General features: G+C 41.4%; 2 protein-coding genes across 11 annotated transcripts in view; both read left to right on the top strand.

The window, feature by feature from the left end:
* UBR5 (ubiquitin protein ligase E3 component n-recognin 5) overlaps positions 1-25,680 on the top strand; it is an 83,057-nt gene extending 57,377 nt beyond the window's left edge. For 7 of the 9 annotated variants that reach the window (XM_057366299.1, XM_057366301.1, XM_057366296.1 and 4 more), the window contains 35 exons: positions 378-501; positions 829-926; positions 1,726-1,874; positions 2,275-2,366; positions 3,272-3,418; positions 3,519-3,637; positions 3,724-3,850; positions 3,946-4,075; positions 4,299-4,459; positions 4,953-5,192; positions 5,345-5,468; positions 6,060-6,171; positions 7,271-7,402; positions 7,971-8,228; positions 8,577-8,845; positions 10,909-11,120; positions 11,491-11,721; positions 13,545-13,618; positions 14,187-14,359; positions 14,459-14,572; positions 15,130-15,350; positions 15,975-16,095; positions 16,193-16,291; positions 16,559-16,802; positions 17,408-17,519; positions 18,040-18,184; positions 18,478-18,608; positions 19,441-19,501; positions 19,811-19,986; positions 20,342-20,426; positions 21,256-21,411; positions 21,793-21,906; positions 23,171-23,315; positions 23,907-23,992; positions 25,071-25,680. In XM_057366299.1, the coding sequence (XP_057222282.1) occupies positions 378-501; positions 829-926; positions 1,726-1,874; positions 2,275-2,366; positions 3,272-3,418; positions 3,519-3,637; positions 3,724-3,850; positions 3,946-4,075; positions 4,299-4,459; positions 4,953-5,192; positions 5,345-5,468; positions 6,060-6,171; positions 7,271-7,402; positions 7,971-8,228; positions 8,577-8,845; positions 10,909-11,120; positions 11,491-11,721; positions 13,545-13,618; positions 14,187-14,359; positions 14,459-14,572; positions 15,130-15,350; positions 15,975-16,095; positions 16,193-16,291; positions 16,559-16,802; positions 17,408-17,519; positions 18,040-18,184; positions 18,478-18,608; positions 19,441-19,501; positions 19,811-19,986; positions 20,342-20,426; positions 21,256-21,411; positions 21,793-21,906; positions 23,171-23,315; positions 23,907-23,992; positions 25,071-25,283 (5,195 nt within the window). In that variant the 3' untranslated portion in view covers positions 25,284-25,680. The other 2 variants (XM_057366297.1, XM_057366305.1) reach the window with 2 other exon arrangements.
* Positions 25,681-31,183: 5,503 nt separating this feature from the next.
* RRM2B (ribonucleotide reductase regulatory TP53 inducible subunit M2B) lies at positions 31,184-47,974 on the top strand. 2 transcript variants are annotated; one of them, XM_057366295.1, is made up of 9 exons: positions 31,184-31,269; positions 36,115-36,267; positions 37,788-37,904; positions 38,825-38,958; positions 39,610-39,704; positions 41,699-41,832; positions 45,710-45,814; positions 46,904-47,017; positions 47,497-47,974. In XM_057366295.1, the coding sequence occupies exons 1-9, from the start codon at positions 31,261-31,263 to the stop codon at positions 47,647-47,649; spliced, it is 1,014 nt and encodes a 337-aa protein (XP_057222278.1). In that variant the 5' UTR covers positions 31,184-31,260; the 3' UTR covers positions 47,650-47,974. The 2 variants fall into 2 exon arrangements, with proteins under 2 accessions (XP_057222278.1, XP_057222277.1); XM_057366294.1 differs by lacking the exon at positions 31,184-31,269 and adding an exon at positions 31,371-31,474.
* Positions 47,975-70,645: the final 22,671 nt, after the last annotated feature.

The following is a 70,645-nucleotide window of genomic DNA, read 5'->3' as shown; positions in this document are numbered from 1 at the left end:
AAAAGCTGTCTTTGCTTGCACAGACTTTCTGCATAGGAAAATGCCTCTTCCTCTGATGAAGATTGGATTGAAGCAGAATTTCACAAGTATGCAGAAAGTAAATGGAACACCATACTATGTTTTATATAAAAACGTATCTGGGGAGTTACAAATATGTAAAACTATGGTAATCAGTATGAAATTGGGATTACCCTCTGTATTTCAAAATGTAATTTGGAACTGAAGTTTACAGTACTCCAGTGAAGTATTGCTGAAACCACTGWATTGCCAAGCTACTAATTATTCATCCCAGTGAATTACTGAATTACTTGCTTTTAGCAAGAAGTCATTTTTTGAGGAAAAACTGTTTCTCTGCAATTTTATTTTTCTTACTACAGGTCCTTCTACAGAACCATCTGTAGTGGAATCAAAGGATCGGAAGGCAAATGCTCATTTCATACTGAAATTGCTGTGTGATAGTGTTGTTCTACAACCTTACCTTCGAGAATTGCTGTCAGCTAAGTAAGGATTTTCATAGGAGTTCTCACGACCYTTGCTACTCTTATATCACCTGAAATCAATTAAAATAGAAGCCTTTTTAAAAAGGCTAGTCAAGAGCCTGTTAGTTAAAATGGAGAATGTTCGAGTACAGCTATATTGTGTCCTGCCATCCTTTTAAAGTATGTTTGTTCCACAGAAGTAAAGCAAATAAGAGTGCTTTTTCACTCTCTGGTTTTTCTGTTTGCGCAAGGTAGCTGTGCTAAGTTTTCAAATATTTGTGTCTTACATGTGCTGTTATACTGAAAAAATTCAGTGTTTTAACTTGTCTGTTGGGGTTTTTTTACCTAGGGATGCGAGAGGTATGACACCATTTATGTCAGCAGTTAGTGGCCGGGCATATCCTGCTGCAATTACAATTCTAGAAACTGCACAGAAAATTGCTAAAGGTACAACAGTTTTAGTAATTATTAGTGTGTGGTTTCCTTCTAAACTTTGTCATGTGTGCAGAGTCATTATTAACTCGGTAGGTTGCTGCATGTTTGGGAAATTTTGCTATTATGGAGTATCTCCTTTTTTGTAGTTTGTATATGGCAGTAGATTTTTATGAGTATTATTGGGTTTGTGTTCTTTATAGTCTTTTTGGCATTTCATTACTTTACAAACCAGTGGATTAAGGTATTATTTTTTGGTAGCACAAAGGCACCGCATGGAACTTTTTTCTTGAAATTGAAAAAAACCTGATATAATACAGTGATTGGCCAAGCTAGAGCCTGTTCCTGAAAAGACTTACATACAAAAAAATATTTTGCGACCCTCTTTTAATGTTGGTATTTAATTTTTAAAGAGAAATATGTGGAATTGAATWTAGGGAAAAACTTAAAGTGGATTAGACCTGTCACACCATAGTTCTGTAGGGCTGTGTGTAGAACAAGAACATTCTTTTTAAGAATATGGYCCATAATCCTTCAAAATGGTGATTCATTGAGTTTATTAAAATCTTAGTGAATGTAAAACTGGGAAAGAGATAATGGTTGTGTTTTTCAGACAGGAATTTGCAGTGGCTTCAATAAGAAATAATGTGACAAGCAGAAAGTTTTCTAAAAAAGCTCTAACAGGTTTTATTCAAACGTCTAATTCTGTATGAGATTTTGTAATGGSAAGCATCTGCCAAAAATGGATTTTTTAGTGGGTTTYGGTTATTTTTTCAGGTTGTTTTTAACACTGGTATTCTATTGATTATTTTAGCTGAAGCAACTTCCAGTGAAAAAGAAGATGATGTGTTTATGGGAATGGTTTGTCCTTCTGGTACAAATCCAGATGACTCTCCTTTGTATGTTTTGTGTTGTAATGATACATGCAGTTTTACCTGGACTGGTGCAGAACATATTAACCAAGTAAGCTTTTTTTAAAAAAAAGTAAATAGGAACGTGTTTTGATCATGTATTGTGCTAGTATACTAGTTTAATTTTTAAATAATTATTTGCATTGTTTAAATAACTGTAAYTTTTAAGTCTGGCTCCCCAGATTGCTCTGTAGTCTCAAAGCTGACTGTGTTCCTCCRAACATGGTTATTAATGGGTGTGGCTTTTCCCCTCTGGCTAACTTTGACAAGAATTTTGATGGACACAGCCCTTTGAAAACATTGAATATTCTAACTTAACAACTAAGTTTCACTTTCTAGAACTGACCTACTTCTAAGTTTAGCATCAATTTAAACAAGTGCAATTTTATTGTAACCTGATACACTGTGATATTGCAAGCACTGTAACAAAAAAAATATGCTTTTTTTTTAAGGATATATTTGAATGCCGCACATGTGGCCTATTGGAATCACTTTGTTGTTGCACAGAATGTGCAAGGGTCTGTCACAAAGGGCATGACTGCAAGTAAGTATTGTGTTGTGTTTCATATAATTAAATCAGTATTTTGTGGTTTCCTTTGTTTACTGATACATAATTTTTTCATTGTTTGAAGTGTTCCAAACTTAGAGAACAGAAGATTAATAAAATACTTTTGCTTCCACTCTATAAGATTTATTAATTAGATCAGCATTAAAAGAGTAACCTTAAGCGGTTTTGTACTTTCCACTTTGTAGTATTTAGAGTAAATGAATAATTCTCAAAGTGCATAATATTCTAAGAATATTGTATCTAAATAATATAGTGTTTTCATTTTGGGTGCCCCCCACAGTTTTATAAATCGTGATGACAGATCATTCTTGTGAATTTCTGGGAAGAAACCTAGCATGCTCATCTCTTAAAATCAACTGTAATAAAGGGAAAAGTGAGCAAAGAATCAAATCTCAGATAAACCTGGCCCAAAGCTTTGAACCTGCTTATGTTTTGTGCTGCAGTTACAGGGTGGAAATCCTACAGCATTAATATCCTAGCTATAATCTAACAAATACAGTAATAAACATATTCTCAGCACTGTATCAGTTATTGAGGTTTTACTGCATGTCRTGAGTATATTCAACTTTCTTCTATGGAGGCTATTTCAGGGAAGAGTAAATGATCTTGGCTGAGTTTTACTAAGGCAGTATTCAAAGCTCTGTAGTGAAACTGCCTTCTTAAGATGAGTGTAGGAAACAYGGATGACCAGTGTCAAGTGCTGCCATGTATGAAATCTGTATTTCTCTTTTGTAGGCTAGATTTTGGCATTTTGCTGCTATCAGAAACAAAACACTCCAGAAGGAATCGAAGTGTGCACACTAACACCCTCAACTTGTGTAGAAAAGATWTGGTATATACTACTGAGCAGTGTTGCAGTTTACCTTTTCTGTTTCTTGTAGGCTCAAACGAACATCCCCAACAGCCTACTGTGATTGCTGGGAAAAGTGCAAGTGTAAAACACTAATTGCTGGACAAAAGTCTGCTCGCCTTGATCTTCTTTACCGTCTGCTTACCACCACAAACCTTGTTACCATGCCAAATAGCAGGCAAGTTCATATTAGCATTGAGAGGGCAGAATTTTTTAAATTATTTTTGTAAATAAGTCTGAAATATCSTATTTTTTCTCTAATGTTTTTTTCATTACAGGGGAGAACATCTGCTGTTGTTTTTAGTACAGACAGTTGCCAGGCAAACTGTAGAACACTGCCAGTACAGACCACCTAGAATCAGGGAAGATCGTAATCGTAAAACTGCAAATCCTGAAGGTAAGATCTGTTTCAGTGAAATAAATGGCAAATTCCATTTTTCAGAACCTCTTTCTTATACTGTTTTTTTTTCTTTGTCTTTTTAGATTCTGATATGCCTGATCATGATTTAGAACCTCCACGTTTTGCCCAGCTAGCTCTGGAACGTGTTTTACAGGACTGGAATGCACTGAAGTCCATGATCATGTTTGGCTCCCAGGAGAATAAAGACCCGTGTGTATTTATAGTTGTAAATGCAAAGTTAAATCTGGTATTTGAGACCTGCTGACTTATATAAATTTATTTCCTTTCTTTTTGTTTTTTCCAAGTCTTAGTGCAAGCAGTAGGATAGGTCATCTTTTGCCTGAAGAGCAAGTTTACCTTAATCAACAAAGTGGAACTATTCGCTTGGACTGTTTTACACACTGCCTTATTGTCAAATGTACAGCAGACATTTTGGTAAGCACTCTTAGCCATGTTTTACGTAGTTTTTCTGAACAATAGGATATTTTAAAGTATTGCAGGTTATGCACTTGGAGACTAATTAGAAATGAACAGATTAATCTTGGTTTTGTCAATTTATACTTTTATGACTGTGATCTCTTTTTGAATCTTAATCTCTGAATGTTTCATGCTTTGAAATGACACACAACTAATGGGCTGTAATGACCTCTTTCTTCAGCTGTTAGATACTTTGCTGGGTACTCTGGTAAAGGAATTGCAAAACAAGTATACTCCAGGACGCAGAGAAGAAGCTATTGCTGTTACAATGAGATTTCTACGTTCTGTGGCAAGAGTGTTTGTCATTCTTAGTGTGGAGATGGCTTCCTCCAAAAAGAAAAAGTAGGTAGTGAAGACATGTGGGTTTTTTTTTCCTTTATTTAAAATTTGTTTTTCTTATAAAATTAGTTTATAGAAACCAACAGTAGGCAGAAACATCTGAATTTTTTTGTGGTCTGTAGACAGATCTGGAAAGATGCAAATCTCAAGATTGCAGAATGCTGCTGGTATATCATGTAATTTCTTGTTAAACTTGCAGTTCATACTTAACCTTTCTGTTTACACTGTTAGGGTTTTTGAAAATAAGTTTTTTTAATATATTAAAATTACAGTGTATGGTTGTTTGTCAGTAGCAGATGTAGATATCAAGCCTTAGTCTGGAATTATTGAATGATACATGCTTTTCACTGACTTGAATAGCTGCATATTGTTTCTGTACACACAAATACATGTTAAAGATGATTTTTTGAGAAAAATTTAGTACAATCAATATTTCCATGAGGTTTTTGGGGAAAAAATGTGTTTGACCTTTATATTTCTGCATTTTTTCCACCAGCAATTTTATTCCACAGCCAATTGGAAAATGCAAACGTGTATTCCAGGCGTTACTGCCCTATGCTGTTGAAGAGTTGTGCAATGTAGCAGAATCTCTAATTATTCCAGTCAGGATGGGAATTGCACGTCCTACAGCACCCTTTACTCTAGCTAGCACAAGTATAGATGCCATGCAGGGAAGTGAAGAGCTGTTTTCTGTGGAGCCTCTGCCACCCAGACCATCATCTGACCAGTCTAGCAGGTAAAACTTGGTAAAACTTACTATTTGTCCTTTTTGAATATTTGTTAAAGGTGATTTTATTTTGGTGTTTTTGTTAGCTTTCCATTAAATGATATCCAGAGGTCAAAATCTACTTTTTTTGAGAGTTTATTTTTATATATTTTTCTGTTAAGTTCTAGTCAATCTCAGTCATCCTATATCATAAGGAATCCCCAGCAAAGACGAATCAGCCAGTCACAACCAGTTCGTGGCAGGGATGAAGAACAAGATGATATTGTTTCAGCTGATGTAGAAGAGGTCAGTTTTCYTTTTTGTTATTATTTTTTCTCCTCAGTGTGGCACACCTAATGCATGAACCCATTCTGTAACATCTGAACCTGAAATCCATGCATCAAGACCCYTGATTTGCAAAAGATGTTGAGTWGTACKTAATGAAATTCAACAGTGCTGTAAGCAAGCATTCTTTAAWTGAACTTTATAATWKTTTTGTGTTCTATTCTCTGTGTTAAAAAAAATTTAGTCTTTCAACACAATGCTGTTTTATGTAGGTCCTATTAGAAAGTTAGAGGTTCTTTTAGCAGATGATACCTGTTCAGTATTTAGAAACTAATTCTCAGTTTTTTAGTCAGTTTTATCCTTGTAGCATTAAAATCTAACATCCAAGGCTGTTTTATTTGTGCATGTGATTTTTTTTCCCATAACACTGAGCCGTACAGCCATGTACAGCTACTGTGGCTGCAAGTTCCTTTTTTATTCACATTAGTTCAATTTKGAGGTCATCTTTCTGAGATGTGTTTTCTAAAATCAAACTTCAYACTCTGTTTTGGAAAACACATGAATTCTCTGATACTGAAGATATCTGGCATAAAATTACAATGCTCTTTCTAGGTTGAGGTGGTTGAGGGGGTGGCTGGTGAAGAAGACCATCATGATGAACAGGAAGAACACGGTGAAGAAAATGCTGAAGCAGAAGGACAGCATGATGAGCATGATGAGGATGGTATGTATCATGTACATCCTGCACATTTACTGCTTGAATGAGGAAACTGTACATCAAAAAGAAAAACATCTTTGGAGTCACGAGTGATAGTGATTTRGGAAATTTGCACAAGTACAGAGAATCCAAGGGTTCCAGACTGCTGATCTTATAGAGGAAGATGAGTAAAATTATAGATAATGTGTACAAGTACATAAACTTTTTCTGATTGAGGAGAAGACATCAAGATCCCAAAAGGGACCAGATGTTATTATATTCTTGTTTAACAATGTATTTTGCCTTTTATATTTGCTACTGTAAAATGTTGTTGACATAAAGTACTTAAAGAGCTAAAAAACAGCTTGGCTCTTGTATAGCTGATGATACAATCATGGTTATGATAGATGTGTTCTCAAAAGGGATTTGAATCTTGGTGAGCTAGTTCTCAGGCTAATCACAGAATACTAAATTATGGTTCAATATTTTATAGACAAAATCAATCCTGTATGAAAATGTTAGATATTAATATGGCTTGTCTTGTGTTACTTAGTTTGAAATTAGATGGCCCAAAGCTATGATTAAGMAAAAAAATTACCTTCTTCTCTTTCTGACTGTGCTTTGGTGTTTCTAGTCAATCCATTTACCGTACAGTAAATCTGTTTACTGATTTGCTGAATATTCAAATATTTAATTCTCAAAGCTTAAAACTGGAATAGAATCTGTATATTTAATTAGATTTTTTTAAAGTTTTCAAGTATTCCTTAAATACTAGTTGAAACAGSATATGGTAAATTGTCCTAGTACATGTGTATGAAGAGTTGTGGAGTCTTTTGGCTTGAATGACTAATTTTGAATCCTAAACGTCTTTATTTTCATTTTGTGTTGGATGTACATGTACAATACAGAGTGAGAGTGAGTTGCTAATTGCTGGAAAATAAGAAAACATGCTCCATGTATTGTGGGGTGTCTACACTGCTTTTATGATCCTCCTCCCCACTCATATTTATTAACTTTTTCTATAGTAAGAGGGCCTGGGGTTTGTTTAATATGTCTTACATGAGTCACTACAGTAACTGTATTTYAGTCTTCTAAACATGAGATGTTTTRTCCATTGTTTTTGCAGGCAGTGATATGGAGTTGGATTTGCTAGCTGCTGCTGAAACAGAAAGTGACAGTGAGAGTAACCACAGTAACCAGGACAATGCCAGTGGGCGCAGAAGTGTTGTCACTGCAGCTACTGCTGGGTCAGAAGCAGGTACACTGCATCTTTTTGGATTTAATCTGGCTGGTTAAATTTAGATRCTAGGTGTAAGCACCATCCTCCTTCCCCCGATTTCCTTTGTTCCAATAGTAAGGTACTGTGCACACTTTTTGGACAAGGAAATGCATGTTCTCATTTACTTTCAGGTGTAGAAGTTCAAAACAATGGTTTGCAGTTTAAATCAATACACAAAATCTGAGCGATCATTGTACAGCTTTTTGAGACCAACTTCTTTATGTCCTGGTTGGGAACATAATTTTTAGAATTCTGTTCTATGGGTAAAATTAGTGAAGAATTTTAAAATCAGATTACTTCTYAATTTATATTTTAACGTGTAAATAATCATACTTTTTCATTACACCTATGGATAATTAGCAATATGTYATAAGCGTGATTTATTGAACATTTTCAGTAGTGGTACTTGAACTGTTTTAGATGTATATTGGACTGCTACACTGTAGTATAATGTAGTTGCCCATGGAAGAAGTCTGCTATGTTGACATGATACATRTGTAAGTGCCCAGATGTGGAGATGTCAGTTATTGCTTGTTTTTCTTGACAGGAGCTAGCAGTGTTCCAGCATTTTTTTCTGAAGATGACTCTCAGTCAAATGATTCCAGTGACTCTGATAGCAGCAGCAGTCAGAGTGATGACATAGAGCAGGAGACCTTCATGCTTGATGAGCCTCTGGAGAGAACCACAAATAGCTCCCATGCCAATGGTGCTGCCCAGGCTCCCCGTTCCATGCAGTGGGCAGTACGGAATACCCAAAACCAGAGGACTACCAGCACAGCTCCCTCTAGTACGTCAACGCCAGCAGGCAAGTCTGAGTAAATTGCATGCATGAATGCCAGCTGGCTCTGGCTTTGTTCCTTCCTCTGCTTTTGTTTATTCTCTTAAGGATGAAATCTTATCTCTTTGTTGTACTGCTGACCTATCTTGTCTAGAACTTCCAGTTCTAGTTTTGAATTTTAAAAAATGAAAAGATCTGTTGCAGTTAAGATCTGAGTGTGGTTACTGTAGTTAGTAATTTTTTACTAATTACAATTGTCATGTCAGTAATATTTACAAGTTAATTTCTGGAAATATTGATTATATCAATCAGTACATAAAACGCGTAGCAAAGATTAGAAGAGTTCATTAATAYCATCTCTTCTTTTATGTTTAGCAAGTTCAGCGGGGTTGATTTATATTGATCCATCAAACCTGCGTCGGAGTGGTACCATCAGTACAAGTGCTGCYGCAGCAGCTGCAGCGCTTGAGGCCAGCAATGCCAGCAGCTATTTAACATCTGCCAGCAGCTTAGCGAGAGCGTACAGTATTGTGATCCGGCAGATATCTGATCTGATGGGTCTGATTCCCAAATACAATCACTTGGTATACTCCCAGATTCCAGCGGCAGTGAAGCTGACTTATCAAGATGCAGTTAACTTGCAGGTAAGAAYATGGAAATTTTGGTTACAGAGAAACATACTTTCAATACAGCTAGGTTTTCTTAGGTAAAATTATAGAACTGTTGAGATTGAAAGTGACCTCTGTGTATTAGCTAGGCTAAATTTCAGTGAAGGTCAACAGGAGAAGGCTGCTCAGGACTGTCTGGTTAGGTTTTGAGTATCTCCAGGGGTAGAGATTGCACAGCTGCTCTGAACAACCTGTTAAGTGTTTGACAGGTCTCACAATAAAAGAGGATTTTTCTTGAGTTTAAAGGGACTTTCCAAGTATTTCAATTTGTGTCTGTTGCCACTTGTCCCTTCACTGGGTATCACTAAGAAAATTGTGACTTTTTATACATCATACCTTTTTGTCAGGTATTTATACACACTGATAAGTTCCTACTGAATTTGTTTCCTCAGTGTAAATTGTCCCAGCACTCTTAGCCTCTTCTTATGTTAAGAGAGAGTGTGGGCTAAAGTGACTATGGTTACTTACTCCATTAACTTTGTAGTATTTCATATACAAATATTCTTTCAAAGAAGGAACTTATGTTGATTTTGTTTAAACAATGTCTGACTGATAGGAATTAATAGTTACGTGAGAGTTGACCAGTGATTTCTGCTAGGGATCTATTGCCATATTCTATTTGACATGAACTGTTGACTATACAAAAAGGAAGTTAGTAAGGGCCACATAATTAAATGAAATAAAAGATTTGTGCAGGTAAATGTACTATTCACTGTCCCTTCCTTCAGGGACATGGTCATAATTTCCTGGTTAGGCACTTTTTTTTATACAGTGTTCTTGACTGTTTTTGAAAGCATATGTAAAATGCATCTGTAGAGAAAATGCATGTCAGCAGTCTTCCCCTTCATGTACTGACATTGGTTTCAGAGGCTGACAGTGCTGGAGGGATCCAGAGTGTTCAGAAAGTATGTACCAATTGTACATGGGCACAGTGAAAGGGTAAAATCATATGTACTGAATTTAGTRTAGAAGTCAGCTGTCAGAATAACACATCTGCTTTATAGGGGCAAGAAACCAAGGGATCCTCTTTTCTGTTAGTGGGGCTGTGAAGTGATAKGAAAACCTGATGACAATATATTTACTTGTAATTGAGCCACATGATTTTTGTATGGCTCTGCTTTCACATTGTGATGTAAGGGAAATTCTGATTTGGGAGAGGAAGATTGCAAAGRTATTCTGTGATCAAACACTGGGGTAAATATACAAGGAAATAAATAAGAGTATGTAATTTTATTACAGAGGAGGCTAAAATAATTTTCTGTTCAGGAGATTCTTAATGGGAAAAGTGAACAGGAGGTCTGTCCAGCTGAGGCAGCAAGATGTTTGTATTATCACATGAAAGCTGAGCAGAGGAGGTTTTGTTTGGACATAGAAACGGGATTGAGACAGGATTTTGTTAGTTAAGTGCGTTAGAAGTGAGAGATATTTTTGAAGACCAGAATGCAGAGGAATGAAGAAAGCAGATTGATGTTGGATCAAAAAATTGAACAGGTTAATGGGGTTTGCAGATGGCAAGAAAAGCAGGCTGCAGAACTAGCGGTGGGAACAGGTGAAGAAAAGATGAGACCRGGAGGCGAGGATTGCATGCAGACATAGTTCTCTGTGCAGCTCTTAATTTTGTTGTCTTCAMTGAGTAGTTATTTGCAAGGGGTGAAGACTGGTGAAAGATCTGGCTGRTGAATTCCACAGCAGGATGAGGGCTTTTAAAGCTAATAGGAAATTAGGGAATTAAGCTAAAATTGCCAAGTTGTGTGCACCTGGGAGGTGCTAAGTGGTCATAAGGGGAGGGGAGTAGAAGAGAAGCCAAAAATAGAGAGATGGCGAGAATGCCTTATAGATACCAAAATACTAAGTGATGGGAGCTGCATACCACCACAGTAAATCAGTAGTCTTAGCAGAGCTTTCACAAACTGATCATCAGCCATTCTTAAACATGATTTTACAGTCTCTTTGTAGAGAATCAGGTGGAGGCTTATGTTAAGATTTCATTCTCATCATCTAGTTCTGTTCGCAAAACTAATTAAATCTGATTTTCTAAGAATTATGTCGAAGAAAAGCTTATTCCTACTTGGAATTGGATGGTCAGTATCATGGATTCTACTGAAGCTCAGCTGCGTTACGGTTCGGCATTGTCATCTGCTGGTGATCCTGGGCATCCAAATCACCCTCTCCATGCTTCTCAGAACTCAGCTAGAAGGGAAAGGATGACAGCCCGTGAGGAAGCCAGCTTAAGAACACTTGAGGGAAGAAGGTACGAAAATAGTTTGATTATTTCATGCAATATGAATTAACCAGTTTTATAGTCAAATCTTATTCACAGACATCTTAGAAATCTAATTTTGTAGTGCTGGAATGTAGTTACTGTTCTGATGTAAGCTGGCTTCCCGTGTTATTGCTACTGTTTGGTTTATACTGATGTACTAGATGAATTTTTGAGCATTAACTTTTTACAGTGTACTGTATCTGAACTCCTTGTTCTGTGCTTGTAGCTTATTATCACTATTTTAGTGGGGARTTGATTGAGATTTTATATCCAAWTTTCAAATACAAGGCTTRTACATAAAGTATGTGCTCTCCTGTGRTGTCTGATCTCCCTGTATTCAATCCTTTTCCTTCACTAGACGTGCCACTTTACTCAGTGCCCGTCAGGGAATGATGTCAGCACGTGGTGATTTCCTGAACTACGCACTGTCTTTGATGCGTTCTCACAACGACGAGCACTCGGATGTTCTTCCTGTTCTTGATGTCTGCTCACTAAAGCATGTAGCATATGTTTTTCAAGCCCTTATTTATTGGATTAAAGCAATGAATCAACAGACAACGTTGGATACTCCTCAGCTGGAAAGGAAAAGGTATTGAGGTTGACTCCTAGAAGCAAAACTTAGGCAAAAGTGGCACATAATCCTTTTGTTTCAGTCATTGCCATTGTTCCTCAGCAATTTATATAAATATATACATTAATCTGTATGTCTGTGTGGGGGTATGGAGTAACATACATGTTATAAAAAGAATTTTTATAATGGTATATAGTATACCTGTGTTTGTGAATCCTGTTGCTGTACCCTGTTCACTTACTTTTATGCTGATTGCTGCAAAATGTTTTCTTACTATTGAAACTTGAGTTGGATTTTTAACTCCATAGCAGTGGATCTAAAAGACGTACTCGGGACTGTTTCTCAGCTAATGACATGCATTTGATGATAGCTGATTTAGATATTTGTCAAACATGTTATAGGTGACATTGCAGAAAATCTCAGTGTCTGATATAATGGTCTTCATGGTTTTGTTTTCCATTTGGTTATGTGTATTTGAGACTTAAGACTTACCTGATACTTAAAGCACAGTAGGGAAATCAATAGCTGAAAATGTCCTTGAGTTGAAGAATTGGTACTTCAACTATAGCATTTTACAAGGTGCATTTATTAATTTTTAAGATGTTTTAAGATTCTTTTTTTTATTTTTTATTTATAATATTTTTATAATATAAATTTATATATTTTTATAATATAATTTTTTATTTACAATATTTTAATTTCAAATGGCAATTAATGGTCATAGAAATGTTCACATGTTGGTAGTCTACACTGTCTGTTCTCACTTCTTACTAGGTTTTTGGATATGTGCCCAAGCAGTCCTAGTCAACAGTTAAATGCAGATCTTTGCCCCTTCCTGCTCCTAATTTTGAATATTGCAGGTCAAAYGTAACTTTTCTCTACAAATTTAGTAACTGTAAAATATGAGATATTGGTGATTTAGATATATATTGGACTGCTGCTTTAGTTGCAATACTATGTTCTATTTATTTTGGTAATGTAAGGTTTGTTATGACCTCAAAGGTGTACCAGAGTAGGATGYTGTCARCAGTAGTTTCTTCGCAAGTAAGAATGATAGAGTACAGTAGCCAAATTTTTGTACTCTCTGACTTGAGTAGCCAMAGCCACAGCTTTAATCCTWTTCCAGGCAACAACATACTTCCGGATGCTGCTTTTCCCCCTAAAATTCACATACTGAAATCTGTCAAATAAGTGTTCATCAAAGAATTGTGAAATTTGCATGAAATGCTTATAAAACTACGAAGGCCTAGACCTTTTCATTTAAAAGTATATGGTTCAAACAGTTGCTTCCRCTAGATGACATTTTAGTAGTCTGAGTGAAATGAAATTTTAGCAGTCTTCATCTAGTTTCAGAACACATTTCACAATGCATAAACTGCCAGAAATGAATACTAATCAAAGTTCTTGACCCCTTTTATAATACAGTGAAATCAAGTTTTTTATGTGCAGCTTGCAGACTCACCTTCTGAAATGTCATTGGTGAGATTATTTTTAAATTTTGGAATAGTATTCACTTGCGTATTCCACTAATGGAGAATTCCTAGTATTTTTATATTGATACAGTGTTTAAAACCAAGCATACTCATCACTGCCCGAAGCTGTAACTTTAAAGATGAAAATTGGTAGGTGGCCAAATGGCTCTAAGGGTAACCGTGTGAATGATGTAGTATGTAATAAGAAGTTCTCTATGGTGCTTCAGTTTTAGAGTGACTTTGTTTTTGTTATGTATAACTCGTTAGTCCACTTCCYATCTACAGATGTAGATATTTTGCCTAATTTCTTCAAGAATATTGACTCTTTTTTTCTTTTGCTTTGTTGTTATTTTGTTTTTTTTTATGAAGAACTCGGGAGCTTTTGGAACTGGGTCTTGACAACGAAGATTCAGAACATGAAAATGATGATGATACCAATCAAAGTTAGTATACAAAAATTTGTATAACATACCTATGATATGCCCAGACTTTTTTACTGTTTTTTCCCTTTAGCTAGCTGAGACTTTAATAAATTTTGCTACATATATATGTAAAGTTGGGTTTTAGTATGATTTTCTTAACATTGTTATTTTACCAAGTTTCTTCTGCCATTGCCTRTTTTATTGCCTCTCATTTCAGGGCTGTCTTTTCATCTCCCTTCTCACTAAACTGCAGTATTTCTGTCCTTACTTATCATTCTGCGTTAAAATTTGAATCAAACTGATTTTTTGGATCTAATGAAACTGTGCTGAAAACRGTAGAATGCATACTTGTACATACAGTGTAGGAGTGCCTTTTCAGTAAAGCTAGGTATAGTAAAAAGAATTATAATGATGACTAAGCAAATTAATGAAGATGCAGCATTTGCAGAAGCATCCTGTAGAAGTATTAAATTTGCAGAGATTCTGCTCTAGTCAGAAAGCTAAGAGGGAAGGATATTAATTTTTGGCATTTTATACCCTTTGCTTTTATAGCTGTGAAAACTGACTTGAAATCTTCTCTGATATGTAGGTGCTACACTCAATGACAAAGAYGATGACACCCTCCCAGCAGAGACTGGCCAAAACCATCCATTTTTCAGACGGTCAGACTCTATGACTTTTCTTGGCTGCATTCCACCCAATCCTTTTGAGGTTCCTCTGGCAGAGGCCATCCCCTTGGCAGACCAGCCTCATCTATTACAGGTGACAACAGMGATGGTGTTTTGGAAGAAAACTGCRGTTTTCTTTTTCATTCCTCACCRAAGTATATTATTGACCCAGAATGCTTTTGTCACTTTYCAGCCAAATGCTCGCAAAGAAGATCTGTTCGGCCGRCCCAGTCAGGGTCTGTACTCATCTTCTGCCAACAGTGGGAAATGCTTAATGGAAGTTACAGTGGATAGAAACTGCCTTGAGGTAAATGTAAAGCTTTTATTGGTTTAAATAATATGGTAATTTAAACTAGTACCTTTACCTTCATTCATTAAAAAAACACTTAAATGTTTTCAGAGAGAATTCTACGTAGCTTTTAGAGTGATCATTTAAAAGCCCAGTGCCTGTGAAAATGTGAAATCCTTATGAAAAGTATGCTTAATGTAGAAACTTCATGATTATTGACTTATAGCAGCTTTTAGGTAATATTTTTAAATGCAGCAGTACAATCCAGAGTTTGTTTTGGAATGCTAATTATATAATAGTTTTGATTAAAATATTTCAATCTTCCTATAGTCCAGTAGATTTGACTTGCATTCAGATTGAACATTAATTGGCAAGTATATGAAAGGCAAACATACAGCAGGAAAAACACTTTCCCCCCTTYTTTATTTGCTGAAATGATTGAGGTKATTGTGTTTTAGCAGGTCAATCACAATGTTCACATTGGTGTGATTTGAAATATATGTCTGTGACTGTATGTGCTGGAAAAGCCTTCTAGGCTGCTTTGAAAGTGCGACTAAATGTTTCTTCTTCTTTAGGTCCTTCCAACTAAAATGTCTTATGCAGCCAACTTAAAAAATGTTATGAGCATGCAAAATCGGCAGAAGAAGGAAGGAGAAGAACAAAATGTGCCTACAGAAGAATCTGAGAGTTCAAAACCAGGGCCTTCAGCTCATGATCTTGCAGCACAACTGAAAAGCAGCTTGTTGGCAGAGATAGGATTGACAGAAAGTGAAGGGCCACCTCTTACGTCTTTCAGGTAGCTGAGTTAAAAACTACTCTTTGAAATGTGAATGATTTAATAAATAGCTGTTTGGGACTCTGGAAAGTCTTTTAAAATGGGTTGCTTAATTTAGTTTGCATTTGTAGTTTTGATTAGTAGCTTCCAAAGTGAATAGTTGAACAGTCTTCAAAGAGGTCTGTGCAAACTAGATAAATTCCTTTTGTCCCTGACTTCCTGCTGCAGACCTACTTTGATGTCCTGGGTAGCCAAGTTGAGCACTTGGAATTTACAGCTTGCCAGCTGTGTCTGATGGTGCTGCACACACTTTATGGAGTTAGGGATTGAACTGCCCTCACTTCGAATTACAGCTTTTTTATAAGAAATGAAGGTCTTGATTGAAGTGAGACCACTAACAGTGAATTCCATTTAGCAGCAAAGTTACATGCTTTTGGGGTAAAAGTCTCTTGGGAAGCAAGACTTGTGTTTCAGCTGAAACTAAGCAGCTTCATGTGCTTTCGTCCACAGACTTAGTGTACTGTGTTGTTTATCAGGAATAAAAAACTTAGTTGGAGGCAGAGAGTWAGAAAAAGCTGAAGTACACAAAATATGTCTGAAATTTAACTTGATTCCACGTGTCTGCAATTTTTTTTGCTTTGTCAGGCCGCAGTGTAGCTTCATGGGCATGGTTATTTCTCATGATATGTTGCTGGGACGTTGGCGCCTTTCTTTGGAGTTGTTTGGTAGAGTGTTYATGGAAGATGTTGGAGCAGAGCCTGGATCGGTATGTATTTCTGAGTTAAGGGTAGTTCCTCTTACAATTGAATTGTGAGTCTCCTTGATTATTCTAATTTTGGGGTTTGTGTTTTTAAATTTTTTAGATCTTGACTGAATTAGGTGGCTTTGAAGTAAAGGAATCAAAATTCCGTAGAGAGATGGAAAAACTTAGAAACCAGCAATCAAGGGATTTAACATTGGAGGTAAAAAGTGCTAGTTTATCTTCTAAATGAATTTTCATTTAAAGTTGAATTATTACAGTAACTTGATAGGCAAAGTTGTGTTTCAGAGTCCGCAATCAAGTGTGTTAAATCATACTTTGTGAGTTATGTTGCAATTGCTCTGTAGTTTTTCACAGTCTAATTGGTATTTTTAGAGTCTGTACAGCAGTGTACAGAAATTTGTTGGGAAGCTGAAAGTCTCTTGGTATGAGAATTGGTAAAGAAAACTCTTCCTGTATGTTTTACTAGGTTGATCGAGACAGAGATCTTCTGATTCAACAGACCATGAGGCAGCTCAACAATCATTTTGGTCGCAGGTGTGCTACCACTCCGATGGCTGTACACAGAGTGAAAGTTACTTTTAAGGATGAGCCTGGAGAAGGCAGCGGTGTAGCACGAAGCTTTTATACTGCTATTGCACAGGCTTTTCTGTCAAATGAGAAATTGCCAAATCTAGATTGTATTCAGAATGCCAACAAGGGTACCCATACAAGTAAGTAAYGCACAGCAGTTCATCTAGAGAAAATATTTATCAAAGCCTTGGGTGCTTTTTTATGTTGAAATACTTGGCATTGTGTCAGAGACATCTGTTGTTAGCTCAGCCCAGAGTCTGAGAAAACATTGTATTACTTCTCTGGGACAAGGAAATGGCTTTTTTTTCTTTTTTTTTTTTTTTTTTTTTCTTTTTTCCCCTCCTCTCCATGCTTTCAGAAACAGGAACCTCTTTCTCACAAGAGTCTGCTTTAGATGTGCTCAGCTTTTTTAAGTATCTATCTTTCTAGTAGCCAATAATTGTCAAGATTTTAGCTATTAGGAGCTTAAACATTTTAGTATGGCTGCTTCATCTGCACATTTTAGTGTTTGTGAAAGTATATATCAACTCTTAAAGTATTTTGTCATTTCAAAGTCAGTACAAACACTTCCTTTGTTGGTACAGACAGAGGTCCTTTCTTAAGTTTGGCTGAACCCAATCAARTGAAGTGATTCTGTCTCATTGATGTCTTTCAAGCTCTTCAAAACTTAGTCTTCTACTCTGAAGCTTAGGTAGGACACAGAAATATAAAGATGYTTAAGTTTATGAGGTTTTTTGCCCTTCAGGTCTGATGCAGAGATTGCGAAATAGGGGAGAGCGAGATCGGGAAAGGGAGCGAGAGAGAGAAATGCGGAGAAGTAGTGGCTTGCGAACTGGTTCTCGGAGAGATAGGGATAGGTAAGTGATAAATCTTTAACTTACTGAAGGTGTTTTGTCAAACAGAATAATTGCCTTGGGTATTGGCAGGAACGATACTTTTTCGTCCTCCAATTAAAGGCATCTTTTTCAGGAGCAATTTGTGATTTCTTGAAATTCAGTCTCTACTTTTAATGCTTTAAAGCATTTCTATGCTTACTTTAGCATTAATAGATCATGTCTCAACCACAGACCATCAGTCTCTTCTGTTAAAACAGTAACAAAAACTTGTGTACTAGAATAAAATTGTGATGTCGTGTAGAAACAATAATCACATTGGTGGCATGTCTGACTGCTGTCTCCAAAACATAAGTAATAGTCAAATCTCTGGTTCATTTTGATTCTCTCTTTCTGATTCATTCTCTCCAAGCAGCTATGAGCAACACTACTATTCCAGCAGTAAAGCTAATGCTAATATGAATCTGTGTGCAAATGATATTGTTCCAAAGGATTTTTGCGTATTTCCTCTGAAATGAGTACAAACTGCTCTGATTATCTTAAGGGACTTCAGAAGACAACTGTCCATTGACACACGGCCTTTTAGACCAGCATCAGAAGGAAATCCTAGCGATGACCCTGACCCTCTCCCAGCACACAGACAAGCCCTTGGGGAACGGCTCTACCCTCGAGTGCAAGCAATGCARCCAGTAAGACTTCTCTAATAAATTAATGCTTGTTCTTGTCATCTTTTAATATAAAAATTTAATTCCTTATCCATGATTGAAATAATTGAAATATAATTGGAAATACTTGAACATGTAAGACTGATTTCATATTCTTTATAATTTTCTTTAGATTTTGTTCCCATAATTTGTTGTTTAGCTTAGGAGATATCTCGTAATGCATTCCCTATTTAAGATACCGAAACATTCATAAGACCATATTTGAAAATGAGAGAATTAGAGGAGAGTAGTAAGACCTATCATTCCTTTATCCCCAGGCATTTGCAAGTAAAATCACAGGAATGTTGTTGGAATTGTCTCCTGCTCAGCTGCTTCTGTTACTAGCTAGTGAAGATTCCCTTAGAGCAAGAGTTGATGAAGCAATGGAACTCATTATTGCACATGGCAGGTAAATATCAAGAAGCAAGAACTGATTTTGAGGCAAAAGYACTTGTACTGTTCTACATCTCATTCCAATACATGCAGGTTATTGATAGTCTAGGTATTTTTCTTCAGACAGTTTTTGGCTTTGGTTTATTCTCTTCRGACTGGTTTCAGAATAGGACAGTTCCTTATTGAGGGCAGCCCTGCTGAGAAGGACGTAATAGATAGTGGTAGATGAGAAACTGGACATGAGCTAGCAATSTGCCAGATGTGTTCTGGGCTGCATCAAAAACTGTGGCCAGCAGCATGAGGGAGAGGATTCTGCCCCTCTGGTGAGACCCCACCAGGAGTGCTGCAGCCAGCTCTGGGGATGGACATTGACCTGTTGCAGCAAGTCCAGAGGAGGCCACCAAGATGATYAGAGGAATAGAGCACCTCTCTTATGAGGAAAAGCTGGGAGAATTGGGTTTGTTCAGCATGGAAAAGATAAAGCTTATGGGTGACCTAATTGTGACCTTCCAGTCCCTGAATGGAATCTACAAAAAGATGAAGAGGGACTTTATACATGAGCATGTAGTAACAGTTCAAGCAGGAATGGCTTCAAAGTGAGAGAGAGTAGGTTTAAATTAGATAAGAAGAAATTCTGTACTGTGAAGGTGGTGAAGCAGCTTACCCAGTGAAGTTCTGGATCCTTGGAGGCATTTAAAGCTAGGTTRGATGGGGCTCTGAGCGACATGATGTAGAGAAAAGTGTCAGAACTAGATGATCTTCAAGGTCCCCTTCTAATCAAAACCATTCCATCATTCTGTGAGTCTGTGATGGTGAAATTAAATCTGCCTTTTTATTCCCTTCTCAAGGGAGAATGGTGCTGACAGTATATTGGATCTTGGATTGCTAGACTCTTCAGATAAAGTGCAGGTAATTATGTGTTGCACAAAACTTAWGTTAAGATTTAGTTGTATAAAGTAGTTTTAAAACTGGAAGCAATTGGAAGTTTTCTTTATCATGCAAGACAAAATTCTGTYTAATCATCTTGTGCAATTACCTTTTTTATATTTTTTGAAAAGAATTAGCAGTGACTAGTCAAAAGTATAAAATGTTTGAAAATATAATGTAAATTCTTAACGAATGGAACACGAATGTTTGGGTCTAGTAGCAAATAGCTTGTTGATGTGTGTCAGCAACTAGACTTAAGTGTGTTAATTGCTATTTTGACTTTCAAAACAGGAAAATAGAAAGCGACATGGATCCAGCCGCAGTGTAGTAGATATGGAATTAGATGATACAGATGATGGGGATGATAACGCACCACTCTTCTACCAACCTGGAAAACGAGGTTTTTATACACCAAGACCTGGTAAAAACACAGAAGCAAGGYTGAATTGTTTCCGAAACATTGGCAGGTATGCTACTATTAACTTCTTAGTCTGAAAAAATGTAAAAGACAAAYATACACAACACCAGGGAGAATACCAATGATCCAAGCTGGAAAATCCTTTTTTTAATGCTTTCTATTTCTCACCGTGAGCTAAATAGTGGGGAGTTTGCATATGTCAACTTGATGTTTCTTTTCCTGTTAAATTTTAATCTTTTATCCTTTAAAAAATTTATCTGTGCCCATGATTTTTATTTGTGACAGATTAAGTGGGAAAGTAGCTCCAGATTAATTCTTAGAATATAGATTCAATCTTTAATGTGAGTTTACTGGAAGATTTCTAGTGTAATTTCTGCTGTACCAAAATAAACGTGTATTTTCAGAATCCTAGGATTGTGCTTGTTGCAGAATGAACTATGTCCCATCACGTTAAATAGACATGTAATCAAAGTTCTACTTGGCAGAAAGGTAAGTTGAATATAAAAATTGTAATTTCATGTAAGTACTTAAAATCTCACTTGTAAAACTTCTTTTCCSTAACCACATACGTATTAACTAGCCAGGTTGATACTAGAACTGTGTGGATGTCTTTAATTTGAGGACTATTAATTTTTTCGTTTCCTAGATTTTGTTTCCTAGAACAGAGTAGATGTACTAGAAGTCAGGTATTTGACTAAGATGTAATGATTTGTAATAGCTTAGCCTTCAGCTCTTTTCAGAAACGACATACTGTCTGCTTTTTCTCTTCCGAGACTCAGAAAAGACAGTGTTACACAATACTAGGCAATAGTATTTTGTGTTACAGAAAAGCATTTTTCTGAATATTTGAGACAGCTCATGGGCTCACCTAAGCTTTTGACCAAAAATGCTATTCTGGCCCAGTAAAAATGAATGATGTACTGCACTTTTGATGCATTAGTCAATGGCATTGTAAGTTCTGTCTAATGCAACAAAMTTAGACCAAGGTTTGTTACTGCTGGTCTTTCCTTAAATTCAGTTTTGATCACATAATCAGTTATCCAATGTAGTATAATCTTTCATGAAAAAGGGTTAAGGCAGAAATGACCTTTAAATGTTCCCTGATGTCTTCCAAGAGTGATTGCCTTCTAATTATTTAGATTTTTCTTGATGAATGTGTATTCCTTCCTTTATTCTAATGTACCTTCTAAAGCAGACTGAAAGTAGGAGTTTGACTGCATTTATTTCCATGTGTTTGTATCCTTTGTTGCTAGTGCTTAGATCTGGCACATGTCACATAATTTTGAATACACTGTTAAACTTCTGTCCTTTTATATAGGTGAACTGGCACGACTTTGCTTTTTTTGATCCGGTTATGTATGAAAGYCTTCGGCAACTTATCCTCGCTTCCCAGAGTACAGATGCTGATGCAGTGTTTGCAGCAATGGATTTAGCCTTTGCAATAGACCTGTGCAAGGAGGAGGGTGGAGGGCAGGTAAGCACAACTAAATCCGTGGCTCTGTAGTTTAAGAATTCAACAGCTTATGCAGGTTGTAGTGTGCACATAATCCATGCTTTTCACTGATGTCAGATAAAATATTTTATTCTTTCTGGATTCAGTGCAGTGTTCTCCCTAGACATTAAAGCCTAGGTTTTTTTTCCTGAAAAGTGATAGAGAGCCTACTATAAAGCCTATCTAGCRTAGTCAATCCTAGGAAATCTTTAAAACTAACCAGTAGTAGTAAATTTTGCTTGGCTTTGGAGGTATATTAAGCAATAAATCTGCAGCATACTYTGGTGGCTATAATAATCTCATTTCCTTTTTATCCCTATTCTTCTTTCCCATTTTGAAATGTTCCTTATTTCTTTGCCATAGGTTGAACTTATTTCCAACGGTGTAAATATCCCAGTCACTCCTCAGAATGTATATGAGTATGTCCGGAAATACGCAGAACACCGAATGTTGGTAGTAGCAGAACAGCCTCTACATGTAAGTCTTTAGTGGAGTGTTTTTAAAAAGAAGAAAGAAGAAAATTGTAATGTTTCAGTCAATTATTTTCTTCGTTGTGTTATTGCTAATTAGGTTTCTTTTGAAGTATTGACAACTTGAYTAAAAGTATTTTTTWAAAAAAAAWAATTTTATASCTGTTCATGCAGTACTGTGAAGATTGAGTCCTTTGAGCAATTTATTTTATTGTATAGAATGAAAAGTAATTTATAGTTGCTCTCTTTGGTTAAACACATGTATTCATTTCTCGATGGCAAATGTTGGTTCATTTCGCAATGGCAAATTTGAGCTCAGATGGCAAAAATCGTCTTGGAACTTTGGCTTTGTATTTGGCAGCTACTTTGTTGTAATAATTTATTACCGTTCATTTGTTTGCAACCTTGTTCTGAGGAAAAAGTTATAAAACAGCTTCTACTAGCCTGGCAAGAAATATAAAAATTTACTAGAAAACCATTTTAAAAATAATTTGCTTTTTGAAGCCCTTATAAAACAAAACTTACAGAATAATGTATTTTTGTAGGCAGTTAATGAAGGTCCAGTCTGTCATAAAAACTAAGCGTGGTCTCTTGTGCTCACTGTGGTTTCCTGCTGCATGTCTGAGATAGGCAAGCAGGCTGCCAGATAACCTCTGCTGAGGTACAAATGCTCACAGAAGGATTATGTTCTGGAATTAAGCTACTTGATCCCCATGTCTGCCTATATTAATAATTTGACTCTTGTTTGTTTTAAGAGTTGAAAACTCTTACACTTGAATTAATTTTTGAATTTTCTAAAGCAGATTGATTCATAATATTTCATTTTGAATATGGAATTTCCAATCTTTCAGTCTATTATTTATATAGAATATACGTGTGTGTGTAATATTTGTAAAGCAGAGTTGGCATGTAAGTGTCTGAGGAAGCAAAATAAAAGTAATAATATGCAAGATGCATTCTTCTAAAATTCTCATCRGATTCAGCACAGCTCAGCAAAATATGGGAACATTTTAGCATTAGARAGTGCATATGCTTCTACTCCTGGTGAARTAGCTCAAACCATTACTGCTTTCTTTTGCTCTAGTAGGTAGGGTTTAACAGTTGGTACAGTTCTTTGTTTCAGATCTGCATCTCAGATGATAAAGCTTTGAAAGAAAGARCAGCTCAGAGAATAATAAATCTCGAGTTAATKGAAACTTTGCAGTGAAGTGTTTAAAGTCTGTCTGAAAAGTTACATAGTTACAATGTGCATTTCGTGGTTTTCACTTAAGGCAATGAGGAAGGGTCTCCTGGATGTACTTCCAAAGAATTCATTAGAAGATTTGACAGCAGAGGATTTCAGACTTTTGGTAAATGGCTGTGGTGAAGTAAAYGTGCAAATGCTAATCAGCTTTACTTCTTTCAATGATGAATCAGGTATGAAATAATTTACTCATAAACGGAGTTGCAGGCATAACTTCACACTGTTTGCTCTGTGTGGAGTAGTTACCAGCATTAAACTCTCTCTTCAAATCTGGCATTACTTAATAAGCCAGAGAAAGATGTAATAAAATTTTACTTGGGATTTTTCTTAACATTTCTTTAAAAATRTTTACCTTCAATTAAGGGAGGGTGGAAAAAGTATGTTTTTCAACTTTGCTGTCACTAGATGTTAAATTCAAGGATTGTACTATTGGTAGTATATCTTTCTCGTGAGAGTTGTGAACTAACTTCGGAACTATAATTGTGATGGATTCAAATTTAATACTTATTACATAATTTTTAAATTTCATATAGCTGCAGTTAGGCTTTTTGGTAATGAGGGAGCAGTGGGAGCTGTACTGAGTTATGTCAGTGTTAGCCTTGCATTCAGAGGTTATAGTTTTGAAATTACAAATGTCTCCAATATCAGGACTACATGAATGCAATTGTAACTGAGATCCAGCTTGGCAACACACATAAAACACATCTCTTAATGCTATTGTCCAGTGTAGCAGCTGAATTGTATACCTTTTTTATTTCACACAGGAGAAAATGCTGAGAAGCTTTTGCAATTCAAGCGTTGGTTTTGGTCCATAGTTGAGAAGATGAGTATGACGGAAAGACAAGATCTAGTAAGTTGTCCATTCCAAAACATGCAGAAGAATTGGATTAACTGATGTCAGTCTGTTCTTAACTGTGCCTACCTTCAGAGACTTCGTGAAGAGTTGAGGTAGCAGAGCAGGGTAGTAGGGTTGGTTTGGAAATATCAGGTGTGAATCGCAGACCTTCTTGTAACTTAAAGCAAGCATCATGTGTCCTTCTCTGTGTTCATTGGTCTTTACAGAAGCATGCTTTTACTCTGCACAGTTGCTCTTAAGCTGAGTAACTGTGGTTACTCAACTGTGTTACAGGCTGGTAGGGTTTTGAGATTGASTTCTCTTCATGGATCACCTACTCACAGGACTTCAGTGTATCCTGAGGGCAATACMTGTGTCTCTCTGTAAGATGTCAGTGTTGATACTGTGTCCTTCTCGAAGCCCTTTAGGAATAACTGATGAGAAGCATGAARGGGCAAAGTATTGTTCAGGGGATTTAATTTTTAAAAACATGCCTGTAAAATTCATTGTACACTTCCTAGAACTGTTTGCTTTTAACTTCCTACTGCTTAAGGWACAGTCTCTCCCTTACAGTCTACTAAAAGGAAACAAAGACTACTCTGAAAAGTGGAAAACCTGGAGCACATTATTCAAGGAGTATCTATGGTTACACTTTGGTGGTGACTCAGTATTTCAGCTTGAGACAATAAACCAAATACTCAGTGTTGCTGCCTTCTGTCGGTACCAGTACTACATTCTGTAGTCTATAACTGGTTTGTGAGAGATTCCTGATCCAGTTAGTATTGATGACAGTCTCCACCTTCCCAGACAAATTTGAGGACATTTCATTTACTGAGGATTTGTTGATAGAGGATAATTTTGAGTGCTGCTTTTATCAGTTTTATGAATAAGAAATTGAGGAAGGGAGTGAAGAAAGCTACTACAGAAGAATGTAGTGTGACTGTGGAATTTAGTTGGCATATTGAAGAGGACATAGTCTGATCAAACTTGYGGTGACTGTGCAGTTCTTTTTTTACCTATCCCTACACAATTTGTGGGCAGTATGAATCTCAGCCTTGTGCAGTGTGATTTTAAATGCTGTCTTCTTTTTCAGGTTTACTTTTGGACTTCAAGTCCATCATTGCCTGCCAGTGAGGAGGGATTCCAGCCTATGCCATCCATCACAATAAGGCCACCAGATGACCAACATCTTCCTACAGCAAACACTTGCATTTCTCGCCTTTATGTCCCACTCTATTCCTCTAAGCAGATTTTGAAACAAAAATTGTTACTCGCCATTAAGACCAAGAATTTTGGTTTTGTGTAGAGTATAAAAAGTGTGTATTGCTGTGTAATATTACTAGCTAAGTTTTGTAGATTTTTCCATTTGTCTATAAAAGTTTATGAAAGTTAATGCTGTCATACCCCTGGTGGTACTTCAAAGATTTAAATGCAAACATTCCTGTACTAAATTTGTAATGTAAAGGCCTAAGGAGCACTAGCAATATGTGATTGCAACAGTTTGCTGGTCAGTAACTCCTTTGCCTAACCCCAGCCAAAGATGACAGCAGAACAATATAATTTACACTGTGATTTATCTTTTTGCTGAGGGAAAATATGTAAAATGTTCTGAAAATTCACTGCTGCCTTTGTGGAAAGTGTTTCAGCAAAGGTTCTTGTATAGAGGGAGTAGGGAATTTCGAAATAAAAAATTAAGTATGTTCTGTGTTTTTAACTTTTTTTTATGGTGTTTAATTTGTGGTTGGCTGCAGTTGTGTATCATGTATATTGAACTTGTAAAAAGTTCCTGACAGCTCAGATCCCAGAGTTGGGGTCGTTTGCTTATGAAACCACTTTCATTGCAATTTTTGTTCTACTGCATTGAACTCTGGCACATCAGATACCATCACTAATATTTTGCATGTAATCTGTACCTTTAGTGGTTTTCTTTCCCTGTACATATTTGATGAGGCCAATGCACAGTATTTCATAGTTCACAATCAACATTTTTGTATCCTTGTTACAATGAACAGACAGTCAGGAGATTGTCCACTACCAGTTCTAACTCAACACTTGTACTACATTATCTAACTRTGTAAACTCAGCCTGGGCACTTTCTGGTAACTGTAAAATGTTTATAAGATCATGATTATTGAAGATACATTTTTTGGAAAACTTTAATGTTCGTGAGCTGCTTAACTTCTTTTGTATCTAGCCTTTTTTTAAGTATCTTGTTACAGTTTTTTAATAAAGAAATTACAGACAAAATACCAAGTCATACTGAAGAAACAATAGTTTTTATTTATTTAGCCATTTATACTTTAGCTGACAGTATACACTAAACATAGTTGTTCATTAAAAATCTGAATTTTGTAGCTGAAAAATTGACATGCAGAAGACATTGAGTCCACATTTTACAGTTAGCAGAGAATCCTGAAAGAAATGGGCCAGGCAACCCCTGCTTTTAACAGAATTGGTTTGAAGGAAAAATGGCTTGTTCTGAAAAATCTCAAGGTAATTAGGTTAGAATAAAATTCTCAAACTTCATTGTAGTGAGTTCTATTGTATGTTCACTTCTGAAGTGGTTGGTTGTTTCTGGGGAGGGCAGTCTTTGACCATAATCTAGGACTTCTTTTCCTTAARGCTTGAGAGATTTTTGAGAGTTAGACTTGGTTAATAAAGAAATGAGCTACTTTTTTTTTGTGTCAGAACAAATTCCTGAAAGCTTAGCMGACTGAAATACTGAGGGATAAGAGCTTTTGTGGTGGTGATGTTCTCCTTCTTTCTTGCTTCTCCAACCTCATGAGTCCATGTTAGTGATTTTTTCCCTCCCTTTTGTTGCGAAGAGCTAAAGTAAGATTCCATCAAAATCCCACTGGAATTCACCTTTGCCAGAGCTCCACTGGGTTTTCCTTTCTGCCAGCTAGTTTGAGGACAACCAGAAGTTACCTTACATCWTATTTTCAAAAAAGCCTCTGTTTTCATAATTTATGTAGTTGATAGAGGTAAGGAGTACAGTTGATATCACAGATTCTGATCACCAGTTGCCAAATTGATTCTGAAAATCCTGTTCTCTAAATAAGGCTAACTGTTGCCGGCTTGTGTAGTTAAACTGCAGATAAATAAATAGATCTAGAATTACTTCTGCATGTACTAATACTTCTCTAAATCGATATCCTAGAAAAGGATAGTTTCAATGTACGAGGATTGGAGTCTCTTCTAGTTCCTGTTGTGACCCGCAGTGTATCTTAAGTTCAAAACTGTTAGATTTTACTATGCTAAAAAACAAAAAGCAGTACAGCCACACAAATCTAGATACTCTATTATAGAGAAAATCCATGCTGGTATGGCTGTTTTCTTATACTAAGGAGGGTAAGTTAGAAAAGTACAAAACAACATCTACCTTATGCCTGGATTACCAACTGCTGTGATTGTTTCTACTACCAAAACTGCCTCTAACTGAAATGTGTACAGTTAGTAGAAAGCAACAAAAGAAACTGTTTAGAACAGGCATCAAATCTCCAGCTTGTAAAATAAAGCTCCCTCCCTCACAAAGCTTTGTGAGGCTTGATGTACTAAGAAATATCCAAGGCCCTTGGATGAAAGGCCATATATACATGTAAAGTACTGTGTATTTTATATATATATATATATGTATTGTGTGTATATGTATATAAGTGTATGTGTATGTATAACATATAAATATATGTTATATGTATATATATTTCTGTATATAACTTAAACATTTTAAGTCCTTTAATGTATAGCTAGACAAAAGTTATGCAGATAGCACAGTAGCTCACCATATATACACACACATTCTGATAAGCAGAGGGGATTTAGAATGCTATATGCTGTCATCATTGACTTGAAATATGTATGTAGCTTTATAAATAGCTTTTTTTCCTCTGTATGGTTTATTCAAACGATCAAGATTTTAATAAGAAAAATGTTTATTAAAATCATAAACCTCCTCTCCCTTTGACTTAAGCCCTTCTGTTAGTTCACTTAAAATGCGGTAGAGAAACTAGTTAAAGGAAAATTCTGTTATGTTTACACTTCAATCTAAATCCTTAGCTGTTCACCATTGCTGAAAGAGGAGATAAAGGTACCTACTAATGTTACGATCAGCTGCTAGAGTAGGTCCTAATCTGAATCTAGGAAAAACTGATACTTTAGTGCTAATTTCCATGACTATTTCTTGGCTTAAATTTCTTATCTAGCTGTATCCAACACAAAGTAAATCACTTGCTCTAGCTTTGGTAATTTTCCCGGAGTGAAAAATTGTATGGACTTGGCATCAAATGGTCTTTCCCACCTGTGTAGTTTGGAAGTGATTTTTCTTTCCAAAGTTAGTCATTTGGTCACTAGATAATAAGCAGTGATAAAGCTGTAAACTGGAAGACTTACGAATCCAAACCAATACCCTTGCGCAGCAGCATTCAGGAAGGCAGAGGAAAGGAAATTTTCCTCAACTTTTAAACATTTATATTTGTATGCAATTGTGCAGATATACAGACCTGCTATTTTTCAAAACTTCTGTGCACCTGAAGGGAAGTGTGTAGGGAGCAGGGCTGCACCTCGCTGTGGTAGCTGGTGTGCAGGTGGGAGAAGTTCCCCAGTCACCAATCTCCTCCTGTGTGGTTGCTTCTAAGGGAGAGCTGAAATTCAGCACAGTTCCTGGTCACCCTTAACACCATGTGAAAGATTGTTTGCTAGGTTTGTAATAACCTCCTCCTTTCTATGCTTACTGCTTTGCCCTAACTCCCTTTTTATAGTATCCCATAGCCTGTGGATCATGTCCTGTGTGCACCTGAAAATGCCATTCTGAGCTGCTTCTGTGTCCRTGCTTTTCGCTTCACCAATACTTGCATTCATCTGGGTTTCTCTTTGTAAGGCAAGCTATGGATACCTCGCTCAGTAGCTCTGATTCCCTTCCTCTTTTCAAGCTCTGCARGATTTGACCCTTTTTCTGAACTGTTCAGCTCTCTGTTTAGTAACAGGTCTGTTAAAATCAAATGGGAAATTCTGCAAGTCCAGATTAACAGGATCTCAGCACGTGTGGGGTTAGCTTATCCTGAAGTAGAACGAAGGTCCACACATTGAGATGTGTAGGTGAATGGATCATGAATGGGYGAAAGGTTCAGTGACCACCTTGAACTCAGTAGTGCTGGAAGTTTCCACAAGATCTCTGTGGGAAGAGAGGCTTCACAACTTAAATCAGGCTTCCYGAGGGAGCAGGCTTCACCACTTAAATCTGACCTCCATCACAGTGCAGTCATTGCCCATCAGGAYTTCTGGCATCAGCAGGAGCTCCAGTGGGTCCTTTGCTAGCTGGAAATTGCTTTTGCAGTTTGCATTTGCAGCTGTTTCAGATCTACTGCATTGAGAAGCATGGAGAGCTTTTAATTTTCATAAAGGATTTTTTGTGGAGTTGCCTAAGAGGATTAACTTAAGGTCTTGTTTGAAACACAGTCCTTTGAGAGACTATTTTCATGCTTTCTCACTGGCTTCACAAAGGTATTTTCTGTCTATTACCACCACAAACTATTGTCATAGTAATAGACTGTTTAGTGTAACAAGAGGCAGTTGGTTGCTCCCAGTGCTTCAGGACTTTTCCATAATGGTGAAACTTCAGTACCCCTTTGTCCAGTGGCAATGGCAGCTAATACAAACGCATTCAAGCATATGAATACTGTAGTGACATGAACCTACTGGACAAAGGCTTGTTGCCACAACCTATGGTAAGGTTTCTCTGCAAGACTGCAAGGAGACRTAAGGAAATTTTATGCTTTAGACATCCGACAGTGAACAGTGATAAGCCAAAAAGTAGATTTCACTTTAATTTATAAATGAAAACAATTTACCTGAGATGGCATTATCATACACAAATTTAGACTTATAACCTATTTTTAAAAGGCAGCTTAGTATTCCCTCAAAAAATAACACGTTTTKAGGGAGGGAGGAAAGAGTTATTACAGCTAAAGAAGTGATGACTACACTTGTCAGAACAGGACAGCTGCCGCGGCAAGAAGAAACTGAGGGAGGAACTCACCTACTACCTGTCAGGGAGCTTGTTCTAAAAAGGACATTGTAGGTACAACTGAGTAATATGAAATCTTACAAAATTGTGTATAATGCTATATTTCATTTGTATGTRCTTATCGGTATTTCAGTTTTGTGTACATGGTTTAATTAATTTCTATGAAACAAAGCTAACAGAAGTTGGCAGTTTTTTTGTGGAGGAGCAAGAACCCCCTATGCTGTTTGGTTAATCCTTGAGATGTATTTCCTTTCCAGTATTTTTCTTTATGTATATCCACAGGCACTATGTAAGTAGATGTTTGCTGTGCATTGGTAAAAGGACAGGTGTTTAAGAAGGTATGTCCAAATACTTAAATAATTTTCTATTGCTAATATATTAATTTGTGGTCGTTCTTAATCCCTGTCAGGACACAGCATTTCCTTATTACGGAATTCTGAAACAGCAGCCAGGACAATCAGATTTGAAGGCTAARACAACTGGTAGGCAAGGTGATGTCATTTAATACAGACTGCTGCATGTTGGTTTTGGCCCAAAACTCATCCATGTCCCCCTTAAGCCACAGCACACTTTGTATTACACACCTCAGTAGAATTTGTCTGTAAAAGGGTCAATTTGGTTTGCTGTTCATCAATCAGCGTCCCTCTAATTGCTCTCGACAAAAAGCTGGAATCCCTGGTAGTCCATGTGCTCGTTATGAGTGGATCTGTTGTTGGACATGAACATTAAGCAACTTGTCTAGGTATCTCTGGGAAGTAAAGTATCTCTCAGAACAGAACTCAGGTAACAGAAAGATGTTAGTATGAAACCATCTTTTCTCATTTACTGTTTGTGTTCCTGCTGTTCTTTTCAGTAACTTGCTGCTCAGGCACGTGWTTCTGCTCCTCAGAAAACTCCAAGAAAAACAAAGCTCTTCTTGCGCTTAGTCAGCCGTGCTACACAGATCTCACCACTGAATTTTTTTTACTGCCTGCCCTGGTGAGCGTCTCTCACAAGGCATAAAAAAAAAACAAACCAAAAACCCGCAGGAAACAGATGCAGTCGAGAGGAGCCCAGCGAGCCTGACTGCGAACGTCCCCTGCTTGGGAATGGAGAGAGGGGAGGTCTCAGTCACTGCGGCAGCCAGGTGCCTTTAAAAGAAAATACCCAAAATTCTYTAGGCCCGACGAATTCTTAAAGCAACACCGAAAGTTACCGTTCTGGAAAGGGGACACAGGAGTCTTTCGAAGCTCTCTCTSCTTTCAAGAAGGGAGAGAAACAAATGTCAATCGTACGTTCACTGACATGCCCTTAGCCAGCKCCTCCAAGCGCTGCAACCCTGTGTTTGTTATGCAATTACCGAGTYCTGCCCGGGGGAGGAGCGGCCTTGGCCGAGGCCATTCCCCCTTGCCGCCGCCCCTCGCGGTCCAGTCCCGCCGGCCATGGGCGAGCGCCGGGGGCCGGGGGCGCTGCAGGAGGCGGCGGGCCCGGAGCGGGTAAGGCCGGGCCGGGCGGGGAGCGGGAGCGGGGCCGGGGCGAGCGGCGGCTCCGGGCAGCGCAGCGCTACTCGGCCGGGCCCCGCGGCCTCCCCACCGCCGGGCGCTGCGCTGCGCTGCCTCTCCGCCGGGCCGGGCCGTGCCGCGCCGCCTCGGGGGACCGCGGGCACCGGGGATCTGCTGCTTCGGACAGCCCTGGAAAGGGCACGGGCCCATCCCCCGCGCCCTTATCCCGCCCGGGCTCGGCTGGGCCGGACCGCTCGGGCACCGCGGCGCCGGGGAGCGCCGGCAGCACCTGCGGGGGATGCGGAGCCCGGCCCGGATCSGGAGCGCCGGCAGCAYCTGCGGGGSATGTGGGCCTCCGAGCGGCGGCTGCGGGCTGCTTGGCACGGGGTCAGGGCAGCGCCGGCCCTGTCGCCCCGGGATTCTGGGCTTGCAGAGCTGCTCCTGCCGGGCCGGGGAGGTAGAACTGTGCCCCGAGCTGCCGTGGAGGCAGGTGTGGGTRTTGGTGATGTTCCTGGCTTCCCAGGCCCTGAGGACGAGGAGAGTGTGYCCCTGGGAGGCCTCTGAGCTACCTTCTGGTGTCTCCCCCATAAAACCACGCTAAGCCAGCATGAGGTGTGTGAGGAGAAAATGATCTTCATGGCAGGGAAACCCACGTAGTCTTTCTGAACTCTTGTGTCTTAACAGTATTCAAGTATCCAAAACCAGGTGTGCCATGTTAAATACAAGTTTGAGAAGCCCCTTACTGTTTCCCCCTTAGGGGGTGACACAGTGCCATGCTGTCGTTGTGTCACCCATAGTGAAGAGGYGCATGGTAGTCAGTCCTGTGTGTCTCCTCAGGCATGTGGAAGCAGCAGGTGTTGTGCCCCTCAGATGCTGTGCAGTACAAGCCATCTCTCCCMGGAGCGCTGGTGGCCTTCCCAGTGTCACTGCTGGCATGGTCTGTGCTGCCCAGGGCTGGCCTGAATGCTTTGGGAGCTCGTGGGTTGCATGTGCAGCATCTTACTGGGGTGCGTGAGGGTTCATGGTTATAGACCATCGAGTGGTATGTGCCACATCACAGTGCTGCCTCTGACAGCACCTTTAGCTTTTTCCCTGGCTGCAGCTGATGTGGGGCATATATCTGTGATACTTGCATAGGTAGCCCAGCAGCTGTGGGGTGATGGTTGTTTATGTGTATATATGTTAATTATTTCCTAGTTTGCTGGATTTGGAATTAATGGAAGGAGTTTCAGTACCCTTAAGCAATCTTGTCCATTTGGTTTACTGTCATCACCAGAAGAGCTTGTCTCGAGCMGTTGCAGAATAACTGGGATATGATGTACTAAAGTGTGTCCAGCAAAGGGCTGATGATCAAGAGACTGCAGCATCTGCCATATAAAGACAGGCTGTGAGTGCTGGGACTGTTCAGCATGGAGAAGACTCCAGGGGACCTCATGAGTGTGTGTAAATATCTTGAAGAGGGAATAAAAGGGACAGAGCCAGGCTCTTCTCAGTGATGCCCCATGGTGGGTCTAGGGGCATTGATCACACACTGAAGCACAAGAGGTTGCATTTACTTGTAAGAAAACACTCGATTTTCTTGAAGATGGTTAGATGCTGGCACAGCTTGCTCACAGAGGTTCTGTAGTGTCCATCCTTGTCTGGATGCCGCCCTGGGCAGTCTGCTCTGGTTGACCCAGCTGGAGCAAGAGTTGGCCTGTGCTCACCAGCTTCAGCTCTTTTATGCATTTGGATCATGTTACCTGAACAGAATGAAGCATATACACATTATAAACTGGGTGCCCTTTGTCATTATGGTGAATGTTGACTGTTTTATGCACTATCATAATACTAAGAAAAAGATCTGGGGTGCAGATTGAAGGTAGTGCTGACCTGGTGATTGTTACCTTCTGCCCCTCATTCCTCTGCCAGTGCTTCCTGGATTCAGGAAGGCAAGGCAGGAATGCATTGTGCTCCTTCAGCACAAGGCGGTGGCTGCTMAGAAGCCTCAGCAGTGATAGAATATGCCATGCTCTTGAAATTGAGTTAGAGAAGATGGGATTGTCTTGTAGTCAGTAGCTGTGTGCCAACTTGGAGTCTGCCTGTGGAAGACACCTTTCACAAGAGTCCACCTGTGAAACTCCTCTCTCCACCCCTGGAGGTGATAAGGGAGATGGGATGTAGGTTGAGCAGGAGGGTCCAGTATGGTGTAGTCTCTGTGACTGACCTTTCCTTTTTTAAAACTGAAAAAAAAAATCACAACAAGCAAAATAATATATTTAAAAAAAAAGTACAGTTTTTAAAACTTCAGGCTGGTCAGTCTCACCTGAATCTCTGGAAARATGATGGAATGGCTCCTCCTGCAGTTCATCTGTAAGCACATGAAAGACAAGACCGTCATCAGGAGTAGTCACTGTGGATTCACCAAAGGGGAACTTGTGCTTAACCAATCTGATTACCTTTTGTGATGGAACAATTGGCTGAATAGAGAAGGGAGAGCACTGGATTTTGTCTGCATGGGCTTTAGCCAGGCTTCTGCCATTGTCTTCCATTATATGCTCATAGGCAAGCTGAGAAAGCATGGACTGGATGAGTGGACGGTGAGGTGGATTGAGCAGTGGCTGATGGCAGAGTTTGAAGGGTTGTGGTTGGCATCACAGGATCTAGTTGCAGGCCTGTCACTGGTGGTGTCCCCCAGGGTTCACTGCTGGGCCCAGTATTATTTAAGTTTTCCATCAATTACATGGATGAAGGAGCAGATGCCTTCTCAGCAAGTTCACTGATGACACAAATCTGGGAAGAGTGGCTGATACCTCCAAGGGCTGTGCAGCCCTTCAGAAAGAACCTTGACAGATCGGAGAGATGGGCAGAGAGGAACCATCTGAAATTCAACAAAGGCAGTGCAGGGTTCTGCTCCTGGGGAAGAATAACCCCAGACATCAGTACAGGATGGGGGCTGATCTGCTGGAAAGCAGCTCTGCTGAGAAGGCCCTGAGGATCCTGGAGGACAATAAACTATCCATGAACCAGCAGTGTCTGGGCCAACAGGGAAGACTTGCAGTGTTTCCATTTTCAAGGAGGATGGCTCATGCAGAAGGAGATAGAGATGTTGGCTGTGTGGCAGGCSCTGAGAAATTGTGTGCTAAGACAAGGTGGCAAACCTGCCAAGCCCAAATTTTCCGAATACCAGTGAATATCAACTTCCCAATGTTGTGGGAAGTAAAAGAGGTCTTGCATTCTCATGGCCTTCAGCAGAGACTCTGCAAGATGGTGATGGGAAATCTGTCTCATGAAATTGAATGATATTTAAAAATGCAATAAAATGGTAAAATAATAACCCAGAATAAATCCCTCTGCTTCTCTGGTATGTTTTCATTGGGCATCTGCAGTACCCATGCCAGCTATGCGATGTGCATGTGTGTTTGTGTTTTGTTTGTTCTTTAAAATGTGAGTGGCATTATTTGTCTGAAGATACTTTCCAAATTGAAGTAAGGGAATGCTTTTTATTAAGTGAGTAGTTACAAGGAGATTGGGTAGGAAAAGGACTTTGGCACCTCCAGGAAGCCAAAAATAATGATGTTCAAAACCTTCAGCTCGCCTTCCCTGCTGTATTACATGCAACACCTCGTTGTGTGCCTGTGGTTGGTTATCCTCTACAGCAGTGTCAATGGAATTTCAGAACCAGCCCAGAAAGGTGTCCTGCTGGCTGAACTTCTGATCAGTGTTGCAGAGGCTGCAGCGTGCTGTCCTGACAGCTCTTCACAGTAGTTGCTTCCARTAGGTTCTTGGTGACATACATGTCTGCAGGTCATTGCCTGGCATTGATCCTGGGAGCAGATGTCCCCAGCTGGAGGTGGGTGAAGGCACTGCTCAGAGTGCCCTCTCTGCTAGTTTTCACTGGCCTGTGTCCTAAATGTCAGCTGTCCCCACCTGGGCTGGGCTGGGAGCTCTCTGAGGAAGAGCTGTGCACAGATGTCCTCTGGGAGCCCACACAGAAGGATTAGGGTAGAGATGGRTGACTCCAGGCAGAAGCTTTCCTGCTGCCAGCTGCTGGGAAGAGGCACCTTAGTCCTCGAGGGAGAGCCTCCAGAGCATCCTCCAGTCCTGTGTCAGTGTGTGGCTATTGGAGATTGCATGCCCAAACCTCCGTGCTGACATTCCCTGTGGCACAGGCTGTCCTCTATCAATTGGGATTAGTGGCTGTGATCTCATGGCTTTCTTAAGACAGTCTATCCAGGCCCGAGTGGCTGTATGTAAAGCAAACGGCTGGGAGGTAGCTGGGCATGCTGGGTGCAGGCTGCAGCCCTGTGCCCTGACCTCACACGGGACCTCTCCTATGTGTGGTACCACAGAGGCTGAGGGCTCCCAGGCAGATTTCCTCCTGGTGCTGCACAAGGCTTTGTCTTTGGCACCCAGGTGTGGGCGCTTCCTGGCGCTGGCACAGCTGGGAGGGGGTGGTTGGTGTGAGCTGTGCTGGTAGAGCCGGGGCAGGCAGCACTGCCGGGAGCACAGATGGAGGGTGAGGGGACACGGACCCCAGGGGGACAGGTGAGTGTCTGTGTGACAYGGGGGAACTTTAAACCATGCCTTTGGGATATTGTGAAGAGGAGAAATAAAGAATGGTAACTTTAACCAGAACCGTGCTTTATTTTCAGAGCTCATCGAGTGCTGCTGAAAATGGCTCAGACCTTGATGAGGAGCCTCTTCTTAGAAAAAATCACCGCCGGTTTGTCATYTTCCCCATCCAGTACCCAGACATATGGAAGATGTATAAGCAGGCCCAGGCCTCCTTTTGGACAGCAGAAGAGGTGAGCCTATGGCCAGTGGGTTGGCAGAGCTACTCAGATCACTGCAGTTCTGGCACTTCTTTCCCAGCTCTGTTGCTGCTTCTGTGTTGCTAAGGTGGAGTTAATTGCATCAAACGTGAGGTGCCAGCACCAAAACAGAGCTCCTTTCATCGACTGTGGAAAGCAAGCTGCTTCCACAGGGTGATTCAGCAGAGCTGTTTTAGATGCTTAGTTTAGGATGAGGTGGATTTGTGTCTGGGGTTTTTTGGTTCATGAGAAATCCTAAGTCAGCTCTGATTTGTGTTCAGATAGCTCCTACCCCGCAGTGGTCTCTTAACCTGCAACTAACTCCTTTCCCGTGTAAGATGCTGTGGGTAATTTCATGCTCTTTAATATTAGGTACCTCAGTTTCCAGAGAGATGGTGTTAATCAGGGACACYTGTTAAAAATGCATTTAGCTGATTTCTGATTGCCCTGGTGAGGTGCTTGCCCCATGTTGGAATGCAAGCTCTAAGTTCTTTCCAGGGTTGCTGGCTAGSGAGACCTGAGCAGTGCTCTCTATGCTTGCAGCAGTGCAGGCCTTTGAACACTGCACTGCTTTGGAGAGATCAACTGCCAGGGGAGCTGCTTGTTCCAACTCAAAGCTTAGGCACCCTTTGCTTGTTCGTGTGCAGTGTCTGCAACTGCAGAGGAGTGAGATGAAAGCACTGGCAGGCTCTAAATAGACCAGAAAGCATCATGGGCTCATGAGGAGCAGCTGTTTGTGGAGATGGGATTTCATTGTCTGCYGGGAAGGCTTGCTGCCTTGTTGCAGCAGAGCTTCATTTAAACCATTAAAGAAAAAGCATTTCAACTCTTATGTTATCAGCATTTCTCTTCTACTACGTTACTGGTTCCTTCTCACACTGTCCACATCTGTGGATCTTCTGCATTTTCCACTCCTTAAGTGCTGCTATGGTTCAGAAATCCTACAAACAAACAGACAGAAAAGGTACATGTGAAGGAAGCTGTGGTTTTCTTTCACGGCTAGGGTTTGGTCTGATAGACAAGAGCAGTTGCACAGCATTTGCTCCAGCCATTCTTTGACAGGATGGAGGCTGAACACCTGCCAAAGGCAAAAGTCCCCTCAGTCCATCTTTTGACATGCTTGGGTGTAGCTTTCTTGGAGTATCAATATTTATTTCAAGTAAAGTTTAGGTGTCTCAGAGTGAGCTCTGGTTACTGGTACATGTTCATATTTCTGGCAAAAAGATAMTAAAGCTTTTCAAAATCTCATTTATTGAGTAGACTCTGATTTTTATTCCAAATTACACAAATGTAAACTGTGAAACAAGTACGTGATGTTACTGTTGCAGARAGAGACAACAGTACTGCAGTGTATCTGTTGTCTTTTACAATCATAAGTATTTAAATTCTCTACATGTAAAGATTTGAAAGCAGATGTCAAACCTCTGCCTCAGACACATAATTGGGCYGCATCTGTTCTTACAGAATGATAAACGCAGAAGGACTGTAATGTTTTTCTTTTTTCTTTTCATTAGGTTGATTTGTCCAAGGACCTTCCTCACTGGAACAAGCTGAAAGCAGATGAAAAGTACTTTATCTCTCAYGTTCTGGCATTTTTTGCAGCCAGTGATGGAATTGTAAATGAAAATCTGGTGAGAAAGACTTACAGAGGGCTTGAATACTTAGTCATGTTACTGTCTTATTGACTTTCCATTTTGGCTTTTTCACATTAATGCATAGGTTTATTAAATATGTACTTTTCTTTCATTCTATCTTTGCCAAGTGCAACAAGCAGCTTGTTCTTCTGGGATCAGTGTTTGAGTTAAATTGGGTCAGCTGTGGTCATCAGTACTCAAAACCACATCACTCTCAGACACTGTCTTTAAGTTTAGCCCCTGCTTGGCTGTGGGATGTGCATTTCTGAATGRATTAATAAAATCCCAGATTTTTCCTGTGTTCATGTTAARTGAGAAGTAGGGAATACAGACCATSRCTGTGCCATGTATTMCTCATTTTGGTAAAATCTGTTTTGTTCTCACTGAATGGTATCCTAGAATCTCTTAAGGCTGCAGGTGGGTGCTGCTAAAAACATGGGAAATTCTTCCTGTTGAGACTTGTTTTGGRCTGGAAAATACCACAGGTTAGCAGTGGTATCTGTCTGCAAATGCYCAATTTAAATCTCAAATATCTGAATGTTTATAACATGTAGAATTTATGTGCACGTATTGCATCAACATGCTGTATGTTAAGCTGTTTATATTTTTAATTATGAACAGGAAGTCTGAGGCTTTGTTCAGTRTCAAGTGTTTAGTATTGCATTATTTTGCTGTTCTTCTCCTGTGTCCATGTGCCCTCATGCTTCAGCTCTTACCCAATATACACAACAGATGTATGTACTTTGAGCTAGCTTGCTTTATTTTCCTCTGCAGCACAGCTATCCTGCTGACATGCCTGTGAACAAAGTAGAACTGAACTGCTCTCAGCCTGTCTCTATAGCAGAGATCTCTTGTCTCTCCTGTTAAGTTCAGGTAGTATTTATTGTATTCATTACCATGCTTTTTCGTTTTGGTAGGTGGCACGTTTTAGTCAGGAAGTGCAGATCCCAGAAGCTCGTTGTTTCTATGGCTTTCAGATTCTCATTGAGAATGTTCACTCAGAGATGTACAGCTTGCTCATAGACACCTACATCAAAGATCCCAAGAAAAGGTAAATCTCTGGATGTGTTACTAACCTGGGAAATCYGTCACAGAGGCCAGTGGCACGGTTGTAGGGCAACAGCAGCAGCTGTCTCCTGTTTCATACGGATTTTCTGGGGGAGTTGGGGAASGTTTCTTAAAATTTACAAGGCCTGCATGCCTGACCCCCAAAATGGACAGAAGTAAGACTGACCAAGGCTTTTGTGGGAGTATCAGAAGGTTAATTAGTATTTGTATAAATCATTCATTTATCTGAAAGTGTGGACTATGTGAAATGCTAAAGGTTAGATGAGCTCCTGGAGGATACCGTGCTCCTGCAATGCTTGTTCTTACATCCTGCTTGCTGGTGGGATGGGCTTAGAAGCTGAGGAGTCCTTGACTTGGTGTAAACTCTGCTTAGCAACAACTAAAACATCAGTGTGTTATCAACATAATTCTCATTCTAAATATAAAACATAGCACTGTACAAGCTACTAGGAAAAAAATTAACTCTGTCCCAGACAAAGCCAAGACAGATCATCACCTCTTTGGGGTGGGAATGGTCTCTTGAGTTAGTTCACAGCCTTGGGTAATGGGATCCTCTGGTGGAGCTGGAAGGGACAACCAGGGCAGATTTACATAACTCACTATTATGATGWTTTGTCTCTGTTTCCTTTTATAGGGATTTCTTATTTAATGCTATTGAAACAATGCCTTGTGTCAAGAAGAAAGCAGATTGGGCTCTGAAGTGGATTGAAGACCAAGAATCCACTTTTGGTGTGTAGCTTTTTAAAGACATGTTTCTGTTGCATATCATGAACTGATCTTCTGTTAGTAAGCTGCACCCCTGGAACATGAAATGAAATTCTCCACAGATGTAGGGGCTTCTGGGTCTCTGGCTTAATTAAAGAACCAGAAGTAACTTCTGGTGAGCATGTATGTTTTTATCTTCAGCTAGAGAAACACAGTAATGGCAGTGCCCCTGAAATCATGTTATGAAAAATGTCTGTAGATTTCTGTCTTTTTTTTTGTCTTTATACTGAACAACCCTGGTCTCCTCTGTTTTTGCTTGTAGACCTTATTGTCTAGTTTTGATAATTTCTTTCAGTTGGTTCTTGTTTTGTACTCAGTGTTCAGAACTGGGCAGCTGAATTCTTATAATTCCAGGAATTTTCTGTATTCGTATTCATATGCACATATCCATGGGTTTTTTTGTTACTGAGGCATGACTGAGCCTGGATGAAAAAGATTGAAGAACCATCTGTTTCTGGTGTTTCTGGTTTGCTGTTGGGGCCAGGTTTCAAGTTTTTGAATCTCATTTCAGAGCTGGGGCCCGGTCTCCATCAGCATGGTGCAGGGCTTTACAGCGTTCTACATTCAGCTTACAGTGTTGAGTCTGAAGGGTGTGTTGTAGCTGAAATGCATAATGGGTGCATTCTGGTGAATTTTTTAAAGCAAACATYCACCATATTTTGAGAAAATGTGGGAGATGGAGAGATTCAGCCTGGTGAACAAAATAAATCTCAACATSACTCTTTTGCAGCATCTGTTCACAACTCTTGTTTGAGAGAGGCTCTTTTTTGTAGCTCTATATTGTTCTGTCTTGGAATTTCCACTGCCTCCCCAGTCTGGCTTTGCTTGCTGTGTGTGGARCTCCTTCATCATCCCTTTGTTTGGCTCCCCAGCAGTGTGGGGTGTGCAAGGAATCAGAAGGTTCCCTTACTGAAAAAGCAGTGTATTCTCTGCTCTCTGCCCCCAAATTTCATGCATTTTATCTAAATATGTGATCAGTCTTGTGCTTCATTAAACCAATATTGTATGAGCGGCCTTTCTCCATTACACTGTAGAAGTAACCTATGAGATTTTTAGTGTTGCTAGAAAAATTTTTTTTTAGTAACTTCTGTGATAYTTTTACATTGGTATTTCTCCCTGTGCTCTTTTCCTAATTAGAATTGCTTCAGATGGGACAGTRGTTGGCATTTGTATCTCAGAGGAAGTGGGACATATGGCTATTTTGGGTTATTTTATTTTTTAAACAAACTTCTGTGCAGTTCTTATTGGGAGAAGACACCAGAACTTAGTGCAAAAGCACTTACGTTAGGACATACACAATGAGCTTGTGAAGCTGTYTGAAGGTGTGTACATGGAATGATGTGGTCTCACTAAACAGTCAGGTCTTGTAGTCTGAAGAAATATATTCATGTAGAGAACAGGGAAAACTGGGACCAATTATGGCCTGCTTTCCTTGGATAAAAGGTGGGATAACRCAAACAGTTATTTTTGTCTTGACTTCTGTAGTCTGCTGTAGACTACTTCTGTAGTCTTTTGCTCKTGTAAGAATATGGTTTTATGTTTTATCTTCCCAACAGGAAGAAATTGGGGGGTAGGGTTTTGTGTTTAATTTATAAGAGATTGGCTTTTCTCTGTTTTGTTAGTTACACAGCTATTTTCGTGCTATTCGGGAGAAGGAGATAATGGAGTACTAATGTCTTGGCCATTTTGGACAATTACATTCTTTTGCTTCTGACCTGAGGCAGTTTCAGTGGGTGCCCTGTTCTCCAGTTCTGCTCGGGTTGCTTGTGGCTGAGTGCTGTGGGGTGGGTAGACCCTCTGTGCCTTGGGATCTGCAGAAGGATGTGGTCAAAGACAGCATCTGGTRCTGCAAAGGGGAGTGCTCCTCTCCAGCACCACTCTGTCTGATGAAATGGTGCATCTTGATCATCAGCAACACAGTCATTTGTGTCTAATGAAAAATGTGTTATGTTRAACAGGTGAGAGAGTGGTTGCCTTTGCTGCAGTGGAAGGCATCTTTTTTTCGGGTTCCTTTGCTGCTATATTTTGGCTGAAGAAGAGRGGCCTGATGCCTGGACTGACTTTCTCCAATGAACTTATTAGCAGAGATGAGGTAATGTGGCATGTCCTATACATGGTTTGGGAAGAAAAGTGAGTTTCCAGGGGAAGGGCAGAATTATGCTYATGAAGAACACATAGTCTTGACAGMGATGGGASAAAGAAGCAGACTTTTACCAATAATTATAGAATCGTGTAGGTTGGAAAAGACCTTGAAGATCACTGAATCAAACTGCCAATTCCACCACTAAACTGTGTCCCTAAGTGCCACATCCACACATCTTTTAAATACTTTCAGGGATGGTGACTCAACTGCTTCCCTGGACAGCCTGTTCTCATGCTTGACAGCAATTTCTATGAAGGAGTTTTTTTTATAGTATCCAATCTAATCYSCTGCTTGATGCAACTKRAGGCCATTTCCTCKTGTCCTGTTGCTTGTTGCTTGGGAGAAGAGGTTGACCCCCACCTCACGACAGCCTTCTCTCAGGCAGTTGTAGAGAGTGATGAAGTCTCCCCTGAGCTTCTTTTTGTCCAGCTACAGCAACACAGCTCCCTCACCCAATCCTCATAACACTGGTGCTCCAGACCCTTCACCAGCTCCATTGCCCTTCCCCGGACATGCTCCAGGACCTCAATGTCTTTCTTGTAGTGAAGGACCCAAAACTGAACACAGGATTGAAGATACGACCTTGCCAGTTCCTCATATTATATCTGATCACTGCCCTGATCCTGCTGGCTGCACTATTCCTGATCATTGGGCATCTTGGCCGTCTGGGTGCATGCTGGCTCAAGTTCAGCCATTGTCAACCAGCACCTCCAGGTTCATTTCCACCGGGCTGCTTTTCCAGCCACTCTGCCCCAAATCTCTAGCATTGCACGGGGTTGTTGTGGCACAAGTGCAAGACCCGGCATTTGGCCTTGTTGAAGCTCACACCGTTGTCTGCAGTCCATTGATCCAGCCTGTCCAGATCCCTCTGCCTTTCTACCCTCCAGCAGATCAATACTCCCACCAAACTTGGTGTCTTCTGCAAACTGACTGAGGGTGCACTCAATCCACGTTTCCAGGTCATTGATAAAGAYATTAAACAGGACTGGCCACTGGGGCCAGTAACATATACATAGCATATGTAACATAACATAACATAACAGCCCTGGGGAGCTTCACCTGTGGGTGACTACCAGTTGGATTTAACTCTCACCACTTTTTTGGCCTGGCCATCYAGCCAGTTTTCTACCCAGCAAACAGCACTAATAAACTTAAAAGCTTGGGAGCCACTGTGTCCCTCAGCAGAAATACTTGTTTTTCAAGGGAGTAAACATAAATATTGGTGAGCCAGCTGTGGTTTAACCCCAGCCAACCCCAATCAAGCCCCATGCAGCTGCTCACTCCTCCACTAGTAGGATTGGGGTGAGAATCAGATAGATAGAAAACTTGTGGGTTGAGATTAAAACAGTTTAATAGGAAAAGCAAAAGTCATGCACACCAGGAAATCAAAACAAGGAATGAATTCACTGCATCCCATGGCAGGCAGGTATTCAGCCATCTCCAGGAGAGCAGGGCCCCATCAGGTGCTAYGGTGACTTGGGAAGACAAATGGCATCACTCCAAATGTCCCACTCTTCCTCCTTCTTCCTCCACTTTATTTACTGAATATTATGTTACATGGTGTGGAAAATCTCTTTGGTCAGTTTGGGTCACCTGTCCCAACTCAGGACAGATGTGTCTTCTCCCAACCTTCCACACACMCCCAACTTCCTCACCAGTGTGGCAGTACAAGAAGCAGRAAAGGCCTTGGCTCTKTGTAAGCCCTGCTCAGCAACAGCAAAAACATCTCTGTATTATCACCCTGTGTTCAGCACAAATCCAAAACACAGCCCCATATCAGCYRCCTTGAAGAAAACCAACTACCCAAAACCAGCATACCAGCCAAAACCAGGAGGACACTAGTGTGTATAATACATCAAAAATACGGATTTTTAGATTGAAGGACGTGTGTTTTCCTGTGCTGTGAAGGGAGGCAAAGACCCAGCTGCCCAAGGAATGGGGTGGAATTATGTGGTCCCCAGCTGCAGGGGGTTCTGGCTGGAGCAAGGATCTGGATAGTGTGTGACTGTGAAGCTTGCTGTGCCTCAGCTGCTTCAGGCAGGTTTAATTGGGCCCCAGGTACCACTCCCCACCTGTCCCTAGTTGTGGGACCCAGAGCTTGTCCACAGTCACCTGTCTCCATCACAGAGCCATTTGTGGCAGGTTGCTGCAGAAGCAGCAGCTATCACTCCTCTTCAGAGCACAGCAATAGAATCTCCTGGTAGAGGGCAACTACAGATCTGCCTTTGAGGAAAGTGCTTCTTAAATTAAGATGTGAAGTGTTTGAGGGGCTTCGTGTCAGCACTCCCAATGTGACAGGCCATGTTCTTACAAGTGCTTCCTTCCTTCCTTTTTCCTTACTCCCTGCAAGTTGGCAGTTGTTTTTTATGGCTGGGAACTGTACACTGCACTACTTACGTCACTGTCAGCACTGAAAAAGTAGAAAGACCAGTTTTGTATGCTGTATAAACATTCTAGTGGTTGTAACTCACCAGAGTTGGTCTTAAAGTATAAAGAGCTTTTTCATAATGGAAGTAATTTTCATGAGTTAGATAAACTACTTTGAAATGAGACATCTTACAATATGTCTTTTAAAGACACTTTTGAAGAAAGTGATATGATCAGCAAGAAAATACAAAAAGTTCTTCAGCTTTGACCTTCCTTATGTCTTYTGTGAGTCATTATGAACTGATCCATTTGAGCAAGGAAGGAATTGTTACAAGGATCACTTGCAGATGAATGAGTGTAACTATTTCTCTGCAGAGTAGAGCACCAAAAGACGAAAATTTCCTTGAGCTCTGCTGGCATAATTCCAGCTGTAGTGCTGTTACAAAGGTTAAAGCTTGGTGCACAGAGCACCTGCATTAAAACCCAGTGGCAGTAAAAAGAATCCACAATGGAAAACTACCAACTGCTTTTTCATGCACCTGAAGAGATAAATGATTAACACTCAGTGTGTTTTTTGAGCTGCAGGCTCTGTGCCCAGGCTATTCTTGAGCTGGTACATCTCTGATGCTTAAAGGTGCAAGGCTGGTGGGAGCACCCATCAGCGGAGTACACTGGTTCATGGCTGAAGCCAGGCACATCCTGCATCCTGCTGSTGATGTTGCCCTGGATAAAACCATGGGCAGCCTTGCAGCAAGCAGCCAATGCTGTCGCTAGATGGGAGAATATTTCCCAAATTACACTTTTTCAGGGCTGTTTCATGACCTGAATCACAAGGATTTTATAGCCTTTCCAAAAATGTTTTAAAAGAACCACAGAATTGTTAGGGTTGGAAGGGTCTTCTGGAGGTCATCCAGTCCAACCCCCTGCCAAACAGGGTCACCTGGAGCAGGTGTCACAGGAACATGTCCAGGTGGGTTTGGAATGTCTCCAGAGAGGGAGATTCCTCAGTCTCCCTGGGCAGTGTGTTCCAGTGCTCTGGTACYGCCTCCAAAGTAAAGAAGTTCTTCCTCATGCTGAGCTGAAACTTACTGTGTTTTAGTTTACAGCCATGGCTCCTCGTCCTGTCACTGGGCACTACKGAAAAGAAGCCTGGCACYGTCCTCTTGGCACCCMCCTGTCCTGGTTTCAGCCAAAGATAGGGTTAATTTTTTGCAGTAGCTSTGCGTGGGTAGAGCCTGGAGCTGTGTGGGCATGGCTGAGACCCTGATGTTGTTGGGCACCATCTCAGGTCATTGACAGSGGTGGGGAAAAGGGATTCCCTCTCCTGCTTTTGAGAAGGCCGTTCCTTCCAGTGGTAGAAAACATAATTGGGAAGAACAGGTGGTTCTGCCTGAAAATAAGAGCAAACTATATGGAGGAGGGGAAAACTGACTGTTACTTCATTGTTCTCTTATTTCAGGGTCTACACTGTGATTTTGCTTGTCTAATGTTCCGTTATTTAGTGAACAAACCATCAGAAGAGCGAGTCCGTGAGATCATCATCAATGCTGTAGAAATTGAGCAGGTAATCCTGACTGTGACAACATTGTGGGCAGCGCAGKTCCAGTCTGGTGTGTGAAAATAAACAAATTGTCTTCTAACTTTTGGGATTCCTTGTTTGATACTTGGCTCACGCCGATTCCCTGATGCATTATACCATTCTTTCCCTCTTCCTTAATGCTGACAATAAAGTCAAAGGCTTTCTGATTCAGTTGTCAAGCAACTAGGGGAAGCTGAAGCTGGCAGCTGGTTTTCTCCTTAATGACAGGAAGGAGGAAAAGCTGTCTTATTTGATATTGAATAGAATAGTTGCAGTTGGAAGGGACCTAAAATAATCCTCTAGTACAACTGCAACTGTCTCTTAGGAGTTTACATTTGTCCTTTCAGGATCTTTGTCTTTCCCTATTGTATTCACATCTCTGCTTGTCCTCAGGAGAATGCAGTCTGTTCTGGCCATGTGTATCATGCTCTGTTCTGGCTTTTCCTGGGGTTGATGTCAGGTTCTTTCATGTGAAGTGCTGCCCTTCTGCAGGCACAAGTTTCTGCACCACTGAGTGTTTGGCAGGATTTTAGTTTAGGGTTTTAGTTTCCTGTTGTCATCTAACTGCTGTGATGATGACAAATGCTCCTGCTTTGTCTCACAATACTGACAGATATTTCATTGGTGCCTAAACATACACATGACTGGGTTCAGCACTCATATACATCACTGCCATTTCTGATCTGTCATTCTGTAATGTCTGGAAGCCAGGAAAATGGGTGATTTCCAGATYTATCCCTGTTCCCACTAGCCTGGTCTGTCAGTTTCTTGAAGTTGGAGCTTAAGCTTACACTGAAGCTCAGGCTGGGGGAGTTCGGAAAGGCAGATTAAAGGGGCAGTGATAAAAATCCTTGTGTCTTTTCCRGAGTAACAGGCTAAAAATAAAGGAAGATACAAACATCTATTGAAAACAGAAGATACTTGTTAAATTTAGTGATGCAAGTTATTTATTCAGACAACTTCCTGGGGAGCCTGGAACATYACAAATTGTTTTACTGTGAAACACAGGTGTCTTCTCTCCTTTTTCTTCTTAAAYTTCATTTCTCTAAATGTCATCTGYATTTTAATTTCTAGGAGTTTCTAACAGAGGCATTACCTGTAGGTCTGATTGGAATGAATTGCACCTTGATGAAACAATACATTGAATTTGTTGCAGACCGGTTACTAATGGAGCTTGGGTTCTCAAAGGTAAGAGATGCAATTGCCCCAAATGCTGGCCTGCCARTGCAGCCCAGGAGAGCTGCCAGCACAAAACACTCTTGTCGTGCCAGGCAGCAGGCCATATTTAGTGGATGGACTTTCTGTGAGTGGCAGCTGGAACCACAGCATTAATACATATGGTTCACTGTAAAAAAACAACAATTTAGGCCACTGTTTCCCTTCAGCTGCTCAGCAGATTTGTAATGGGAAATGTAAGCTGTGCTCAGATGCTGCAATGCTTGAAGAATAACAAACATCTTGCACAAGTGGACTTCACTACAGAACCAAACTCCTGGGAGTGGCAGTACTGAATTTGCTTAGATAGGTGTCCATAGATCCTACAGGATATTGTAGCCAGAGGTGGATTGATTTGAAAGAGTGTGACTGTTTTGTTTGTTGAAGTTTTTTTTTTTAAAGCATTATTTCCCTATCAGAATTGCCAGTGTAATAGTGTTTTCCTTYCCCAGGTCTTTCATGCAGAAAATCCTTTTGATTTTATGGAGAATATTTCTCTGGAAGGAAAAACAAATTTCTTTGAGAAGAGGGTTTCAGAATATCAACGCTTTGCTGTTATGGCAGAAACAGTGGACAATGTCTTCACACTGGATGCAGATTTTTGACAAATTGGCAAATGAACGGTGACTGTTTCCCTCTCCTCATCTCCCTTTATGCTGTGAAGTTGACGTAATTTCTTCTTACGGAATCCGAGTCTACTGGGATTTTTTTCTTGGGTTTTCATGTTGTTTGTCAGAGGAGTTAATATATTTCTCTCTGTGTCATTTGAAAAAAAGAGGGGGATCATTTCAAAAAATTATATGGCTGTGTAAAAGAATGGCCATTTTAAGATTCCCTTGACTCATTTGCTGTCAGTGCTGTCTTTAAAAATGACATGGATACTACTACTTTTTTAAGACTTTGAGAGTGTTTTAAGAAAGCAAACTCCTCATGCTAATCTGAAAACCAATGATAAGTTATCACTCCATGTATAAATACTGCTATAAATTATTTTCCTGTTTYCTATTTTCATGTTTATAGGTTTGATCTAGAGTAAAAGCTCTTCTGTTTCATCCTGCTGCAGATAAAGTAATAATTGAATGTGGAAAGACATTAATGAGGTCTCAACTATAGAGTATTATTAAAGCCAGTAATTACATTTGATCTCCCCATTAACCTGGGTTCTGTCTGAAGAAGCTTTTACTCTGGTTGGAAAACCAATGGGCCTTGGTAGGCACTTAATTCAAATACATGTGATTTTTGTCTTACAGCTGTTTCTGAGCAGGTCAATAGACTTTGAGTGGTCCTTAAAAAGGCACACCTGTTAACAGTAGAGAAAAACCACATCCTGTAGTTCTTTGGCTTGTGCTGCCTGTTTTTCCCTGCTCCACTGATCAAGTGCCTTATTAAGTAGTCTGTAGTTGCTGTGTGTTTGTAATCAGCATCTGACACTGAAACAGCCAGCTCTGGGTATTGTCCATCYTCCCCTTCTTGGTTGTACCTGTGCACTGAAGGGGTGAGAATACATATCATTTCAAGGGATTATCCCTTGAGGTGCTACAGMTGTACTACTTGGCCTGTAAGGAAGCACCCAATAACGTTTGGAGGTATGTCAAGTTGTGTGTTTAATGTGAACAGCTGGAACCATTGACACAGAAGAACTTCTGAAAGAAGGTATTAAACCTATCAAAAACAAGCCCTGAAGTAGTATGGAGTAGCAGCATCTTACTAAGGGCTGTTGTTTGGTTTTTGGTTGTGTGCCTGAAAACTGTAATTTTTTGACATCACATGCAGAGAAGGGAGCGATTTTGAAGAATGGCTGAGGTGCTTGGGGTGGAAGGGAAGTGGTTTATCTGCAAATAGATAGGATCATTTTTCCCAAAGATGAAGTAAGTGTACMAGAGCTAGACAAAGGCTTCTGCTTTATTAAACCCAAGGATTTTTCATAATGTTCAGCATTTTGTGAAAGAGCTTTTGTAACTCTTATTGTTGCAAACATCTTGTGCTGCTTTTGATACAGCTGGCATGAGCTGAGCTGACAGCCCRGGGTTATCAGTGATGGGATGGTGTAAGTGTTATTCCCCTGCCAGCCAGATCAGYCATAGTGCTGGGTGCCTGAGTTCCCTGAAACAGTTCCACTGCCTTAGCAGAGTTCCTAGWGAAGAACTGTCCCTGCTGTAAAAATAAGCAACAAAATTGACTTCTTTTGGTCTCTGTAAAAGATTAGGAGTATGTACTGAGCATGGAAATGGGACAGCTATTTTTTTCCTAAAGAACCTGCATCATTTGGCATAAGATACKTGGAAGAGGGCAAAGGGGAACCTGAAGAATACAGAGAAAAGCTGGAACAGTGGCYGTCACATCCTGCAACTGCAAGAGARTTGTGGACTCAGAAAACCCAAAGCCTTTTGGAAATACTGAKTTGATAGGGGAGAAGGAGAAAATACTGTAAATGGGTCTGTTGTTGGAGTAATGGAACTTACTATGTCACTAAAATACTAAAAAGTGTTTGAGTCTTGTGAATTATGATGAGAGTATAAAGAGTATTCTCATATGAAACTGCAATGTTCTCAGGTTCTGTAAATGTATATGGGATACCAAAGTCTGGTACAACAGCTCCCACTCACTTTGTAAAATGTGTGTGTAGTTTCAATAAAATTTGAGTGTGGGGAGGACCATGCCTTCTTTTACAAGTTATGTCTTCGTTGTGAAATCCAAAGTGATAAAATTGGGATGTGACAGAGTAAGTCGATATTCACAGCTTTTGGGTTGTGGGAGAAAGTTATGAATGCTCCGTATATTGTCTTGCACTTTTTGGAGCTCTTGTCTTGCTCTTTTTTGTTCCTGGGAATAGGTTTTGCGGTTTAGTGAGCAAACAGTTGTGTTTGGTTTTTGTTTGTTTGTTTGTTTGTTTTGTTTTTAATTGGGATATTCTGGCTCAAGGAGAAATCTTTTGGGATTCAATGAAGAAATACTCAAAAATGTATTTTCAGTGGGTGTGGCAGCACCCTCGGAGCTGCGGCCAGCCCCTGGCTGGCTGAATTTGTGCTGATCCACTTCACCACATTCCTTGTCTTTGAATAATGAAGGCTTTGAAAGAGCAAGTGTGGCCTCCCTGCCGGCCACCCAGCCTGCCAGAAGAGCATCTCCCTTCTAGCTTTCCCGAGGGGCTGATCTGGGCTGGTTTTTCCTCCTGGTGGAGCCCTTGAGTCAGCAAATATTAATGTTTCTGTCACTATTATCTAGAGCTCCTTCAGGGAACCAGTCAGTGGCGATGCTGATTGTTAATATTCCRTGTGGCTGAGTTTGTGTTTGCAGGAGATACTCATGTGCCTGGGGCCCGCTGCCCACACCTGCAGGATGCTCACACGTGTGTACAGACTCACTGTTTGTGTGTACAGGTGTGCACAGCTGGCACACAGGGATGTGCCTACACACCACACACACCAGCAGAGCTGTTGCCATTCTGACCTTGGCAGGAGCAGTGCAAAGGTCTGAGATCCCTCTGCTCTGAGCCACAGTGGAGACATCCTCATTCTCCAAAGCAGGGCCTGGGGCAAGCCTTGGTGGACACAGGACACAGAAGGCTTTAGATCTCTTTGATGAGATTATTTATAGCTTTGGAAAAAAGTATGATTCTCTGCTAAACAGAATGTTTCATTACTAGGTCTCTAGCATTTTAAGCCCCTTCCATGGGCCTTTACTGGTTTATTTGCTGTGGGGTTAATTTTTTGGAGCTCAGGCTTGCTGTGCTCCTCATAGTATTGAGCAGGACTTGGGTTGTCCTTCAGGAAAGTGGCAGCTGTGGGGCAGCTTCTCCATAAGAAATCTGAATACAGGGACATCTAAACCACCTTTTGATGCACAGAAACTCCCCCAATTTGATGCACAGAAACTCCCCCAATAACTGATTCTCTCTCAGACATCTCAGCTCTGCAGGCAGGAGGAAATCTGCGTTGCTGGGACTATAGGGGAGAATGGGCAGTAAATGAGGCTCCAGGAAAGCAGGGAAGTTTCATTAAAATTTACCTCAGCTGCTGAGTTCCTTTTGTCTAGCTCACTATGCAGAAGAGTTTCCATTAATGAATTTAGGTTCCATTAATGAAGCCAGGTTAGTGAGTAAAGGCTGTTCTAATCTTGGTTGCAGGCTCCCAGGGCGGTGATAAAACCATGGTGCAGAGGAGTACCAATTTAGAGTTGTTACAGCAAGCATTTCTGCCCTGTGAGAAGAGGCTTGCCTATCAGTTATTGATTTATTTTTTCTTTCAATTTGAGGGGAATAGAGTTAGATTATGGCCTATTTGACTGGAGAATTGAATGTGTTTATTAAATTACTTTATTCATAGCATGTGGAATTGCTGGTTTCAGAGCTGGGTGTTGCGATAAGCCCTGACAGAGCTTGGTCATCCTTCTGTCTCCTGCTTAGGGCCATCCCTCCATGGGATAATGGGATCATGTCTGGAGGGGTACTGCAGCTATCCATCCTACAGCCACTGCTGCAGGTGCCTTGTTTTTGGATTAACATCATCATGGGGAAAAAAAAAWTAAAAAAAAAAAGCATTTCTTGGTTCGTTTCTCCAAGATTCCTGTTGTTAAAAGCCCCCTCCATGAAACTGGTCCAGTTTGCTTAGCTGCTCATGAGCAGAACAGGGTGTAAAGCAAAAAAGTGTTTTCCCAGCTTCGAGGGCAGACTGAAGATGTCACCTGCCTTTGGAGCMCCTTTGAAAGGACAGCAGCTGGCCAATGCCACAAGCCCTCAGCCAGACAGAGGAACAAGCTGATGAAATCTTCTTCCTTGTAACCCCCTGTCTTCTTGAGCTCTAAGGCTGTAAGGCAGTGGCCACATGCATGGGTGCAGGAGAGCTGAATATCCTGAATATGGTGCAGGCAGGATGTTTTATGGCTCTCRTTAGGCTGCTGAGGCCAAGCAAGCTCATGGGGAAACGTGTGCTGGTGARATAAATCAGGTATTCTCACCTTAGGACACGGCCTGCTGCAGTGCCTGTTTGCAACAAAGTCACTGGATAGGAGTTCCTCCATATAATTAAAAAATAGTTGTATTTTTAGCTGTCTTGATTTTTTATTTTTCTTCTTTTTTCCCCCACTGACTGATTTTATTCACCTTGGTCCCATTAGATACTTTAAAAACATGAGGATCTTAAGAAGTGTGTTAAAGCTCTTCTGTTACTGAGTATTAATCTTCATTTACTCCTGGTTCTGCCATAGTTTGTGGTATGTTACCTGCATAAGCAAACTTCTCTCTTCCACATCCATTAGGTGGAAGTAGCAGCATTGGCACATGCTGACTGTATTTTAAGCTGAAATGGTGTCACCTAAAGCCCATAAAACAGAGACCAGTTGCTGCCACTTCTGTTTCATTTGTGTCACGGCTGCTAATTTATTTCTCTGTTACTACAGAGTGTAGGTCCAAATTAACAGGGTCTGGTTAATCTCACATCAGCCACACAAAAAGGTCAAATTTTTGGACTAAGAAAGGCAATTTTTTCCTCCAAACATTTATCTTTGCTTGTGAGGCTGAAAAACCAAAGTTTGCCACAATTGCACACACATCAGTGGTGGTGAACACAAATACTGCTTGTGCAGATGGATGGCTGTGGCTGGGGTGAGAAGCGTTTTCCATAGACCTCAAAGGTGGGAAGGCAGATCCTTACACAGGATACTGGTGAGTACAGAAGCACAGAATCATAGGATGGTTTGAGTTGGAAGGGATCTTACAGATAATCCAGTTCTGATTCCCCTGCTATGGGCTGGGACATCTTCCACTAGACCAGATGGCTCAAAGCCTCGTCCAGCTTGGCCTTGAACACTTCCAGRMTGCTTCAYTTGGCAACCTGTTCCAGTGCTTYGCCACCCTCACAGTAAACAATTTCTTCCTAATACCCATTTCAAGACTACCCTCTTTCAGTGTCATGTGGAGCCCCTGGAAACACTGGACCTAGTCAGWGCCTGATAGATGTGAGACTGGAAATGTGGCTTTGGTGTGCTCAGCACCTGTCAAGTCCCATTCTCTGCTCTTTCTGCATAAATACTTACACATAGGTGARGTGGAGATTAAGTGGGAATGAAGGTGGAGTTTGTGCCCAGTTTGTGCTGGGCAGGTATTCACTTTCCCTGATGATCAGCAGTGTTTTAGACTACACCAGAACAAACTAACAATTAAAACAAACCCAGAAACATGTGAAGCTGCAGAGTGTGCCAGCCCTTGTGCTATGCCGTGCTGTGCCGTGCTGTGCTGGTGGGGATCCAGCCCTGCAAGCAGAAGCTGGTGGGGCCCCTTGCTTGACTGCCTGGTGCCTGCTGGCAGAGATTGCCAGGGGGACTTTACACTGCTGGCTCAAACAGCATTCATTTCTTTCCCAATGGCCACCCTGAAGACCTTATCTGAAGCTAATTAATTGTCAGCAGCAGCTGTCCTAATTTTATCATGACTGTCTGGCTTTTGCAATGACAGGCTAGAACACAGGACAATGAGAGGGTGGCAGATTTTGGTTCAGGGGCAGCAAATGGTCCAGGGCGGTGTCCATCCTTGTGGGACAGCCCACTGCAGCTGGCCTGAGTGCCACTGTGGCAGTGGTGGGCTGAAGGCAGCTGATGTTTGTAGCGGGGAGCTCAGGCTCCTGGCTCTCCCAGCTCTCCAGCTCCCYTCCCTGCGGCCCCTCGGAGCAGCCTGCACTGATGCCTGATGATTTTTGCTTTTCCTTTTTACGCTTTCTGTACCCTCTATGCATTCACCTGTATATCCCTTAGCCCACATGCATGTAATTCCTGAAGCTTGATATTCCAGCTTAGTTTAGGAGTTCTGCTGGGCAGAGACCAAACATCCTGAGGAAGGGCTCAGTGTGCCTTGTGCTATCTAAAACCCGAGGCTCCAGCCTTGGGTGAAGCCTTCTGTCCAGAACATCTTGTGTAAACTGGGCTCTGGCCTCATCTGGGGGGGAATTCATTAGAATAGGGGGACATTACTGCATTTGTTAAGTTTCTTATTGGGGAATCTTAGATAGGTATGCTAATTCCTGAAACCTATAAAACTTGTACCCGTACTGTACACGGGTGTGCATTCTGCCATCAAGTTGTGCACCTGGGATCCCAAATACCGAGGTAAAACCCTTTTTATCCCCTTAACCGTGTCTGTGTCATTATTAAAAGCTGGACTTTCAGGGCAACCGCACCACATCCCGACCCTCCTCCTGTTCACGGGCTGYGGTACAGCTCACACGGGTTATCCTTGGCTCCTGGGGCCTGTTCGTGGCAGGGAGCATTTACAGGCTCATAAACTTTATTTGAGAGCCCTTGTTGGTTAGCCAGTAAACTTTCCAGGAGTGAAACATGACTCTGCCCAGGAAGGGGTTTTGCATCCAGAGGTTTTCCTCAGTGGCCAGATGTGTGGTGGTCTGGAGCTGTGCCCTGCATGGATYCATCAGCCGAGATAAGGGGGCTGGGAGGTGCCTGTGGGGTTGCCCTGCAGACTCTTACTTGCCCTTGCCCTGGGGTGTGAGGCAAAGGAAGGTGTCTCCATGATGTGAGGTGGGCTGTGAGACAGCCCCAGCGATCTGCAGCAGCTCTGAGCTGGGTGAGCCTTTCACTGTCTGCATGTGCTGTGAGAGGAAGAATGAGAGGATCATGTGGAAGGCAAATATACTTTACAAAATTAAAAATAAATCACAGCCCCCTGCTCAGCTGTTCTTTGGCATCTACTCCCACATAGCAGGAGCATCTCCTGTGACTCTCCATTAGTGATTGATGGGTTATTTTTCCCAGGGCACTGGCCTGCATGATGCAGCATCCTCCCACGTGGAAGTGGATGCCAGCTGCTCCAGGATGCCAGTGGCTCTTCCTGCTCAAGGGCTGGCATGGCCAGTGATGAGTTGTGCCTGTGGGATGGAAATGCCACCAAGAAATCTGTCATCTCTTTCCCTCCCTTCTCCCCCTTGAGCAGGGCTTTCTGCTCCTGCCCTGAATGAAAACCAACCCCTCATCCTGATGGCCTCTGGGGTGGGTGCTGACCATTCCCTTCCTGCCTTTGGGCCACTGAGGCACTTGCTTTTGGCCCAGAGGAGCTCCCTGAGGGAGCAGACGGGCGCGGTGCCGTAGCTCTGGGTCATTCTGTGCGCTGCCTTTGGTTTTGCAGGGAAACTGGGCTGCATGAGGAATGGAGCAGCTCTGCTGGGCAATCATGCAATAATGCACTAAAACTGTATTTGTATTTCTGCCTACACATTAGCATGAATCTTGCTTTAGGAGCCTAATTAGTCTAAGTTATGAGCTGGGGTGCTTGAGGCAGAAGCTGAAGTGGAAGCCAACTCTGCAAGCACCGGAAGAAGTCAATTAGTATAATCTTGATGTGACCTAGTTTAATTTGCACCTTCCTCATATCCATGCAGCTCTCTTCCAAACCTRCAGAGTGTCAGCCACACAAGTTTAGGCTGCTGATTAATGAAATTCATGGAATCTGTTATGGGAAGAAATCAGAGCAAGATTGCACTTAATTAACTATGTTCCCTTGGGATACACAATATCCTTCTGGACTTTTGGTAACACCCACACTGCAGCTCCAGATCACGTTCATTGCCCAGGGCTCTAGCCCCAAGCTAAGAAGCCCTCCAAAAATATTGTGGAGACTGGGACATTGGTGGATGCACAGCAAGTTTGACCCTATAAATCTCCTAGCTTTGCTGAAAGGCCTGTGTTGTCCAATGCTGAAATCAGAAGAAAAGAGAAGCTGTAGAATTTTCAGAGTCCTTGAAGTCCCCTGGGTGARCTTTGCTGTTCCTGAAAGTGGCATGAGGGAGCAGTTCAGTCACACTTTTAGTGTTAAAGCCCCAGAGGTGAATCACGAAAGGTTTCCCAAGCACATTGTCGAGTAGGAGCTGTACGTATTAAGAGCAACACGTAAWTACAGTCATGGTTGCACTGTAGCCACTGCAATGCCATAATTTGCTTTGCATGTGCATCCTCCTTCTCTTTTTCTGAGGYCATGGGACAGCCTGGCTGGGCCCATGTGCCACAATGTTCTCCCCTGCACCCACACAAACCGTGGCAGTGTCTGTCTGTCTGTCTGTACCCAGAGCAGGCTCTGGCCCAGAGCTGCAGCCCTGGAAAGGGTTTGGTGTGGCTGGAAAGGGTTTGGTGTGGCTGGAAAGGGTTTGGTGTGGCTGGAGGGACTGTACCCGTGCTGGAGGGTCAGACTCTGTCCGTGGAACAGGACAGTGCTTGGAGTTGTTCCATCCCCTGTCTACATAGGGACATATGGCCCATATGTCTGGCATTGAATCAGCACCAAATCTCACCTTTCAGCCTTTGAAAGTGGCTTCCTGGGGAACAATTTGGGTTAAACCACAAGGTGCTGGATCTGATTTGAGACCTCCMGGGTGTGGTTTTGGCCAGTCATACTGGAAATCGGAGCAGATGATGAATGCCTGACATTAAATTTATCAGCTCATGATGCAGAATCTGGAGAAACAGAAATGGTTCATGGTGATGGTTCCAAGGCTGTCACAGCTGAGCAAACACTTGGCAGATCCCCCTGCAGCTCCAGATTTCAGTGCAGTCTCGTGTCTCTCAGGGAGCAGCACCTGGAGGAAGTCACTTCCCACATAGATACCTCATGGCTTTGCTTGGGAGGTAGGAAATTGTGCTGGAGATGGGYTCATCCTCTCTGYCCTGCAAAGMGGAGGATGCTCTCCAAGAAAGAAARAAACCAAACCAGCATGAAATCTCTTTTTGGTTTTCTAAGCTGGGCCTACTCAAGGCCAGGCCTCACTCTCCAGTCACCAGCTTCACATCTTGGTTCATTAGCTCTGTCATATCTGCCTTATCTGTTCTGTCAGACCCACCTCTTGGGATGACAGATTTGCCTCTGCTTGGTGGAAAGTGGCTTGGGAATTTATTTTTAGCTTACATAAGAGCACCAAGAAGGCTGAAGTGTCTGATCTTTCCATGTGCCAGGTGTGTCTCACTGTGCTGTGAGGAACAGCTCTTACTGATCTTGATCTTTCTCCCAGTTTTAGCACAGTGTCTTCGGAGGCTCCCGTGTTCTGGGGCTGGGAGGGGAKCTGGCACATCCTCTGCAAGGGATGAGTTATCCCTATCCCTATTTCAAATTGTCACATCCATCTAAGGAAAAAAGCTCCAAGTCCTCCCACCTCTTTGGAAGGTGGGGATGTTAATATATGTTACATACTATATACTACAACAGGAGAAAATAAATGCATTTAATAGACATCAGCTGGAACAACCTCTTGTTACACCAGTGTAAGTTGGGGGAGAAGGTGATGGGTGCTGGGGCTGTTACTGCAAGGGATTGATTTCTTCCACATGGAACTTCCATTCATATAAAATAATTCAATCCCAGCTTTTTTAAAAGACCAGAGAGATTACTACAGAGTCATATTGCAAAACAGCAACTTCAGTTATGTGTTTGAGTTCTCAGAGGTTTGTTATTACCACCTCGGTGTACCTTATTTTCCTCCAAAGTGTCCTTTTTGCAAACAATGTCTGCCCCWTTTCCTTCCCAGCTCCACTCCTTGCTCCTAATGTTGCTGCCTGGTGTAGCAAGCATTAGGAGGACTCCATGGGCAGGCACAGATATTCCGATGTTGTTGGGATGTTTGGGAGTGAATTTAGTTTAGTAAATTGAAAAGTGTCTCAGGTAAGTGGGAAKTGTCTCTAACATTGAGGAAATGACTGCCTCAGCTGATTGTTTCCTCACTGCCTTTAGGCTGGGACAAGAAAATTTAGTTTTGCTTGTAGGGTCATCCTCATTACCATTCACATAGAATGARCCAAGTGAAAAATATATTAGGTAAAATTAAGTGCATCAAAGAATTATAGTTATTTTCATGGTGGTTTTAAGGTAGCAAGACCACTGTAATTTAGAGCAAAATCTCCATTTAATTTTTAATAAATAACATCCATTTTTAAAAATTCAGTGCCTGTTCTTGATTAAGTTTCGAAGAACTGTGTGTACTGGATAACAAGGTGGAATTGCATTAACATCCGTAATTTAATTTCTCATCAGACTTCAAAAGAATTTTCTGCTCACGTGAAGCAAATTTCAAAGTTGTTATGGCTCACCTTCCAAGAGTCCTATCTTTTTGAGTTTAGTGTAAAAATGTATTGCAYAGACCATGGGACAAGCAAAGTATGAAATAATTTTCTTCAGCATCTTTCTTAAAAAGCCGTAGAATTTTGACTTGCTTGTGAACAAACATATGCCTAAAGGAAAATCTTTTAGTTAATCTGATCAAAAATGTTTATTAATTTTATCCCTTTTTCCTAAGTTGAAATATCTTACAAACAGGCTAAAAAAGGTCTTTTAAAGTAAAACTGTGTTAGCTGAAATGTAACCTCATCAGTAAAATATTGCAATTGTCCAAAACCAATTCAGCAGTTTAATGTTGGTCTGAGATTTAGTTGCCTTCAGGAAATTTAGAGAGGTTCAGGAAGGAGGGCCTTAGATAAAATTTCAAAGGATTAAATCTAGGCTTCCCTGTTTTTGCCAAGTTTCCAATGGGTCTGTAACAACCCTGCTGGATAAGAACATGTCATTGTTGATGCTGTCTTGCCCAAAACTAATATTTGTATTAAATTAAAGCTTTTATCTGTCAATTGCTATCTTAAAAAAAAAAAAAAAAAAGAAGGTTTTTTTTTTGTTCTCAGCAATGTTCTGAGGTGCAAATAGATGACAGGAAAGATAAAAAATCTCAGACTACAATAAAATACTGTGAAAGAGGAGACAAAATTAGACCTTATATTTTGAAGGAAATAACATGGTGGGAAAGAAATACATAAAATAAAAYAATTTTGAACACATTTGTAGGGTTATCATTGCAATTTTCTAATATATTATYCAATAGCTTAGTCTAAAGGCAATGTCCAAACCCTTAAAATCTGTAACTGGAAATTCTGGGTTGATTGAGACCTATTTTGGTTGGTAAGTGTGAACTGCTCATGTTGTATAGAGAAGATAAGATTATTTGAGAATCCCTCACAAGAAGACTCATTAAAATAATTCTAACTGGCTCTAAATAGCCAAGAAAAYTCATTAAGATAATTCTAGCTGGCTCTAAGTAACCAGGGGTGTACCAGTTACTTTGCTAATAAATGTCATGACCATGAAGATTTCTATAAACTTCAATGGAGTGTGAGTCACAGAACATTAAATTTTCATTGCAAGCAGGTTTGTACCTCCTAAAACAAATTATGCAGTGAGTCAAATTTCGGCTTTGGCTACACAGCCAGCCTGTGCATGTGTAGCACGGATCAGACCCCGATGTTGCACTGTGGTGGTGTGAGGAGGGTGTTTAGCTGAGAGCCAAGGTACACAGAGCAGGGCAACAGCCCCTTCAGCAGCCACWGGGAAGCTCCTCAAATTCATCAGCACAAGGTGAGTAATTCACACACCTGCTCCTGATGGCAAAAAGAATGTGTTTTTTGAAGTCTTTAGGGTTTGTGTCATATGAAGTTCAGCGAAACCTGCCTGCTGCATGATCTCATCAGTCTTGAAAGGGATACTTGATTTTCTAAAAACATGCTATGTTTAACTACTTAGGATAAATAGACACAGAAATTCCCACTTTTCTTGATCCTGTGGCAGACATTTTTCACTGTGTTGCTGTACAAATCTTTTGGTTTTGTGAAGCTCGCCTGTTCCATCTTGGACTTCCAGGCCACACGTGTAGTGCCAAATTAAATGTGCCCATGGGTATTAACTGTTCCAAGATCAAGTAATATGGGGCAGCCTGGTCTTACACTTTTATCCTGTCACCCTCAGAGTGGGGCTGCATCCACAGCATCTGCTGGGACAGCACTAATGCCCACATTTGGGGCTTTTTTGGGGGAGTATTGCATGGTGTGGGTCAAGACCCTGCCAGGGACTCCTAAAATAATTGAACATCCCATATAGTGTCCGTAAGGCATCCCACAGGAAAGTGTCTTGATGTTCTTTCCATTTCCAAATAAAGCAGCAGCTTGTCAGTCTGAAAGAGGGCAGTCTGGAGCAAGGTAAAGATCAAAGAATGGTCAAACCCCTCTGAGGAGAAATGAGTCCCARCTCTTGTAGTGTTGCATCAATGATGTTTTCAGTTGCTGCTTAATGAAAGTCAGCTTTGCATGGTATTTCAGGCATTCCTCCCACCTCTCATGTTTTATGTATTTGTGTATTTGCATACATGTTTGTGCCTTTTTTGTTTGATTTGCTGYCTATCAGATGCTTTCTGATGTCTTCCATGTGACTGGATAAAAAAAAAGTATTTATGGCATTTTTTACTTGATCTTGTTAAGTCTTCATCATTGCACATCTTCTCCAGATGTTTGGATCAGTTTAGCATAATACTCAAACTTAAAAAAACCAAATTGTTAATAAAGATATAAGAAAGAAGAGCTCTGCTGGACATGGTGCAGGGCAGCCTGCCCTGGGTGTGCAAGCAGAGGGCTTGGGCCAGGTGACTTCCMGAGGTCCCTGCCCACCTCAACCACTCTGTGAGGACACGTGTGGGGGTGCCAAACTTCATCACTGCTCCCCAGATTTGCCATGGCCGATAAAGGCCATGGATCAGCATGTCCTGGGGAGAGGATCTTTGGGAAGTGTTGAAAGCAGCCCAGTTCCCATCAGATTTACTCCATGCTGACCCCAAGTGCTGTTGCAGGTCAAATTCTGTCTTCCTGGTAGGGATGCATGGCATCACTGCCTACTGATTGCCAAAAATGCAACGGGGTTTGGCCTCGTTTGACAGCCTTGTGGGTGATTATGCTATATATATATGATTGTGTGAATAATGACTATTTCTACATGTTTTGTTTTGCTCTGGACTGCAATCTGTTTCCAGTGAGTAGCAATATGTTACTTATGGACTTCCCATAAATTCCTCGCTGCAAGTCTTTTCTGCAGTACAAATAGAGCAGAGTCCCAGTGGTGTGCTGGCCAGGTTGTGACCTTGGTCACAGACCAGCAGAGGCTTGATTTTGGTGCAGTTCTCATACAGCACAGAGAAATATGGCAGCTTAAGGTCAGGAGTAGGATTGTCATTGTTGTGACTGGGCAAAAGGGACAGAAGGARGTAACAATTGTGAGGTGTGGAAGGACAGGGCTGGTAGGGTCCTCAAGAGATCACAACAATCATTCCTGTTGGCCAAGGCAGCATGAATCACACTGTCTATCCTGACATGAGAGTCAATCCTGTACCTGACAAAATAATGCAGGTTCCAGTGCTGGATCCCACCATCATCCCAGGCAGGGAAATYTAACACCTTACCTTAGCCAGATTCATGCCAGCCTTCCTTGATCACTTTTTAAAATTCCTTTGCTGTCTCCTCACTGGCAATACAAAGCAAACATCAAAAGACACAAGAGTTTAACTCATTGCCACTGTGTGTTTTATGTTTGAAGAACATTCTGGATAAGCTGTTCTGCCTTCCTTACCTTTCTCCATGGGTTGTGGTGAGAGGCCCAGCTGCCTCAGCAGTCCTTCTGAGTCYCCTGGCCGTGCCTGTCAGTGTTTGGCACATCACAAACCATGAGTTTTAGGGATAAATGTTACACAAGGCCTTGCTCAGGACATCAGGCTCCTCTCATCAGCACCAGCAGTGCTCTGTACCATGTGCTCTGGCCATGGTGGTTGGCACCTATTTTCTGTTGGCCATTACCAGAAGAAGCCTTGGCACAGGAGAAAAGGATGGGGTATTTTCCACATAAAACAATGAAAAAGACAAAATTCAACAGGGAGAGAGAGGACAAAAAGCATCTCAAATTCAATCTACCCAGCATGAGTTCCTACACACAAGTAGCTTAATACTGGTCCCAGAGGAGCACCTGCCACCTTGGGCTGGTTTTCTTGAAAAGATGTAATTYTGTGGGGAAAGGAGTCAGGTTCAAGTGCCCTCTGTTGAGATCCTGTTTGGGGGCTGAGGGCATTTAGGCTGTTTCAGACAGCAATTACCCTCCTGTTATTGGCTGCTGGCCACTAACACACTCCTCCTAAAGCTGACTCAAGCCATTGGTACCTCACTGAACCAAATTGTTTTTTTAAAAAACATAATTTCAGCTATTTTTCAGGAAGGATTTCTGAAGGAAGCTTCCCAAAGGCCTTCCTCTGTTCCTATCTCTGCACTTTGCACAAGGACATTTTATGGTAACATAAACTGCTGTCCCCTGCCACTTATACCAGAACACCTGGATGGTTGGAGTCAGGCTGGGTTCCACTGGTGTGCAGATATCCTTTCTGGATGGTTAGAGTCAGGCTGGGTTCCACTGATGTGCAGATATCCTTTCTGGATGGTTAGAGTCAGGCTGGGTTCCACTGATGTGCAGATATCCTTTCTGAACTCACCTGGAGCTGCAAAGCATCTTTGCATTTCCTCCCTGTTCTTCCTCTTTGCTCAATGCAGTTTCATCTTGCACAGATGGCACAGTGCCACATGTGACCAGTGCCACAGCGCTGTGGTGGTGGCTCAARGATGCTGCTCTGGGACAGGGCCATGCTGCACGTGGTTTGCCAGCAGCTTTTGGAGAGGTCTCTCAGGGAAAACACCACATGAAAATGCGTGGTGCTGCTCTGTRGGGTGTGCCACTCACAGCCGCTTTGTTTTGTCATTCTAGGGACACTATTGGAAATGACAGTCATTGTAATGTGTTCATCCTACTGGATTTAATTAGAAAAACTCAGCTTTAATTAAGTGTTTGTTTTGCAGTCCCAGTAGTTCTATTTTGATAAGACTCTGTCATGCAAATGCTAAATGAAGCTGAGGAAGTGGATTACTGCATGTCATAGTTCCTGAGTAATGATTAAAGACAATGCAGTGTGAGATACAGTTGCTGGGAGTGGGAGGCAACTCTGTGCTTTTCTTCTAGCATTTGCTKCATGCTTTCCAGGAAATTTCCTGTTCTATTAGTTCTCTGTGTCCTCAGACTCATTCTTTACTTTCCCACATCCTCCTCCCATTACTTTTTCAGGGATGGCAGGGGTGCAGGGAAGGTTGTGTTGTGCCCCTGACTCCTCCATCCTTCCACCCAGGACGGGAGGAGCAGGAACAAAACAGAGCTCCATGGCAAAGCTACAGGCCCCTTTTTCTCTCTCCTTTTCTCAGTAAACCTGCGATTTTTCCTTTTCATGCAGAGTTTGGGKGTGCTTATGCTGCAGCTGCATGGCTTGCCTATGCATGAGCCACTTATATATGAAAAAGCTGCATATTCTGTAGATCCTGCCTCTGTCAATGGCTTTCTGTACTTACCTACAARCCTTTAGTGCTTGAAGTGTCACTTGAAGCTTAGCAGAGAAATAGGTTCTAGTTATAATGAATGTATAGAGAACAGACCTAAGCGAGAGTTTCCCATGAAGTCATATTAATGCATGGGCTCTTGCTTTAGAGCTTTACAGATGAAAGATGTTTTTCACATCAAACATCATAAATATTAGTTTGGGTGCGGGCTTTGAGAGAGTTACAATGAGGAGAGAAAAGAATTCCAAGCCTCAGCCCAGGAACATAAATCAGCTTTGACTGAGCTATTTCTACCTGTGAAGAGCCAGTGACCCACATCACGCCATGATAACATTCTCTCTTTCCCTTGATTACATCATCATCAAAATTAATAACCCTTTATTGTTGGCCTGGTGTCCTCCCCTTCTGGAATTTCAGTCCCAAAGGAGATGAAAGGTTAACAAAGAAAAACAAATCCCTACTCAAAGATTTTGCAGTCAGAATGTGATTTGTGAGCAGATGAAGCAGATTCGTGCAGWGCTTCTGAACCTCTGGAGGTTGCATTCCTGGGGAGAGAGAGCAGATTGAGTACCTGGAGCAAGACACCYTTCCCAGTGCAGTGTCCTGCAGGTAGAGCTTGCCCTTCCCTTGGAAGTCTCTCTGTCTCTGGGAAGGTACACWAGCAGATTGTGGTTTGCCTTCTCTGCTCTCTCTTTTCTGTGCCAACAGTCTTCCTTCCTCCCACTCTCATCCTGTCCTTGAATCTCTTCATTTTGCTCTTGGAAGTTTTTCTGCTTTTCTTCTTTCTCTTTTCCAGCTTGATTTTCCCAAGGTGATCTACCTTCAGTAAACAGCTGCAGAGCTCCAGAACCTGCTGCTGTTCCTGGCAGAGACATCCCATATAAACCACAGGCAGGTAYTCACCAGCCAAGCAATTTTCACAGTAGAAACTTCGTGATATTGGTCAGACCAGATCTCCAAATGTTAAGATATTCATACAMAAACTATAATTTAATCTGGGAAATGTTAATAGTGTTTACATTTTATGCCATAGCATTTCAAGAAATGCAAATTGCCTTCCTTGAGTTTATTGTATCTTCTGTCCACCAACAATCCATCACGAGAAACAGGCATGACAGAGCCACAGAAGYTGCCATGGTGGTTTGAAGCCTGCTGAGTGCCCCACACACAGCAGCAGGAGCCTTCAGAAGTCAGCTTTGTCTCCAGATGGGAAGTGTTCCATGTTCCCACAGCTCTCTGCAGCGCTGCTGGCCGCTCTCCCAGCCCCACTGGAAGGCAGCCTCATGTGGGTTACAGGGAGGAGCAAAGCAGCAGCTCTTCCTATTGCAAAAGGTGGTGGGAAGAGAGAATCTCCATGCATGGGGTGGTGGGATGAACACGTGGGCTGTGGACCATCCCCACCTTGCCAAAATTCATGCCAGGGAAGGAGCAGACCTGCTTGCCGTGGCTGTGGCTTCCCTCCTCACRGGGACTCACTGAGAAACACGCCACACTTTCTTTCTAAGGCAGAGAGAAGTGAGGGAGAATGCTTTGGAAAGTGGGAAGTGAGGACTAGGACACAGCTGCTCTGCCAGCTTAAAAAAGTTTCAGTGCTATGATAACAACATCCTTGTGAGTGAAGCCTTTCCCTGCTGGAGCCTGAAAGAGCCGTGCAGCTGCTCTGGGGAAATGGATGAAGGATGTAGACCTGGCTGTGGGCCAGGGCAGGAGTACCTCCTTACTCCTCACAGAAAATGTAATGCTGCAAASCTCCCTGGTGGATGTGTTAAAGCTTTATGCACCTTGTTACATTCCAGGGGTGCAAATAGCAGGTGAGACATAGGAGGGGATATTTGCCACAAGGCAGATCAGACACCTACTGAGAGTAGTGAAACTTGTAGAGTACCTGTGTGGGGGCTGTGGTGCAACAACTAAAGAGGCTGTCACCTCTGAAGAGCATAGAACAGTCATCCATTCCCACCTCTTTCCACTGATTTGGGGGATGAATGCTTGGGCATCAGCCTCAGGAAAGGCATGGTTTGTATGTACTGTGGTTCCAGAATCTGAATCTCTGAACTTAATAGCGAGGGCAAGTAAAACCTTTCTAAATAATGTTTGTTGTCTGGAGCTGACAAGTGATCTGAAAAAACCTGAAGCCTTATATAACTCCATCTGGATAGGTGAAACTTTCCTCCTAACTCCAGCCTAAGGCAAATTGCTTGCCATTTACATTTTTTTTTGGCTTGACAAAGAAGCTGTTATTAAAAGCAGACCTTAACTGTGAAGAAATGCCCTTTGCATTGTTGTCCACCCCCTCCCATGCTGCAGAAGCTGGGATGGGATTTCAACAGCATGTTTTGGGATTCTGGGGCAACGGTAACTTTAGCCTGTCTCTACCTCCTCACRCTGCCTTCCTCTGCTTGTCTGTGGGATACACTTTTCATGGCACTTCTTCCCACACACTTCAGATTCACTCTCCCAGCACTGTAGCAGTGATTTTTGTGCTTCTGTGCTGGCAGCCCACCACTGTGTATCGGTAGGATTACATAAAGATGGGTGACAGGGAGAGCTCTTAATCACTACACAAAACAACATTTAACTGTTACCTGTCTTGCAATGAGGAGCAGCACTTTTAAAGCTCTTGAGACATTTCCATGCTTCAAGCTCAGAATTTTATTTTAAATCTCCTGTCACCATGTATCAGCTTTAATATTTGGTGCAGGAATTAAAAATGTTTATGTATCAGCTTTCAGGGAGAGAACCTACAGAGTGTTAATGGCCTTTTGAGTTCAGGTTTTGGCTCCCATTCTGAGTTCCTGTTCTCTCTGGATGTCCTGCATCAGAAATGAAGTCTCATTCTCCTTTGATAYGCACATGGATACACACAAACACTGAGGGGCAGCTTGCAGAGCTGACATGCTGCCTATCTGTGAATACCCATTTCTCAAAGGCATTTTGGAATAACTCCCTCTGTTAACTTTTATTCCAAAATAGTGTTTATAGCAGTGGGGTTATAACTGCTATAACAGCTGAAATAGAGCAGGGCRTTCTTTCCCCTCATGACAAGACTTAAATATGCTTCCTTTCTATTCCCAATGTGATTTATTATGTCTCAATGTACAGCCCCCCAAAGGCAGACACCTCATCTTCTTTTGTGTCTTGAACACAGAGCAGATGTTTAGGAAGTAGCCAAATTACAATGCAACAGCAATAGCTCGAATAGAAAGATATGTGASTGTAATAAATGTTGTGGTAACAATATTAGATTTTTGCGGTTTGCAGTTTCAACTTTGATTTTTAGAAAGTGACATTTATATGCGCCCTGGGAATGTGATAATAATCTTGGTACTCCAAAGTAGTTTTCCAGTTTGAAGGATAATATAAAACAAATTAATTTCAGTTCTTAGATTAAGCATCTTCCCTTCCCTAGATGGTAATGAGTCAAAGCTACTATAATAAAATTTAATGTCTGCTGTCCTGTTTGTGAGTTTTTTTCTTTAGCTTATATGCATTCAGTTGCTAGTAAAAACATAAATCCAGAATTGTTGATTAAAGATCTTTCCATACAAAACTAGCTCCTAATGTTGACCGTTCTGTGCACTCACAAAGCAATTATAACTGTAGTGTTTATGAAATAAACCAAACCAAATCAAACCAACAAAAAACTTTATCACTCCACATCTCGGTTTGCACAGACTCTRCTTTYTCCCTTTAAAAACATTTACAATGAYATTTTCCATTCAGTRCTTTCAGTGGAATGCTGCCCAAGAAGTGGCGCAGAACCCAGTGGGTGTTGACTGCAGATGCTACTGAATTTGATGAAGGTGGAAGACAGGGTAAATGCAATGAAGACTGACAGGTCCATTACTGGCTGAAAATAGAAATTTAATTTGAAACACTGATGTTTTTAGCCTCTCATCAGAAAATACAAATCTGGAGCAGCAGAAGAGGTGACAGAAGTGTCCTGACAAAGAATCCAACTGAATATGTTAATAATCTTATTTTGGTTTCTAAGGAAGCTTTTTTTATTTGTTTCGGTACCATATAGTATCAGAACGAGCATCATAAAATTGTTGCTCCATTTTGGAATGAAATAGAGGTGTTCTGTCCTGGGAGAAATCCAGAGGTGATGTCTTTAGCCCGRAGACTCTGCAGGGAGAGGATTGCTCCCAGGGGTGTGTGGACACTGAGCTCCTACCAAGAGAAGTGCAGATACATCTGAATATCTTCTAAAGTATCCCTGGAATCCTGTTCTCAGTTTTGGACCTCTCTATRRGAAAGACTTTRRGGTGCTGGAGAGYGTTCAGAGAAGGGCAATGGAGCTGGTGAAGGGTCWGGAGCACAAGTCCCAGGAGGAGTGGYTGRAGAGTGGTGTTTWGCCTGGAGAAAAASAGGCTCAGGAGTGACCTCATTGCTCTCCACAACTGCCTGAAAGGAGGCTGTAGCCAGTGGGGATCAGTCCCTTCTCCCAGGTAACAGGCCATAGGACAAGGGGAAAYRGCTTCAAGTTGCACCAGGGGAAGTTTRGGTAAAAATATCTTCATGGGAAGTGTTGCCAAGAACTGGAATAGGCTGTTCAGGGARGTGCTTGAATCACCATCCCTTGAGGTATCAAAAAACCTGTGGGTATGGCRTTTGGGGGCATGGTTTATTGGTAGACTCATCAGTGTTGTATTAACAGCTGTACTYGAYGACCTTAAAGGTCTTTTCCAAACAAAATGATTYTATGACMCTATGAAAAGATGTTACTTTGGATTGGGGATTTGACATTGTCTTTCTGATGTGCTTCCCTCTATAAAAAAATGTGTTTATGAGCAGAAAGATGACTATTGAGGGTATTTTATAGTCATAAAGCAGAAGCTTAGCTACATTCATAAACACAGTATCCTAGCCAAGGCAAACAGGGAAAGCCTAGTGTTTTGTTTACAAAGAGATAGTTGCCCTTCAAATATTTACAAAGAATGAAGGCAAATTCAAGAACAGTTGGCAGTAGGACTGGAAGCAGTACTGATGATCTTCATGCAAGTTTATTATTCTTGGGGTGAAAAAAGGCTTTTCAAGAATAGTTAAGCCTGAAATTATGAATGTAACTATGAAGGAAAAAAAAAGGATTTAAATACAACAGATGCCAAACAAGTTCTGGATCTGCAGTCACATTATTTAATATTATCCTTTCCKTTTCTTTGATTAAGGAAGATAATGTGCCTGAGGGAGAAGTCCTTGCATTAGTAAATGTGAGTTACAAAGAGGTTAGGAATGTTCACACCTATCTGTGGACAAGGACAACATGTGCTATACATTTTATTTAAAAAAGCATGGCAGGTAAGAAGAGAGGAATGTCTGTTTACCTCAGCCTGACTGAACAGGTTGAGTTTCCATGCCTGGGGATGGGAAGATGTGGCTCAGCTGGAAGAAGTGTGGGTTTAGGACAGGGCAGAGAGGAGAGAGCAAACAGGGAACTCGCRGTGTGTGGATAGACCACGGGATTTGGGGAAGAGCTGAGCACAGTTTGGCCTCTGAGCTGATGGAAAGGAGGGGACCTTCTCAGGGGACCATGTGGACTAAACTGCTGATGGACAGAAAACAGGACGCTTTCTCCACAAGGCCAGAATGGATTGGGGGAAATTTGTTTTCTGGTCTYACTTATTCAGCCTTTTACCTCCAGCAATTCTGGTTATTTGTTTGCTGTTGTTTCTGTTTACAGACAGCAGCTGTTTGCCTGGCTCTAGTTCATGATTTTGCCTTGTGATGAGCAATTCCTCCAGATGTCAGAGGCATTTCACTGTGCCTGTTTGAAGCACAGGTGAGCCAGATCTGTCCTGAGGCTCTGGCCAACACAAGGKCTCATTGTGGTGTTTTGGCCACGCTCTGCTACCCTGTGTGCAGTTTGGCAAACCAGGTGCCAGGTCTGCCAGTCTTCCTGTGGGTGTCTTGCAGCTGTTTGCCCTTTCAAAGACTTTGCACCAGAACAAAGGGAGTGAAAGTTCTCTGCTTTCCACTTCACATGAAGCAGATTTTTCGGGACTGTTTTTGTTGTGAATGGAAAGTTCTTGGCCATCTCATGAGGCTCATGGTGAGGTTTTTTTTTTTGTGTAGTGGTGCCCACTGGGGAAACGTCTGTGTCTTATGGCTCTTTGTGCTCTCATGAGCGTGAAGAACTGATGGTCACAGCCTCCTTYAGTTCTGCCTTGTGACAGAGGAGATGTCAGTGCATGCCATTTGTCAGAGACTCCTTTCATTAATATTGTTTGAGGATTGTTGGACGTTTCCTCCARCTGATTTAGAGGAAGACCTTCATCTTCCCCCTCTTGATTTCYTTGAGTTTTAATTGTTGGAATGAATTCAGGACAGAAGGGATATTCCTAAACATGCAGGCTGTGAGATTGGGTGCTTTGCCTCAGTACACTGTTCACAGTCTTGCTAGTCCCAGATCCTCATGGTTGAAATGGTTAAAAACTTGATTTCCATCCTAGARCTGTTTTATAACCTTTTGTTCTTGTTCCAAAGCTGTCTTCCAGTTTGAATAGCTCCTTTCATTCCCTGGTATTCCCCTTCCTCRAGGGATATTTATAAAAAGCTATCCTATCACCTTTCAGCTTTTGCTTAGTTAGAGGCTGAGCAAGGACATCTTTCTTAATCTCTCCTGACAATTCTGGTAGCCTTTTTCCTGCACCTCTTCCTGTTTGAGCTCTTCTTGGTTTTGGCTGATTGGACTGATCAGCAGCAGTTTGCATCTGRGCTGCTGTAGATTGAGGAGTGCCTGATTTAAGATCTGTCTGATTTAAGAGCTAGAGCTCTCTATCCACTTTGAACCCTGTTGTGCAAGTAACAACAAGAGAGCTGTGGGAATAAACGGCCCCACTCTCTGCTCTGAGGCAGACAAATCCAAATCAGGTATTGGATAGGGGAAAGAAGAAAAAATGTGTAATAYAGCTGACACAAGCAGATTTTCACATAAACATCTTGGAGCCATTGGATCTTGCAAAAACTTATCTGARATCCGCACCCTGATGAGCAACTCTTGGGAAATGCACTTCACAAGCAAACAAGATGTGCAGGCTGGTCTCATTTGACTGGAAGACCCAGAGCTCTGAAAATCAAACTCTCAACACAGGGCGACTTCAGCGTGTCTTCCTCTGTGGAGGAAGGTCAGGAGCACAAGACAGCCCTCTTAGGCCAATAACTGGCAAAGCARAGATCTGCCATGGAGCAATCTGGACTCATTTCCCACTGACACCACTGCAAACACCACAAGTCCTGTCAGCAGTATTTGGCTCTGCCCTTGTGCAGWGTCTCACTGTGCCTGACCCAAAGAAAGATCTGCAAAGATCAAATGAGATCAAACCATCCTCTGCCACAGACACATGTTTTYGGAAAGCCCTACTAGCAATCACATACCGAGCTCTG

Source organism: Malurus melanocephalus, unplaced genomic scaffold (assembly GCF_030028575.1).
Source record: "Malurus melanocephalus ecotype Western Australia unplaced genomic scaffold, MMel_1.1 scaffold_62, whole genome shotgun sequence".
Lineage (NCBI taxonomy): Eukaryota > Metazoa > Chordata > Aves > Passeriformes > Maluridae > Malurus > Malurus melanocephalus.
The sequence above is the reverse complement of the archived record's forward strand: the minus strand, read 5'-3'. Positions and strand labels throughout refer to the sequence as shown.